Source organism: Culex pipiens, chromosome 2 (genome assembly GCF_016801865.2).
Source record: "Culex pipiens pallens isolate TS chromosome 2, TS_CPP_V2, whole genome shotgun sequence".
In the NCBI taxonomy this organism is placed as follows: Eukaryota; Metazoa; Arthropoda; class Insecta; order Diptera; family Culicidae; genus Culex; species Culex pipiens.
Window position 1 is genome coordinate 189295904 of NC_068938.1, and position 72089 is coordinate 189367992.

General features: G+C 37.9%; 2 protein-coding genes across 2 annotated transcripts; both read left to right on the forward strand.

Moving 5' to 3' along the window:
* The first annotated feature begins 9456 nt into the window (after positions 1-9456).
* On the forward strand, positions 9457-38263 carry LOC120429578 (uncharacterized). The gene is made up of 12 exons (XM_052707068.1): positions 9457-9480; positions 27213-27315; positions 33333-33546; positions 33608-33753; positions 33902-33958; positions 34026-35407; positions 35466-35544; positions 35645-36082; positions 36139-36309; positions 36575-36652; positions 36799-37347; positions 37412-38263. Exons 1-12 carry the CDS (start codon positions 9457-9459, stop codon positions 38089-38091), a joined length of 3921 nt encoding a protein of 1306 aa, XP_052563028.1. The 3' UTR covers positions 38092-38263.
* Positions 38264-46203: 7940 nt separating this feature from the next.
* On the forward strand, positions 46204-60716 carry LOC120429577 (uncharacterized). Its single transcript, XM_052707069.1, has 5 exons — positions 46204-46672; positions 55784-55898; positions 55956-56166; positions 56226-56887; positions 58331-60716. The coding sequence occupies exons 1-5, from the start codon at positions 46652-46654 to the stop codon at positions 60571-60573; spliced, it is 3252 nt and encodes a 1083-aa protein (XP_052563029.1). The 5' UTR covers positions 46204-46651; the 3' UTR covers positions 60574-60716.
* The last annotated feature ends 11373 nt before the right edge of the window (positions 60717-72089 follow it).

Consider the following 72089-nt stretch of genomic DNA (forward strand, 5'->3'; position numbering starts at 1 on the left):
CATGAAAAACATAATTTCTGCATGATTTCATTTTTTTACTTTATGAGTCAATGTTATTCTTTAACATATTCCCTCGAAATGGTAACAGAGAAAAATTTAAAAGTATTTTTATGGTTGAGAAGCATGGATTTTACTAACTGATTCAAAATTTGATTTAAAAAGTAATACTTCTCAACAAAAAACAATCAACTGATTTTTTTTTATTTGGTACGATCTGAAAGACAGCATATAAAATTAGAAAATTCAAATATTTTTATTAAGTTGTATGATTTTAAAAGCAGTCAAGCAATTTATTGACCCCACACTAATTTTGAACATTAAAGTTGCTGTTCTATACAATTTTGTTGCAAGATATAAATCAGAAGCAGGATCAGATCAATTTTCGATTAAATCCAAATTTCCCGGGAATTCTCGAGATTTCCCGGGGAAATTTGTTGAAAATTTCCCGTTTCCCGGGAATTTTGTAGCCTCGGGAAATTGGACGCTCTACTGCTAAACTAATTTTCATCGATTAGAATTCTTTCCCGAGCAGACGGAAATAACTTGGGAAGGTCAGTTTTTGATATTGTGAGAAGATCGAAATATGTTATTGGGATGATCGGATTAGTTGTTAAAATAACAAAAATCAATAACAAAGATTTGTTCGAAGAAAAACTTAAACTGTTATTATGTTGTTATTGCAATAACAAACCAATAACACAGAAGGAATCATGAAGGAATAACAAGATTTGTTATTTTGTGCGGAGAGGTGGAGCAGCATAATAACAAAAAATGTTATTGAACTGGTATGTCTCCATAACAAAAAAAGTTATTGTTTTGGTTTATTTGTAATTTGCAAATAAACCTGCAGTTGTCATAACTCCTCTGTACTAGTCAGGGCTGCAGAGTTGGGTACCTCCAAGCGACTTTGAATCCATACTTAAAGACAACTCCGACTCTGGATGCAGGATATGACGTCAACGACGACTTCAGCTCTCCAAAAATACCCGACTTCAGAGACTCCGACTCCAAGTAAAAGTTGCTGAAAATTTGCTGAATCCGATGCAGTCTCCGAGGTCTCACTCCAGCTCGAACTTCAACGTCAGCTCCGACTTCCTGGCTCTGTGAAAATAATAACAGTTTTTGTTATTCACACTTCAAAAATTCTCAATAAATAAATCAATTCCGTTAGGGAATATAACAAAATTAAAAAAAAAGTGAATTCTCAAAAATTAATTTTATCGGATTAATTTTAGCTTGAAACCCCATTTCATGGTGAAATAAATGACCCCGATGAAATTGGTCAAAATTATTTCATAGTTCTAGCCAATTTTAGTAAAATCCCTTAGGGGGTATATCAAATAATTAAAAAAATCAACTTTCAAAATTTCAACTTTTTAGAATAATTTTAGCTTAAGGACCCCATTTCATGGCCAAAATAATGACCCTGACGAAATTGGTCAAAATTATCCCATAGTTCTAGCCAATTTTAGCAAAGTCCCTTAGGGGGTATATCAAATAATTAAAAAAATCAACTTTCAAAATTTCAACTTTTCAGAATAATTTTAGCTTAAGGACCCCATTTCATGGCCAAAATAATGACCCTGACGAAATTGGTCAAAATTATCCCATAGTTCTAACCATTTTAAACAAAGTCCTTTAGGGGGTATATCAAATAATTAAAAAAATCAACTTTCAAAATTTCAGCTTTTTAGAATAATTTCAGCTTAAGGACCCCATTTCATGGCCATAATAATGACCCTGACGAAATTGGTCAAAATTATCCCATAGTTCTAGCCAATTTTAGCAAAGTCCCTTAGGGGGTATATCAAATAATTAAAAAAATCAACTTTCAAAATTTCAACTTTTCAGAATAATTTTAGCTTAAGGACCCCATTTCATGGCCAAAATAATGACCCCGACGAAATTGGTCAAAATTATCCCATAGTTCTAACCATTTTAAACAAAGTCCTTTAGGGGGTATATCAAATAATTAGAAAAATCAACTTTTAAAATTTCAACTTTTTAGAATAATTTTAGCTTAAGGACCCCATTTCATGGCCAAAATAATGACCCTGACGAAATTGGTCAAAATTATCCCATAGTTCTAGCCAATTTTAGCAAAGTCCCTTAGGGGGTATATCAAAAAATTAAAAAAATCAACTTTGAAAATTTCAACTTTTCAGAATAATTTTAGCTTAAGGACCCCATTTTATGGCCAAAATAATGACCCTGACGAAATTGGTCAAAATTATCCCATAGTTCGACTGATTTCCATGTTTATAACAAAATATGATTTTTTCGAAAAATTGGGAACACTGCCAAATGAATTTGACCAACTTGTGCCATAGCTGAAAAAATGGCACTTATTGTCGTATTGTCAAAATGGCAATTTTGGGCGGTTATTTTTTTGGTGAGAAAAGCCATACAAAAAAAAAGTTCATTTTTTAAGAGTGTAACTTTTTCGACGCCACTGACTGGCGCAGTTCGTCGCCATCGTGCTAACTTGTCGTACGTGCATTTTGGGCCAAATTGAGTTAAGAACGCCATTTTGTGCAGCTCACAATGCCTCACCTTTTGACCTTCACAGATCCCCAAAATTCGATTTCAATCCTGAGATATTCAACAAAAACCGAAAAAACTCCGTGCATTTTTGTCACTTTACATATGAAAGTAGTTTCAATCTTGTCGTGCTATCTTGTCACTCCATGAAAATTGATGTAAGTGCGACAAAAGGCCAAAGGGATTTCAGGCCAGGAAAGTCAGGATGCGTTTGTCGCACGTACAAGCTAGACTACCGTAAACATTTGTAATTATAACTCGGGACTCCAGCAACCAACTTCAACCAAACTTTGGGACAATGCACAGAATGGTCAGCCAAACAAAACGTGTTTGTTATTGTTTACATTGCGTGCTTTCGTTTTTGTTTATTCAAGGTCAAACATTAAAACGCGTTTTTCTCGGAACGTCAAAATGGCGGGTGCGACATGATAGCACGACGACGTCGAGTTGTAAGGCATTGTTCTTGCCCAGAACTAACGACTCTCCATCTTTGCCAGTTTCCGCTTCAAATGCGTTGGCGTGTGAAAAGCGTTTCACCAGCTCCGGACAAGCTCGCTCGCAGAACACGGGGCTGCCGGCGAATATTAGCTATTAATTACAGCTAATTAAATCAACCATTTGAATAATTTTCAATAAAGCCAAGCTCGTTTGTCAGTCGTCGGGTTGTCGCCGCCGTCGTTTGACGGAAGCTAATTTTCAGCCCAGATTCACACGCAAGACAAAACCGCCCCCCCCCTCGTTGGCTCGGGAAAATTCGAACTCTATTGATGTCATTCTTGAAACTGAGCAGAATTTTGTATGTGTGTGTGGATTGACAAAAGGCTTTTGTGCTGGTGAAAATCGTGCGCGTGGGTGGTATAATCGCGAACCTGCAGACATTTTGCTGCTAATGAGCTTTTGGTGAGATTCTTTCGGTAGCTAGAATTACTTGGAATTCTAGCTTAATTTGCAGTTGTTTAACAACATTTCCGTGATGCCTTATGGTTACGAAATGCTAATGGCTGTTAAACAAGCAGCTTTTAATTGCTTTTGGGTTCAGTTTCAGAATGTTTGTTTAGTGACTTTAAGATTTGTACAATTCTGCTTTTATTAAGGAGAACCTTCATCTAAATTCTGTTTTATATTTATGTATGGGAATCGACCTAAATATAGATTGCGTGATAAAATTACAGTCCTTGGTTAAATGTCATCTATTCTTACTCCGTATAACCACCATCAGCTAACCATATTTATCTAACTTATCCCCCAACGTGGCATTGACAGCTCATCGCACTGGTTGCATTTTCTGCTCAATAAATCTCAATTAACTATGACCTGGCCAGCACGGTCCGGCCCCAAACACCGTGCCATAAATCACGGAAAATTCACTCACACCCACCCTGACTTCGTAGAATCGAGTAGCCAGCAAGAATTTATCTCAGCTGCTTTTTGGTAGATGACAAAATTATTACATAATCTAGTCTGTGATTTTATTTGGGTTCGCACATCTTTCGCCGTAAACGTCGTTCAATATTTGAACTCAATCGCTCAACAAAGTTCAACCTTCGCTCCGCGGAGTATGATTGTATGCTGGTTGGTTCGACGGTGATTGGGAATGTTCACGGCAAAGTTGAAATCGATGTCAACTGATTCATGGTTTTGGAAGTGGATGGGCTTTTTTTTTGGGTTGGGATGTTCTGTTTGAAATATGGAATGCAAATGTGCATGATTTTTCAAACTATTCAACTCAAAAATCTGAAATGATTAGGATTATTTTTTTTATTTGGTTCAAACTTTGTGGGGTCCTTTCCAATGACCAAAGAAGCCATTTTTTAATTTAATATGATTTTTGACGATTTTTTATTAACTTTTTTTTCACATAAAATCAATTTCTCGAAATCCGTATGATTAAATATTAGAAATTTTTAATTTGTTTTAGGGGACAAAAAACCGCAACTTTTGAACCATAGAGAAGTATGTGCAAAAAAATTGCCACCGAGTTGTAATTTATTGAAAAAATTTGTTTTTTGAATAAATAGAAACTTAATTATTTTTTAACTTAAGTTTTAAATGTAAAATCAATTAAAAAAAGTGCTCTGTTTTCAAGATACCATTTAAAGTTCAATTTTAACTATGTTTTTATGATTGACCATTCCTTTAAACATATTTTTCGAAAAGTTCAGAAAAGTCAAATTGCCTAAGAGACATTTTTTTTTATTCATAACTTATTTTTATTAGGACCAGGTTGGGACCGAGGATCAACAAAAAAAAAAAACAACTCCTTAAACTCCATACTTTGAAATCATGTAACTGACGAGGGTTACTTGGTCCAAGCGGGTCTTGCAGGTCTTGAACCTGCCGATGTACTCGGAGAAAATGCCCCACAGATCAGCCGAACTGTAGAGCACCTCCCTGGCTTCCTCCTTCGTGGCTTCACCGTCTCGGGAGCCACTGCTTCCTTGGCTTCTTCCTGCGGGGCGAGGGCGACATTGCACTCGTCCGTCTTGTGGGGACCCCCACAGTTGTTGCACCTCCCCTTGAGGTGACAGTTCCTGGTTCCATGACCCAGCTGCAAGCAGTTCCTGCACTGGGTCACGTTCGGCCGCTTGTTCCGGTAGGCCTCCCACCGGATGATAGTGCTTGCCACAACATTCATTGCAGAGAGCTTCTTCAGATTGGTGTATCCCTTGGAGAAGACCACAATGCACGGAGTTTCGTCCACGGTGGACTTTTCCTTCCGCTTGATGACATGCACCTCCAGCGCGTCCAGCTTGAGATCCCTCTTCAGCAGGTACTTGACCTCATCCGGTTTCAGTTGATCAGGTAGACCACGAACAACGACCCGGTGAAATCGTTCGCTTCTTCGGCCGTGGGTGTAAAATTCCACTTTCTTCCTCTGGAGAAGCTCCTGCAACTTGTCAAAATCTTTGACAGAGAAGCAGGTCACCTTGGTTCCAAATCGTGTCAGTTTGTAAATAGGATCGAAACCAAATTTACAACTTTCCACTATCGCCACGAGCTTGTAAAAATCCGTGGTGTTCTTCACCACAAAAGGCGGTTGCTTTTGTTTACCTGCCGACTGGCCGAGTGGTGGAACCGCCGGGACGTCTCCTCCTCCTGCTGGGCTGGCATTGTTGTTGTTTTTGTTTTCCGCTAGCGGGCTGAACTTGTTTTTGTTGAGCAGATTCTGCTCCACTTTTTCTTCTCCGACGATAGCTCCGGTGACCTCAAGGGACTTCTTCCGCTTCCGATTTCCGGGGATGAGTTGAAAATCATCCGTCTCGGAGGTCTCTTCCACCTCCATCCGTCAAAAAACTCGAAGCAAGCAACGTTGCCTTTAGCGCGCACGTCACAACACGTCTACTCTCTCGAAGCTATCGTAGCCAAGTCGCCTAAGAGACATTGACATTGACAAAAAACAACAAATAAAAGAAAAACTCGGTGAATCTCGCTAGATAAATGTACGAATCGTGCTGAAAAAATATTCTTTTTGCAACTTGCATAAACATTATTAAGATATTAAATCAAATTTACAGTCAAAAATTACCTTACAATGTTTTCAAGATGTTAGCATTTTTACGTATTTTTTTAGAATGTTTTTTTTTGCAATTTAAAATACTTCATGAAGAAAAAACTTTCCTACATTTTTTTCTAAAAATTTACAATATTTCTTTAATTAACATTTTTCACTTTGTTGATCGAACTGCTGGTTGCTGAGAGTTACTTTTGATTCTTATATTTAATAATTATTTTTATTTAGAAAAGCAAAAAAATTCACAAATATTTCAATTTTAACATTAGAAAACAAATCACGTAAATTGAAAAAAATGAGGATGAAACTGAGAAAAACCACTTTTTCCACTGAACAAATTATTATTTTTTATTAAATTTAAAGAGTCTGTTACTGTATCGCAGCAACCTGCAGTCCTATCAACGGAGTCAAAAACAGGAAATTTTCCGAACTCGGCCATTTGAAAGTATAATGGGAGTGGCGCATTGCAAAAAAGACAAATTTTCGGAAAAGTTCACCTTAAAATGCATTTTTTTAAATTAAAAAAATAGTTTTGTAATTTTGTCTTATAATAAAAAAAAACTAATATCTCCTGTACCAGATTAAGCACTAACTTTAACTCCAGCACAAAACAGCCTTTTTTAGACCCCTTAATCCTTAAGAAATGAAAAGAAGATAAAAAAGAAATGTTTACTGATTTTTTCTGAAAAGGATGCATTGCACTGCGTATGCTGACTTTCATAAGTAAAACTTTTGGAACATATTCATATTGCCCCTTGAGCTCTTCCTTCGCACGACCAACACTATCGTTTAAGTTCAAATCGTCAAGCAAAAACACTGTTTGTGAACAGCTAATTCCCCAAATTGGCTCGCAATATAATTTTAAACTAACAGCTTTTGATTGCTGTTGACAAATACATCTTTTTTTTTGCTTTCACTGCCCCACTGTTATAAAGTCTGCAGCCTTATGTAAAGTCTGTATATACTCATTGTGTATTTTATTTAATACTTACACAGAAAAAAAAATCATGGTAATATTACATCTGGGAAGGGGTACATCTTTTATGTCAGAAAAAATGTGTAATTTTACCTCTGAAAATGTGTAATTTTACCACTATTCTGGTGTAATGTCGCTTTTTCAGTCTAAATTGAGGTAAAATTACATCATAAAAGAGGTATTATTCAACCTTATAAAATTACACCTTCCAAATTTACACAATTTTTTGCTGTGTAGGGCATGGATCATCCATTAAAAAAATTTTTAGGGGGTCATTTTGAGCAACTTTTGATTAACGAAAAAACTTTACTTCTCTTGTTTTATGTTGTTTTTGTTTCATTTTTAGTACTTTAATTTACATTTATCTTGATTAGTTTATGTTTGTTTTAGGTAGTATTTGACCTATTCTACCACCACCTATCAGTACATTTTGCCTATCTAATTTTTTAATTTTTTACAGTAACTTTTTCAATTTTTTGCCTGTTTTTTCTTTTGTTTTTGCTATAGAATGACACCATTATCATTTAAATTGTTTAATAATGCGTAGAGGGATAGTTTAGGGCACTACAAAAATTACTGCATACTTCTTTTTACTTAAAATATAGGAAATGTTAGTAAAATTCACAGCCAAAGTTGACCCCTAATAATATCATTTCTAAAATCATTGGCAAAGTCACATAAAACAAGTAAAACTTCCAACCCTTAAAATTTTCTAAATTTTTTTTTTCTTAAAGATCAAAAGTTGGTTGAAAATTTGAATTTTGGCAACTTTTTTAATCGAAGCTCGTCTAGAGGCTGTGTTGGGTTGTAGAGGGTTAATTTTGCTGAGAAATATTCGAATGAGTTTTACTAATGTTCATGAAAACCTTTTTGCATTTATGGGCAGTACAGTGTCAATTGATCGAATTCAGTTCATATTTTATATTCATCTCTTTCGAAGAGTTGACTTCATTTACAAGCCTTTTCAAAGAGTTCAATAAATATTTATTTTTGAAATTTTGTTTTTGTGGTCTTTTAAGCTGAGCTATAGCAATTTAAATTTGGTATTTGTGAAACCTATTTGAGTAATATTTAATCAGAAAGGCTTATTTCCTTATTAATTTTAAAACATTTATATAAAAATGTGTCAACCGTTGTTATTTCTCACAAAAAATGGCATTACAACGGAATGTCCACATGTTTAGAGAGAATATCACACATTTTTTATGACATAAAAGGTGTACTCATTTCCAGATGTAATATTACAATGTTTTTTTTTTACTGTGCAGCTTAGAATGAAATCTAAGAACAGTCATTTTATTTTTCATTTTTTGAAATTTCGGAAACACTTCACAAAGTAAAAAAAAACACTAGTTTCTGATTTTTTTAATAACAATTTACGTTTGAATTTGCCAAACTATTATGTAAATTTGAGTTGAATTTGAAATTAAATTTCATTAAATGAATCTCATTTATCTTCTAAGCCTCATGTTTAATTAATTGTTGTTTTTAACACTCGATTTTTTTAGCACTTGCTATATTTATGCAACTCAGCAAACCTGAAATCCTAAAAAACTCTGCAATCATTTTTAGTTTTGATTTATGATTGCAGCCACAAACAGTTATATTTTGACCATCCCCAGTCACCCACACACAATTTCCAAGTCCTGGTACCTGCCTAGATGTGCGAAACAAACAAAGCAAAATTGGCGCAAGGTATTCACCGCTCAGCAAAAAATATTCATCAGGGTGGCTCTTCGGTAATCTGCCCGGAGCTGGGTTGAGTCCCGACATGACAAAAGCGCAATATCTTGAGAATTGCTGGATGCTGCAAAGCACTCGACGCCGAACAACCCCAAACCCCAATCGGTTGGTTGTGATTGAATGGTTTGGAAAGTAAGGTTCTTCAGGTCTCTTGTCATTGTTTGCCGACAACGAGTCGTCGAGCATTTCGGTCGACCTTTTATGCCGAGTTGTACGACGACAACATAGTTCAATGGATTCTTCTACGATGATGCGAAGCATCGAGTGACGAATTCCCTTCAGCAATTTGGGATTGCTGAAAGTCCTTTCGATCAATGGGCAAGTTCTAGGCATTCTCAACAATCGAAAGCATTTTTCAAAATTTTACGTCTTCAAGTCACCAACAACTTAAACCGTTAGTTCCACACCCGCCAGACGCGTCGCGTCCGATACGCGGTTGACCTTGACGCCGGTACCCGGTTTTGAATTTTGTAATCTACGGCCGGCGCGATGACCAGCGTGCGCCGCAACACTGCTGCTGGTCAAAGACTATGGGACGCAGATCTTTCTTTCAGCTTGGGGTGCACCACTACTGACTGGGAGGGTATCGTCATCTTCGCGGGCGTTTGTAGCTTTATGGCTATGATATCTACACTGTGACCATAGGTCTGCGGGTAGATTAGCAGATATTTGGTGACCTTTAACGATGGGTTCGGGCGGGGTATCGCGTGTAAGTGGGAGCTTTTTTCTATAAATTACGCTTTAGAAAAGGGCATAAAGCCATTAAAATTGCATTACTAGAGACCTTTGCTAGAAGTTGCTAACATTGTTTTTTTTTAATGAAATTAATCTGTGTAGAGGAGCATGTATTATGTATCCTCTAGCTAACGATGGATACGTTGAGCCGTCTGCTCCTGCGAATCCAAGCTGGAGCAGTTCCATGTTTGGTGTAAACACTATTTTTTTAATTCGAACACAGACAACTCCAACAACCCACGTGGACCTTGATTTTTCTCCAAATCGAGCGTAATTCCTCAATTGACGCCTGAGCCGGATGAGCTCCGCGTTCAAGATTGCGTGGCACCGTCAGATTCTAACAACCCTTCGCCATCGGCAACCGCAGGTTGAAGTGTTTTGCATACATCACAGAGTTCTACAGACAGAGTCTAGTCTCGAAAAGTGAGAATGCTCATCACCTGGAGTACGCTCATGTGGCGCCCGTTTTTGCCCGTCACCACTGAAGAATGATTACGTCATTTGCGTGGTTTTGCAAATTTGGCACTGGAGAATCTAACGTTTAAAGCTTTTTGGCCAAATGGATTAGTCGTAACGGGACGGGTGACTAAATTTGGTTAGTACGTGCTAAGTGAATCATGCAGGCGGATGAATTAGATTAGAAGTTTTTTTTCGCGTTTCACAATTTTTGCAATCATTTTAGCGTTAGTTAAATTACTCCTTACGGGTGTGTTTCAAGGTCCTACCAAAGAAAGTGTTTATGGTGGCCCAGATATGGTTGTAAAATAAGTACAAACTAACAAAAAAACTGCCCTCGCGTACCTGCGGTAGTGACATGTGTACAGGTCATTTGCCGCAAGCTAAATGTCACCTAATTAGACACTACTAATTAAGTTTTATAGCTAAAATAAACATTGCACGATGGTGGCTTGCAGCGGTCTGATGTAATTCCTCCACCTCCAATTTCTAACACCTTCTCCATCCAGCTTCACGGCAACGCGTGCCATCTGTTCAAACCTGCAGCACAAATTCACAACTCAAGCTCATCTTCCGGATTTCTGAACAACTCGTCCATGCCTAGTGCTGATGAGCATTACAGAGTAGCACTTGTCCCAGGGCTTAGAGGCACTTTGCATTCCACGAAGCACCCAAAAATAAAAGGGCGAATCAGCACACAAAAAATGCGCTGTTGAACTTGCAGTTACGTGCTTGATGCTCAAGTTCTGAACCGCTGCAGGAACAATCTCGAATGCTTGACCATCTCGTTAGCAATTCGGATGAGTTCCGAATCGACACAAATATTCGAGAGAAGCGTGCCGGCCACAATTCAATAACTCACGATTAATGAATTAGGGCTGAGGGGATAGATTTTTTTTGTTTCCCAAAAAGTGAGGTTATTAGTTGATGAGCTTGGCGTGATGGGGAAGTGCCGGCGCGAACATGCTAATTTCAATTATGGAAACATGTGTGAGGTTGAGTGCACTTTGCTGAGGACGTTAGAAGGTCCGCGGCAGAAGTGACCAACGTCCTAAAACGAGGGCCAGATATGGTCCGTTAAGGCTCTACTGCCACATTCATTTATATTTTCAAACGCAATTCTTGAGTTGTTAGACTGTATTAAGCAATTTTTTTTTTTGCTAAAAATTTCGCAAATTTTGAATATCTTTTCCAGCAATTGTGTTATTTTAGATTGTAGAAATGTGTTCAACCCACTAGCGATCCTCAAGGTAGGTAGGGCAACAATATGAGCGTTTTGAAAATTTTGTCGTTTCGAAAAGTTTTGTCGGGTTCCCTCTGACGAATTTTAGAACAAATTTCTAAGGATGACCCACCCTGTGCACGCTAGTGGTGCAACATCTTTTAAAGAAATTTGAACTCAAACAAACCCACTTCAAAAAAGAAATCATGTCTCTGCGATACGACTTTACGGAGTAGGCCTGGCCGCTTTAGCGCTTAATGTTCAATGCATTCCGATGCAATGGCGCACTACAGATGTTAGTAAATGACAAGAAAAGTGCTAGGCGTAATCTAACCTAAGGCACTCTCCAGGATCCCTTTGAAAGATTGGCTGCGCTAGGGTTTGATTAGATTAGATTAGATTGGATTAGATTAGATTAGATAAAATGAGATTTAAATTTTTAGTTTTTAAATCAGTGGTCCTCAGCCGGCTAAAACTCGCGGACCATTTTGACTATTTGCTGTAGTATCGCGTGCCGTATATGGAACACAAATAAAAATTATTGAAACCTGTAGAATTTCGTTAGTTTGAAAGTTTAATTTCCATAAAATTACTTTTGCACGACTTTTTCATTTAATTTTTAAATGTTATTAAATGTTTTGCTATTTCCAAATTTTCACTAAATACTAATATTTCTACATCAATCCCTTCCTATAAAATTTCTTGCGTGAAAAAAATAATTTTCATTCATGCAGTTTTAAGATTTTTGGAAAGTTAAAAACAGACTTACCTTTTGACGGGTGCGACAACGGTTTGCTATGATACCGGTTTTTCTATGCGCACCATTTCTCGTCACGACCCAAAACCCGACACAACTCGGTAGCTTGATCGGTGCACCAAACCGAAGTTTGGTGTGACGGCGGTGTGGATCGGGTACACAAAACTGACATGGTTTCTGCGCCTACCACACGGGAGAAGTTTGGAACTCTTGATGCCTTGCAAGCCAACTGAACTCAACAGTTCTTAATGGTGTGGTTGTCAAAGGCAGTGCATTAGTATTTTAAAGGTTCTTGGTTCGAATCTCGACAGTTATTATTTTATTTTTTGAATGTTTTTTATTTGTTTAGAATTGTTCGTTAGGAATAGAATTTCGTAGTGTCATGAAATATAAACTTTAACTTCTCGTGCATATAACCCTAAAATAGGCATTTTCACTTAAACCTGCCTGCATAATATGGAATGTTTTCTCTATTCCACTACAAAAATCCATTCAATTTTCTAACTCTTTGACTAAAGCGTCGCAGGTTCGAAGAAGTTACTTAAAAAATGTATATAAACAGTAATTTTGACAGCAAATATTGAAAAAAAAAATCCTCAAAAATATTTGTACCCAGGATTGAACCAGGAACCTCGTGGTAAAAAGACGGAGACAACAACCGCCACGCCATCCCGAAGTTGTGAATGATGGCTGGCAAACCTCAATCAAAACAATGTCGCCTCCGGTTTACTTGGATCAACCATATGTTGAGTTGCATCCTTGGTATACAGTTTTGGTGCACCGGTGGTGTACCAAGGTGCTTTCGGTACAGTTGCTATGGTGTGACAACAAACAGCTCGGTTTGGTTTCTAGAGTGACACGAAAACCGCACCACGGCGCACCAGATCTTGGTGTTCAGTGAAGCCTGGTTAAAAACATTACCACCTAGTTTTATAAATATAATGGGATTGAACTTTCTTTTTGGCTTTGAAAATTTTTCTGCACTTTACAATGATTTTTTTTATATTTTATCACATATTATCTTTTCCTAATTTTCAAGAAAAGGTTAGAATACATGAGAACAATAATATTTAAATTAAAAATAATTTTATCATGAAATAGGTACTTTTATTTTCATTTATTTTTTTGGTCGGATAATAAAATTGAACATGAAAATGTTGGTTTAAAATCCATACTTTATTCTTTTTGAACTCAATATTTCTATGAAGTTTAATGTCAAGCAAATATCAGAAAGCATCAATTCTAAAAATGTCGTTGAGTATATTGGATCACTGCAATATTTTAAATCATGCTTTGTTACAGTCTTTGAAAAAAAGTTAAGTAATTTTAGATTAAATTTAACAGAAAAATTACTAACCGAGTTTTGAAGTGATCTCCATTTTTGTGGTATTATATTTATTATAAGTTTAATAAAAAAGATCCTACTGTTTTAGCATTTGCGTTTCAGAAAATACAAAACACAAGTTAATTGCATCTCTGAGTGCCAATAAAAAAAATTCAAAGTGAAATTTGACGAAAAATTCAAATAGGTTGAGAGTTTTTTCTTGCTAAATCAATCAGAAGTAAGATTTTTTTTTTAAGTTTTTGTGTGTCTTTCTTATTTTGGTTTTTATGAAAATAATTTCTCAAAATGAGGTATTTAAGATAATTCTCTTTGTTTCATCGTTTTATCATAGATTTGTCAAATTTTACTTTGACCTTTAATTTTTGAATGATTTGATGATTTGATTTGAATTTAATTTTGAAATTTGCAGGATTTTTTTCCTTATATTAACGTTATTTTAAGTATCGTGGTTTTCAAATAAATTAAAGGAAATTGGCTTCAAAAGCCAAAATTAAAATAATCTTTTTTGATGCTAAAATGTAAAATAGGCTGATTATTTTATTTCTTCCAAATTTACTTTTAGGATGTTAGATTTTTGTCAAAATTTATGCATATGAATATTTCTTTTTATTAGACCAATGTAAATTTTGTTTGAAGTTATTGTCTCCTTAAATTTTTCCACTAAAAAGGGGCAAAATAATATGTTTGGCTAACTTTTTGCTGGCATTTATAAAAAAATGGGACATTTTAAGACCCTGAGGATATTATTATATTGATCAAGATTGGAACAAGATGGAAAAGTTTGATTAAATAATTCACAGAATGAATAAAGCATGTTGTGATACTTTGTTTTTTTGCAACAGTTTTGATATTTGAATCGAAAAGTATATTTGAAATTTTTATTTGTTATCCTTCTCTTCGACCACGGCCAGGACTGAAAGACAAAAACTTTACACAAAATTTGTACTTACCTTATTCAATGGTCAATAAAACATAATTCACAGAACTGATAATCAAAACTTCCAATGAAAAAAATAAAATAAATAAAAAGTTTTTCTATCAAAATAACCTGTCTACTAGAGTTTTCAAAACCTCGGTCCATAAGCTGAATATTGTTCCTTGAGCTATTTTAGGACTCGGGCCAAATATGAGCAAATTCGGCCATCATTTACCCATTGATACTCAAAGGTAAAGTTTGCATGGGAAAAATCGAAAAAACTGTATGAAACTCCAATTTTCTTACGTTTTGCTCTGTACGGTGGATTTAATTTTCTACAACTTTGTAGAAAAAAGAAATAAAAATGTAATTTTTGTATGAAAAACGTTTTTTTACTAACTTCAGACGCGGGTATCAATGGGTTAATCTCAACCAATTTCACTCAAAATTGGCACAGATGCTTAAAATAACCAAAAAAAAAAAATTTCGCTTGTGGAGCAGGGGGTCATTTTATCTAAGCACCCTAATGTTTACCCATTTTTTTAACAAATATTTCGAAGAGCCGAGAAAATTCCCTACAATCAGAAAAACGAGATTTTCTCAGTGTTGGCAAATTAGCTCTCGTTTTTTGGTGACCTTTTTCCCGGAAAGTAATTGTCCGATTTTCAACTTAAAAAAATTAAACACTTGTGAAATTTTCTGATCTCATCGAAAAAAATACTTTGGAAATTTTGGAATCAAGACTAACATTTCAAAAGGGCGAAATATTCAAATTTCATAGTACGTTTATTCAAGGCCAAACATTACGACACGAAACAGCATGATCACGTCGAAGAGTTGAATATTGCTCGTGTGAAAAAAAAATCCTTATTTTGTTGCCGCAACCTCATCAATCCCAATAGGAAATCGAAACCTGCTTCTAAGACGCTATGTATTGTGGGTGTTGACAAGAGGGCACAGCTAATACTCTTCAAGCCCACAAAAGCTTTAGCAGTAATCCTCCGAGAAGTACGGTCTTCTCGCGAAAACGTACAGTCGGGACTTCTGAAAAAAAAATGCTCAACAATTGAAATCAATCTGATTATTCACACCTTTCGTCCAAACACCTTTCGGAAATCCTCCTGTAACCGCAAACACTTCTCACAGAGTACGACTCCATATCCGATGTTCACATTTGATGGGCACGCGTCGTCTAAGTCGTCGCCATCATCATCATCATCTTGGTGGAGGAATTAACATAATCGCTCTTCACCATCATCATCACCGCATCAAAACGCAGTAAGCTTCGCACCTTTGCGTTGGCAATTGCCACGTGCTTCTCCAACGAGATTGAGAGACTTCGCGCCAAATCTCTTTAACGGATTAGAGAGCACGTGAGATTGAGTTACTCGCTCTGTTTTGGAAAATTCGTCTGCTTCCATAGAGCATTAGAGAGAGAGAGAGCGACTGGTGAGTAAGAGCGCTGGAAGTCACATGTTTATGATTGAGTTTGTTGACGATGACGCCGCTTGGAATTATGCAAATTAGTAGCCGTTTAGTGTCAACACTGGTTTGTGGAGGTGTGCACAGTTGTGACCTCCGACCCCCTTTATGCTATAGTGGTGACAGCCGAAGTAATGTGTTTGGAAAATATTGTTATTTTGCAATGAAATACTTTTTAAAATAACAATTTAAATGATTTTTTTAGGAATCTGTTCTTTTAAGTAAAACACATTTTTTTTAATCCAATACTAACACCATTTTAGATTCGGAAGATTTTTTTTGTCATTTTTCTTGGCATTTGAAACTTTAGGTTATCGAGACTCCAGATGTTCGATTCCGGACTCTCTACTTAATTTCAATGTCACCTTCTAATAGATCCGGAGTCTAAGTGTCTCTTTAACATTCTCAAAATGCCATTGACGCAAGAATTCCAATAAACAATCGGCTCATTGTCCACCGAGATCATATCATCCTCGTAAGGCTCTGACATTTCGCCCCTCAACGAGGCACCTCCTCAAGCACATGTGCGCTGCACTATTAAGCTACCCCCACAGCCCAGTTGGCACGCTCCGGTTATAATCTCGAATTAATCATCACTCAGGTATTTTCGGCAGACAAAAAAAACTCACGTGCCGCTCACTTGGACTTGCTGTGTCAACTAGGCCTGAGGCCTCCGGACTCAACGCGTTCCCCAAATTTAGCGAGAGGCCCCCCCTAAACCCCGCTCAACAGAGGCTCGGCTCCAAGACCTTGGGACACTTAATTTGTTCCAATTTGATGGAAACTGCGCAGCGTAAATGGAGATAGTAACGAGATTATGGAACTCTATTGGTAGCCGCATGCGGAGAGTTGATCTTGAGCGCAGAACAAGTGACCCGAACAATCACTTTTCACTGCAATGGGCCGCGGCCAAGTTCATGGGATTGGAATGACAAATCTCTGGAAGTGTCAATCATGGCTGGGCGCGTGTGTGAGGTCGGCGGAACTCCACACCCCCTGGAGAGATCTAAACCCCCTAGTACGTGTCGAGCAGTTCTAGGAAAGTGAAATCTAGATCAAATCGCACGCCCAGTTTACGAGGTCGGATTTCTCATCCGGAACGGGTAATTGGCAGATTTTGATACCTTGATAAGACACACGTCAATCCGATGTACCTACGAGGGCCGTTTGGACGTTAGTGGACGGACTCATCCGTCATCGTCGTCAGACGTTTTCGAAATCGCTGGAGTTCATCTCGGGAGGAGAATGCATTGAATGCGTTGCCGCGGTTCAAGAGATGGATTCTCACGGTTGTACAGTGTGCCGGTAGTAGGCAGACGGAACTACTACGAATACTACCGAGGGTCTGGAGCAACAATGAGTAACGGCAATTCCAGGGAACAGTATTGTTTCGGTTAGTGTACACACCAGGGGTCAGCCGTTCCCACGCTGATGTGTATGTGCACTTCAGGTGTCGTAGGTCAGTTTCTCTGGCTGATCAGTCAAATTAAACTCTTTTTTGCTGGTGATTACAGCAGTTAGACATCAGCGTAATCACTATCACGTACTGCTAGTAATCTAAAAATAGTATTTCACTATCAAGTTCACCACGTAGAACCCATTAAAACACTATCCATAACAATTAACTTTTACGACCAGCCTTTGCCCGGTCCAGCTATGGTGAACTTCATGCATCCTCCCATATGTCAAAGCGGACGCGCGCGCGCGTCTTCCACGAAATGTCGACCTATAAATATCTGGATTAGTCCATTATGTGTCAACCGTATCTCACCAGGTAAACCACCGTGCGCGGAATCAGCTGCCGGACGAGATGGAGTAATACCGACGCCGATAAAAGTCAATTAATGTTATTCATGGAGGCGGCAGAGGATTTGCTGGAGTGAGAGGAAAAACGGGTCATCTCAACGCGTATGATGATGAGGTTGATGACGAGAGCGGATTTGCCTTTGATGAAGTTCAAGGACATTTGGGGGAAAAAAAAGTGGGACCGGAATAGGTCAATCTCTTGATTAACTTTGGGGAAAACTTGGGGACAATAACTTCTGCTTGGAAGAACTGGTTGGTAAGGGATCAAACGTAAAAAGGTTCGCTTTGGAGGTGATAAACGTGCCCTCGATTGGGGGGTCGCTTGAGGCAAATCTGACCTAAGCTTACTTGAACCAAGAGAGTCAAATGTTGTACCCAGGGTGACCACTCAAATCCCATTTTGAAATTCCCGACTTTTCCAGAAACTCAAATAATGAACATTTCTTATCTAAAGATTGATTTCAATCAAAAAACTCTTTGTAAAAAGTTAACATCAACCATCAAACAAATCTAAATGAAATTAAAAAAAACTATTGAAGATTTTCGTAAAAAATAAATTTAACACCAAATGCAAAACTTAATAAATGGAAGCACTTTTTTTTTATTCTAATTAGAGATTGGTGCGCTGGAAGTGGGGACGCGAAGTCGTGATTATTCAGGTTATTTTTTTTTTGTGTGCTGGTAATCGAATAATAGCATCATTGGTGCGCTGGAAGTGGGGACGTGAAGTCGTGATTATTCAGGTTAATTTTTTGTGTGCTTTTGTGTCGCTATTCGTATGGGGTGAGTGATTGTGGTAATCGAATAATAGCATCATTGTTGCGCTGGAAGTGGGGACACGAAGTCGTGATTATGCAGGTTAATTTTTTTTTGTGTTCTGGTAATCGAATAATAGCATCATTGGTGCGCTGGAAGTGGGGACGCGAAGTCGTGATTATTCAGGTAAATTTTGTGTGTGCTTTTGTGTCGCTATTCGTATGGGGTGAGTGATTGTGGTAATCGAATAATAGCATCATTGTTGCGCTGGAAGTGGGGACGCGAAGTCGTGATTATGCAGGTTAATTTTTTTGTGTGCTTTTGTGTCGCTATTCGTTTGGGGTGAGTGATTGTGGTAATCGAATAGTAGCATCATTGGTGCGCTGGAAGTGGGGACGCGAAGTCGTGATTATGCAGGTTAATTTTTTTTTGTGTGCTGGTAATCGAATAATAGCATCATTGGTGCGCTGGAAGTGGGGACGCGAAGTCGTGATTATTCAGGTTAATTTTTTGTGTGCTTTTGTGTCGCTATTCGTATGGGGTGAGTGATTGTGGTAATCAAATAATAGCATGCCTTACTGAATTACTTGTGTCTTGAGCGTAATTTTCGTGGAGTACTTGGTGTGTTTTGTGATCTTAGTTAATTGTTTTGTGATTTTCAAAGCCCTTCCTATATCATCGTTGATCGGAAGGCACGGCGTCGGGTAAATTGTGTATAATTTTTTCGATTAAGGTTTTATTTTTTATGGTGAAAAAGCCATTTCTATATAATGATCGAAAGACGCACTGACATTTTGGAATAATTAATAGTGGAGTGAAATAATTGTGAGTGAGTGATTTTGTGTGTTAACCAGAAAGACCTTCCCATAGCATCGTTGCTCGGAAGGCTCGCCGACGGGTCTGTTATGAAAGTCCTCCCCATAGCATCGTAGCTCGGGAGGCATCGAAAAGCCAATACCTTATCCTACTAACCCAAAAAAAATATTAATCACGTGATGCTTGAAGGAGATGCTGTGGATTCAACGGTCTCAAGCGGTATCAACAAGTATATAGCGAAAAACTATGTGCTTGATGAGTCTGCAACTTCAACTAACATTCCTCCCTTTCGTTGAACTGCAGGCTTCTTGGGAGGGCGCCGGTATTGACTAATAAAGCAGGGATCTTCAGAGGTTAAACAGTGAACGGATGGTTGGCTCCCACTAATCATTTTTGATTCATTGTTTAACTTCAGCTGATCTGTCAATAACGGAGTAGCAGCTCATTGGCAGTCAACCATGCTCATGCTCATGCTCATGCTCATGCTCATGCACTTTTTTTTATTCTAATTAGAAACATAAAAAATTAGTCTTTGAATAATAACCCAAAGTTTAATTACATTTATAATTTCAATGTTTATTTTTAAATTGCCAAAAGTATAGTTTTTGATACTTTGTTTCAACTGGAAATGAAAAAAAGTTAAAGATTAGGGGAGAGTGGGGAGACTTGATCCCCGGGGACACTTGATCCCAAGCCTGTATCTCGTCCGCATGTGGGTAAAACAATTAGCTTTGTTCTTGAAAGTTGAGCGAAATTAACTAAAACTCATTGTAGAAAACAAAGAAAAAAATTAAAAATGTTTAGATTGAGTTACACACATTTTTCTAAAACGAGCTGCAAAAAACTTCCAAGAGATCTTTTTTTCTTTTTTTGATATGTATAGAAAACACTCAAAAATTATTCAAAAAAATATTTTTTATGCATGAATTGTTTGTAAACATATCAACTCCAAAACCCTTACGCATTTGATGTTAAATTTATCGTCCTACTATTTTTACAATCAATTGTTTAAAAAAGTGCGTTTAGGGAGACTTGTTTCCTGCATTTTTACAGTCACTGGAATCAGCCTCAAGATTAATTAATTGGGCTGGGTTTTCATACATAGTTTCCTTTAGTATAGTTGTACATAACTTACTGCAGTTTGAACCTTTTTTCAAAAGTAATGCTAACAAAAATTTCCAGCTTTTGTAAATATGCTTAATTTTGGTCTTAAAAATAATATTTTAAGATTTTAAATATTTTACATACTAAACTTGTTATATTTTGAACACAAACGTACAGGTTTTATGTGAAATTGCTGTAACTTATAGAAAATTAAAAGTTTGGATGAATAAGAAACATTTTGCTTAAGATTTCTTCAAAATGTTGAAAGGGGGATCAAGTTACCCCTAACATTTTTAAAATGCCGGTTTAAAATATTTTTTTTAAACGCTTGGCATGATTCGAAGAGTTCATCTGATGAAATACCCTTATTAGCCAAACATAGATGAATGTTTAAGCTTTCAATTCACGCAAAAAGTTTAAAGTTTTGTGAGAAATTGACAGAGTTATGTGCGATACAAAAAAAGGGGATCAAGTCTCCCCACTCTCCCCTACTGAATTTAAAATATTATTCTTAATTTTAAAACATGATTGCTGTTATTATTCTTTCAAAGAAATTAGAAAATATCTTGGAATTTGTAAAAAAATGTTTTTACTAAATTTCCTTTTAAATTTTGTTTTTGAATTTATGTTGATTTATCTAGTTGTCAGTATTTAACTGCATTATTTTTTTTTCAATAAAAAAAACAGTTTGACAGGATTCTATGATTTAACACATATTTAATGTAAAATGTTTGAAAGAACAAATTCTTTAAACATATTTTCAATAACTTAAGGGTGCCCAGCAACGAAGAAAGTTGTTATCTTCTTATTCCAAAATTGTCAAACTTACGGACCCAATCCTGCAACAACGGGATTGTAAAACAAGTCAAACTTTGTTGTAAATTACTTTGTGGACTGTACTTTAGGGGATGAATAAAAAAGTATATCGATAGTACCCGTAGTTTTGAAGATACTAAAATGTCTGTAAAAAAAAATCTGGGTGCAAAAGCTCTGATTGATGTGCACCGTTAACCCAAAATGGGTTAGATTTATTTTTTTGCAAATTCAATATTTTTTCATGTTTTCAAAACGTAAAAAAAGTATTTCAATTTTTCATTCAGTACGAACAACGAATGGATTTTTACTATTAAAGTTTTCCGATAACAGAAAATCAAGCTTTATCTATAGTCATTTACCGATACTCACAAAAAGGTTTAAGGGAATCATTTGGGAAAAAAATATTTGAAATGATTGAATGAATTTAGTTCAACATTTAAAAATATTTACAAAAAAAAAACATTGCCAAACTCAAGCTGGTTTTTTTTTTCAAATATTAAATCGCTGTGATAAAATGGAACAGAATCCTACGTTTATGCTATCCATAATCGTTAGTATTATGACCGAGCCACGTTGCCTAGTGGTAACGCTCCCGCCTAGTAAGCGGTAGATCGGGGTTCAAATCCCGGCTCGGACCAACAAAACTGGTGATCGTTTCTCTTCTGGATTCGATTGCTTAGTAAAGGGAAGGTAGTGTATCGTCACAAACTGGACCTTATCACGACACCTTAGGAAGGCGGGAATGTTAACATTAACCTTAACATGTTAACATTAAGTTGAGAATGAAATTGCCACTGAATCCGCTTTGTAAATGCCGGCCCCGATACTCTTCAAGGGTGTTCCACTCAGGAACTGGGAAAGATTTACTTACTTTATAATCGTTAAAATTAGGCTCAATTTTTATATCAGTTTTTCATTAACTTTGTTATTGTTTTAAGTTAGAGTAAGAATAAGAGGTAAGGTTTGATAAACAAAAAATAAAAAATAAAAAATACTTTTGATTCATAAAAAAAATATATAAAAATTTGTGTCAAATACATCCAGTGTTTATTAGGATTTTAATGTTTGAAAAACGTTTTCATTCTCAGAATTTAGTCAGTTTAATTTGAAAATTGTACAAAATTTTACACAATTATTCAAGGATTCGATTTTTTTCAAGCAGGTATGCTTGGGATTCTCAACATTTCCCGACTTTCTGACAAAAAATCAGAAATTCCCGACTTTTTCTCGATTTTGACAGTTGTTGGCGAATTCCCGACTTTTTCCCGACTTTCCCGATTTCCTGACTTGAGTGGTCACCCTGTGTACCCCTTTTTGATACCGAAAGGTTGTCAGCTGATGAGCTAAGTATAATACTCTTCGATGAATTTAATTTCTTGTCACAAGAGCCGGTTCTACTTCTTCAAGACGCATCTTGAACATTGACCTTACTTATCAGACATTTCAAACTACAGAGCGGATTCGTTAATTAGAATTTCGCTGCTTCGAATGTCCGCGAATTCGAATGCTCGCTAATTCGAACGTATTCGAATTAAAAAGCACTCAAACGTCAAAACTCAGTTGTCAAATAATGTTTACATTTCGACCCCTTTGTTCGTCGCTTTCCGAGCACGTGGTTCCGTGCTTTTGACAGCTGTCAGTGGTTCCAATTCGTCAGTTTCATTCGAATTATCGAATCCGCTCTGTACCATAGATCGAAAGACCACCCCACCGCAACTCCCCATCGTACACCAAGAAATTGAATTGCGACCTTCTGAAGGGGGCATAATTGATTAACCAAATCGGGACGTCGCCCCATCCAGATATGCATCCCTCCGGACATTCCCAACCAGTAAGGTTGACGTGGTGTCCCATTGAAACATCAATTATAGTTACCAACGCCTCTGCCTTCGCTGGGACAGAAAGCTAAAGTCCCGATTCAATCTGTCAAGATTGGGATGGGAAGTTCCCGCGGGTTGCCAGCGTTTACGCTCGGTCGATTCCCTGAAAGACGTGCAGGAACCGGCTTCCCGGACGGCAATTTTCTCAAACCAACCATATCCAGACGATTTTGATGTGGGTTTCCCCCGAGCCTGCCGAAAGGAGGCGCCACCTGTCGGAATTTTATTGCGGCGAAGCCAGACCAAAGACAGCCAGGTTAGGGAATAGAAAAGGGTTATCCTTCTTCATCTTGAGTGGAGTTTGGCGTAATCTGTTTATTTACATCGCTAGATTGCTTTGGACGGAAAACGAACGAATCGTTTGAAACGTTGATGCTTTCTTTGAAATGGTTTGATAGGTGTTGGTCGGTTTCGGAAGGACCGAAACGATTTGTTTGTTGTTCTGGGTGGTTTAGAAGCGGGCTCTAGAGAGACGGGATTGACGTGTTACGTTTTCTGAAATGGATTTCGTTGACGTGTTTTGCGTGGGAGTTGAATTCAATTATAGGTGTTTTTCAGCCATAATTGAAAGATAAAGGTGTTTTTAGGTTTCTTTTAGACTACTTAAAAGTTTTAATTAATCTAGTTGCTCTTTGGCATACACCAGTATAGACAATGTGCAACTTAAACTTAACCCAGCATCACTCAATTTAGTCTAATTTTTCTCGTGTTCAGAATGTCACTTTGAGCAACCTTTATTCTTTGAAAAACTTTTCTCGTGTTTTATGATTTTCTTATTTTTTTGTGTTTTTTTTTAAATTTTTGAAATCCCGGGAATTCCCGGGAAATTTTTTAAGCAGTATGTTTTCAAGCTTAAAATCGTAGAATTAGCTCAATAATAATAATTGGTGACAATCTACACTTCAATCAAAACAAGGACAGAAGTTATTAAATAGGTAACTTAAAAGAAATTAAAAATTGTATTTTTTGTTCTTTGTTGTGCTTTGGTTTCCCGAGCAGACGGAAATAACTTAGGAATAAAATTTTTTGATATTTGAAAATACTAGGCCAATAACATTTTATGTTATTTATAACAGGATTTGGAGTAGTGCGGTGCCTGTGGGGACGTGCAGTCCTGTTTTTTCGTGTTATTTTCCGTCTCTTTTGTGTCGCTGTTCGAGTGCATGGGGTGATTGGTCATTATAATTAAATAATAGCATCATTAGTGTGGTGCTTTTCGGGACGCGCAGTTCTGTTTTTTTTACCTTCTTCTTTTTTCATTGTTTTTTTTTACTCGCGTTCGTTGGCCGATGAGTTTTTTTGTGTTGTTCTCTTTTTATAGTTTTCTATAAAAATGAACCTATTTTTTTGAGACTAGCAAGTCGTTTTGCTGGATTAAGTCCTTTCCATATCATCGATGATCGGAAGGCACGCCGTCGAATATGTTTTAAGGCTTATGATATAAAATCATTTTACTAAATGAAGCCCTTCCTACATCACCGTTGATCGGAAGGCACGCCGACGGAGAATTTCTGGAGAATCGCGGTCGAATTAATACTATATTTAAATTCCTAGATAGCTTTCTTTCCGCAGCCGGCTGCCTAAGATTTTTAAAATTTCAACCGATAAACAAATTGCTTATGGTCGCATCACCTACCTTATACCCATCTTACTTACCCCACAAAACTCATGTGATACTGTTTAATACAACATGTGTTTTTATTGTTAAAAAAAAAAAAAAGAGCGGTCGTGGCTGAATGGTTACGATGTTCGCTTTATAAGCGAATGGTTCTGGGTTCGATACCCATCTGCTCCCAACGAGAAAGTTCTGGACTCATTGAATTTGGAATTAATGAAAAACTTCAGCTCACGGCGGGGTTCGATCCCCTGTCCTTAGGATTGGCAAGCAAAATGCTTTCCACTTTACCGTGGAGCATTAGAAGCCTTAGTAGGACTTAGACTGATATAGTTGAATCCGCAAACGGACGAGAATAAAGTTGAATGCAAGTTGAATATCAGAACATACAAGAATGCATTGCATTGCATGCATGCAGGCGCATTTGAAATGAACCTACATTACCTCGCTATAAATAGCCTGGGCGACTGCTAGAATTCATCCAATAAGAGATGAGAAGAATTGAAAGCATTCCCATTAGAAATGAGAACACACGAAGAATTCGAACAACAATGTCAACGGTCGTTACCACTCGCCTAGGGTGGCTCCTCAGACCATTCACCTTCCCAAAAACCGTCCAACTCCAAGCGAAACTTACTTGAGGATACCGTGGAGATTTTCCCTTAATACTCTTAAAAAAGTGGAACATCAACACTTCCCGTCTTCCAATTGCCTTTCCTTGTCCCTGGTGCGCGGTGGAGATGGGAGCGGCCGGCAATGGACGGCTGTCATGGTGGTGAGAATCTGGTTCAGGTGGAATTGGTTCTATTCCCAATTATCGATTCCTAGGCAACTTGGGCTTAGACAATCATCACATCACATGGCGAAAATCCAGTCTGCAATCCGCTAAAATCACCGTCTCCTAGCGAAGCGAAGCGATTGCCAACAAAAAAAAAAAAAAAAAAATGTTACCGGACTGTACCGGCTCGACAATCGAAAAAAAGACAGCAAAAAAGATTATTTTTGTCATTCGATTAACCGAAGAGAAATTTTAACAGGCCTTCGGATAATCGAGTCTTAACTGTTGAATGTTTATTGAACTCTTTTTTCAATGTATGTTTTTATTTTAATGAAATGAATGAATGAAAAAAAAAATTAATTGACACAAAATTTCCATCAAGAGACCTACAAATTTTATGATCTTGTGATGGAGTGTTCAAGGAGAATAAATCATTTAAATATTCAATGTTTGTTGAGCTACACAGTAAAAAAAAATCATGGTAATATTACATCTGGGAAGGGGTACATCTTTTATGTCAGAAAAAATATGTAATTTTACCTCTGAAAATGTGTAATTTTACCACTTTTCTGGTGTAATGTCACTTTTTCAGTCTAAATTGAGGTAAAATTACATCATAAAAGAGGTAATATTCAACTTTCAAAAATTACACCTTCCAAATTTATATAATTTTTTACTTTGTACTCACAGCAAATTAAATTCCCATTTGTTTAATTTTCCGCAAAAGATCTAATTTCGAAGACCTTAATGAAAGTGATTGAAAAAGAAAATTGAAAATTTTCATTTGAACAACGTCGAATCGACTGATTAAGTAAATTGAACTTTCCATCCTCATTTCAATTTTCATTATCCCAAATTGTCATCCCTGGGAGAGAATGGACCTGTGTCGACGTCTGAATGATTAATACGGAATGATTTCGAGCTTCGCTCTCTTGGAATGCATCGAACAATGTGCAACATTCATCGAGTTTGCTATTATCTGGAACTTTACACTGTTACGTTATATACTACCACACCGTACCGTTTCCGATAGCTCCTAAGTTGAGGGTAAACTTGACCTTTTCTATGCGGATTTACGGTTGACATACAATTGTCTTATCCGTGCGGCATACAGCCAGAGTGACATTCTCTTCAAGAACACTGTTAGGGTTGATGGAGTTTGTTTGAGTTTAGTTTTTCATCATATTTAGTATTATTTATTCTGTTTCATTGATTAGATCATAAGACATTACAAAACCTGTAAAAAATACTTTGGCGCATAGTGACCCCCGAAGCCTCATATCATCTCCATTGGCGGTACTAACTTTTGGTATGTGATGAGGACCAGCAGGACTCAATCATTTGCCGAGTAGTGACGATACTGCTGATAGAGTAATTTAGATATTTTTATTTGTGGGAAATGAATAATTTTAGATTAAGTGATTTTGACGCGATGAGAATTGTGTTTTTGTAAAGTTCTTTATGTTTGAAATTACAATGACAGAAAAAATGCAATAATATTCCAATAAAATATGTTATAACCAAGCTCAATCAAATTGTTTCCAACTTGAGTCACCGACCGAAACGGTGAGGCACCAAAACGGTAAATGGAAGCTGAGAAGTTTGTTCTGAACGTTCGCCTTTTGAATAATTTAGTGCAAAGTGGATTTCCACCGCTCTAGACCTTGACCACGGGGAAAACATTCCTTCCGTTTGCTTACCCTGGAAAATAACTATTTAATTAAACTTTGTAGAAAACTTATACCCTTTTGCTTCGGTAGAGGAGATACGTCGTTACATTGGTTGATTTAAGTTTTCATTATTTGATGCTCAAAGGAGCTGTACAAAATTATGTATCTGATGTTTTAATTTAAAAAAATGCAGTATGGACTTTTTAACACAATCTGTTTTTTTTTAATTTTTAAGTTTGTCTTAGATTGCACACAGTTATTAACATTTTTTCCCTTTCCACTTGCAGATTCTGCTGGCACACAGTCTCGTGGCGTTAGCCCAACAGGAAGTCATCGTTGCCATCGACGAACCGGGAAAGACCCAGTACCATGAGGCGAACTTCAACACGAGTGAGTTTGCTGCTTGTTGGCATGGGTGGAGGCTTGGAACATTGGGGAATTATTTTTCATATATGTTCACTTCTGCAGCATGGAAATACTTCTTCTATTGTTCCATGCTACAATCATTGCGGGGCTTTAGGGTTCTATTTTCCTATAAAATTACCTTTCCCAGAAGACCCTCGTTTTCTTTTCATCAAGAATGACCTAGCAGCAAGGGGTAAAGGGGTGTCATTTTATAAAAATAAAATTCTCGGTGCAGTTTCACCCTTTTCCCGTAATGAGGAAATTTAATCTTCATTTCACAGTAAAAAATCAGTAAGTTTAGGTTTATTGTGCAATAATGAACTTTTAATGGAACACAACACCTCTTTTGGAATCATTTTCCTTTTTTTGCTATGGTGTCGAGAAACTTTCCAGCTGAATGTCAGCTCTTCCACGAAGAGAGTGCGTGGGTGAGCTAAAATGACTGCCGTCTAGTCTTTCCATTCGACCAATTTGTTGGCACTTGGTCCTGGTCCTCGGCCACGGCGTACGTAAAAAAAAGTTAATTGGCGCAATTAAAAAGTCTGGGAAACGGACCAGACTATTGAAACAGAAAAAAAAACTGAGATCAAAATGTTTTTTCAATGTTGCCATTTGAATGACAAACTGACTAGAATGCAAACTGAAACAACAAGGATGAAAGGAGCTTTTTCCTCTTCTCGGAAACTCAAGCTCAATGGAAGTGCTTTGGAGTCTCGAGTTGATTCAATTTAAATTAAAACCATTGTTTTATCTTTATTTTCAAACTTTTGTTTATCAGTGCTCTGGCTGGCTATTACATCAATTTCTCAAATATGTGTGCTTCGAATGGAAATGATCAATTGAATTAAAATTGATAATATTACTAGATTTTGTCTTGATATTAAGTAAATTATTTTAATACTGTTTACAGTTCAAATTAAAGTAAATTTTGAATTTTGTAAAAAAAACCTAACTTAATCCACCTTTAGGTGGTTGATGCCTTCCTCGCATTCATAAAGTAAATACACTACACAGCCGCAAAAAAGTGTATAAATAACACTTATTTTTATCAAAATTTTCATCAAAATATTTGAGATCCGGCCTAGAAAAAGTGTATAAATAAAACTTAAGTGCTCATAACTTTTGATGGGGTTGTTAGATCTTCAATCTTTTAAACGCGTTGGAAAGGTCTTTCAAACAATATATAGCATGAAGGGGTTTCTTACAAAACCACCCTTTTTAAATCTTCCGTAGTTTAGCTAAAATCGTTTTTTTAGCATAACTTTTGAAGTACTTTCCCTAACTTTATAATATTAACTAGGGTCTTGTGGGACCCCAAGACGGATCGAATGAGACCAAAACGGTTCAAATCGGTTCAGCCAGTCCGGAGATAATCGTGTGCATATTTTTCGGTGCACGGACTTACAGACATACACACGCACATACATTAGTTCAGAATTTGATTCTGAGTCGATAGGTATACGTGAAGGTGGCTCTACGAGGTCGAATAAAGAAGTTCATTTTTCGAGTGGTTTTGTAGCCTTTCCTCATTGAGGTGAGGAAGGAAAAAACTCCTGGTTTTAGGTTATGACAAAAACATTTCAGAAAAAAATAATTTAGCGGAAAAAATTGATTGTAATCTACGGTAAGGCTTCTTTTGCTCATATTTATTTAAAAAAAAGATTTTTGGAAAATATAAAAAATAAGCAATTATAAAATTTATTTTTAGATGCAAATCCAATGTGCAATACAAATAAATGATTTGTTTTGGTTAAGTTGTTGCTTTCAAGTTGAATTTTTATAGGTATATATTTTCAATTTAATAATATTCTATGAAGGAAATACTGTTTTCCATTTTTAGATTTTGGCAACATTCTTGTTTTGGCAACATAAAAATTACCTAATATAGCAAAAAAAAAAAAAACAACTGGGATGACACTTTAAGATGGTTTATCTTATCAACATTGCATAAAACCAAAAAAGGAAATTTTCTCAGCTTTTTGCCCTTTTTTTGCAGGGGTACACTCCGTAATAAAATATTGTAAAATTGAATTAAAAAATATTTTTTAAAAATTTCAGTGTCTGCTACTTGAAAACGGCTTACTTTATTAAAAAGCAAGTCATTTTCGAAAGTAAAAAGTTGTTATCTAAAGGTGAAGTTTAAATGTTTGAATGGCATCATTAGTGCGCTGACCACGGGGACGCGCTGTCTTGTTTTTGCATGCTCATTTTCGTTTCTTTTGTGTCGCTTTTTGTGTGCTTGGGTACGTGGTTATTATATGTAGGTGAAGGGATTTTATTAAATGATCATTATATTGCATTATAATATTTAACTGTAAACTGGAGCGTTTGGTACGGTATGTCCACGCATCCTTCCTCCCCTGTAGATTCTGTGAAATGTGATCCGTACTCAGAATCCTCTCTGCGGTAAACACAACGTAGTAGGGCTGGCCGCTTTAATTTTTGCAATACGTTTTCGGGTGTTCTCGGATGTACTGCAATTATTAATAATGACAAGAAAAGTGCTTGGGGCGTAATCTAGTCACAAGACTTTCCAGCATGCTTTCATCGGACTGGCTGCGTTTGTGTTAGATTAGATTAGATTAGATTAGATTAAAGATGAAGTTTAAATGTTTGTATGAGCTTTTTTATTAAATTTACCAAGAATCATTAGGGTAATTCTCCGCCAATTTAACAGCAGTTGCCCCGACCCCTCTTCGATTTGCGTGAAACTTTGTCCTTAGGGGTGACTTTTGTCCCTGATCACGAATCCGAGGTCCGTTTTTTGATAACTCGTGACGGAGGGGCGGTACGACCCCTTTCATTTTTGAACAAGCGAAAAAAGAGGTGTTTTTCAATAATTTGCAGCCGGAAACGGTTAAGAGATAGGATTTGGTGTCAAAGGGACTTTTATGTAAAATTAGACGCCCGATTTGCTGGCGTACTCAGAATTCCGAAAAAACGTATTTTTCATCGAAAAAAACAATTAAAAAAGTTTTAAAAATTCTTCCATTTTCCGTTACTTGATTGTAAAAAAAAATTGGAACATTCCATTTTAAGGGAAATTTAATGTACTTTTCGAATCTACAATGACCCAGAAGGGTCATTTTTTCATTTAGAACAAAATTTTTCATTTTAAAATTTCGTGTGTTTTCTAACTTTGCAGGGTTATTTTTTAGATTGTAATAATGTTCTACAAAGTTGAAGAGTAGACAATTACAAAAATTTTGATTTAAACATAAGGGGTTTGCTTACAAACATACATAAACGAGTCACCGCGATGTTACGAAAAAAAGTTTTGAAAAAGTTACTTTATGCGTTTCTCTTTGTTTCGTCGTCCGTGTCTGTCGCGGGTGACGATGAACGGCCATGATCGACGACGGCCAACTTTTTCAAAACTTTTGTTCGTAAAATCGCGATAAATCGTGATGGTTTCAAGCAAACTCCTTATGTTTACATATCAAAATTTGTGTAATTGTCTGTTCTACAGCTTTGTAGAATATTATTACACTCTAAAAAATAACCCTGCAAAGTTAGAAATAACACGAAATTTTAATGAAAATTTTTGTTCTAAATGAAAAAATTACCCTTCTGGGTCAATGTACATTCGAAAAGTACATTTAATTTCCCTTAAAATGACATGTTCCAAAAAATTTAACAGTCGAGTAACGGAAAATGGGAGAGTTTTTAAAGCTTATATAATGTTTTTTTTTCGATGAAAAATACGATTTTTCGGAATTCTGGGTACGCCATCAAATCGGGCGTCTAATTTTACATAAAAGTCCCTTTGATACCAAATTTCTATCTCATCACCGTTTCAGGCTGCAAATTATTGAAAAAAACCTCTTTTTTGGCATGTTCAAAAATGGAAGGGGTTGTTCCGCCCCTCCGTCACGAGTTATCAAAATACGGATCTCGGATTCGTGATCAGGGACAAATGTTACCCCTTAGGACAAAGTTTCACACAAATCGAAGAGGGGTTGGGGCAACTGCTGTGTGAGTTGGCGAAGAATTACCCCCATACAAGTCTCTTTGCAATTTTGGCAGCTGTCCATACAAATATGGTAAGTTTATATTCAAAAATCTGTATCTTTTGAAGGAATTTCCTGATCGATTTGGTGTCTTCGGCAAAGTTATTTGATTTGATGAGGACTATAAGAAAAAAAGACTTTAAAAAATCAATTTCCTAAGATTTGTGTTTTTTTTATTTCTTTTAACTTTTTCATACCACGCAACTTTTGGGACGTAGAGCAGCGAGGCCAATTTTTTTTTAATATGTGTTTTCTTAAAATAATACATTTAATCAAGATTGCTGTTAAGTTTTTTTGATGCAAATTTGATTTTACATTTTAAATGTACTACTTTAGGACCATCCATAAACCACATTTTTTCGGAAATCTCACTTCTTCGTGGACAATTGTTCATACACAAAAAATCTTTTTTTGTATGGAGCATGGACATTCGCCAAAATAAGATTAGACATCTGGTTTCTGAGTTACAGCGGTTAAAAATATCAAACAGGAAAATTTAAGTTTTTGAAGTCGCATCCAAAAAGCCACTCATTTCCAAATTCCAATATCTTAGCAACTAATGGTCGAATTATAAATCTTTAAAAAACATTTGTGAATTATTAGAACTTTTTGAAAAAAATATTTTGAAAATTTAACATTGCGCCCTTTGTGATATTAGTCTTGATTCCAAAGAATTGCTCACCTTAACACTTGTTTAAAAATCTAAAATTCAAAAATCATTGCTCTGAGAATTAGTTTTTAGAGGTTTTAAGTGAAATAAATGAACTTGGGTTTATTATACGTGCACCTATTTTAAAAAAAAGTCATAATCATTACAAGATACAGATTTTAAAATATTCACAAGCTCATTTTGTTTTACCAGCCTGCGAAATTGTCACCCTATAGGAACGAGAATTGAAACGATAACTTTCGGAAAAGCATGTATTTTTCCGCAACTTGTTCCTTGTTCACATTTCTGGGAAGCTTGGTCCACTTCGTTGAACCGGCGGATCCGTTGTCAGCATCTTTTCCCATCAAACATTACATTATTCCCTCAAGCATCAAACGCTTCGCTGACAAAAACTGTCTTGAAAATATGGTCAAAAACCTTTTTGGAGCGAGAAAGATCCAAGTTTACCGTCCCTCTTCAGCACAGACAAGTTGACGTGGATGTGGGAAAAGTCATGTTTTAAATTTTAGAATAGCTGGTGGCATACCTTTCAGTATGCGTTTATGTGTTTAATTAAATTTTGATTTATTTTTTAAATGTGCGGTATTCTCTGCTTGTACGTACAGGAAACAGAGCGGATAAGTACAATATGAGTTTTCAGGATGGTCTTGGATGGATGACTGGCTCTGTAAAGATAAAACATAAAGTCTGGATATGTTGTTTTGCTCTATTTGAGAGGATAAGACGGAAAAAATCCGTCCGTTTTTTATCGAGCGATGTGGGTTGGTTCAGGTTCTAGGAGCTTGGTGAAAGGGAACAAAACACTTGGTATTTTTTTCTCATTTTCTTATCAAGAGAAACGTTCAAGTGATATCAAACTGAAGCCTCTGAACTCCAAGTGCAATTATATACAAATTTGTTTATCTGTTCAGAAGAGATTCTTCTTCCGATATCCAAGAGCTAACGACTAACGATTAACGACTAACGACTAATGAATATCGTTTGACGTCTAACGACTACCGTTTAACGACTAACGTTGAAAGACTAACGTCTAACGTCTAACGACTAACGTCGAACGACCAACGTCTAACAACTAACGTCTAACGACTAACGACTAACGTCTAACTACTAACGTAACGCGAATATCATCTAATGATTAACGTCAAATGACAACAGTCAAACGACAGTCAAACGACCATTGTCAACGAATTAGGTTCAACAACTAGCGTCTAACGCCTTGCGTTTCACATTTAACGACTGACGTTTAATGGCTGACTTGCATCAACTGCCTGGAAACATTCACTAAACTGCAAATGTCAAACGTCTATTGCTGTCCTTTTCAGGCGCCTACCAGTTCGGTTACGAGGTCGGTCCGAACGGGCAGTTCCACCACGAGACCCGCGGCCCGGACGGGGTTACGTACGGTTGCTACGGCTACATCGACCCGAACGGGCTACTCCGAGTGACGCACTACGTCGCGGACACGCACGGCTACCGCGTGGTCGAACCGAATCACCCCGTGGAGATATTCATGGATGCGCCGAGTCAGTACAGCAAGTAAGGGCACTTGGTCGACTTGTTCGAGCTTCTCAGACTAACCCTTCTTCACAAACTTCAGTGCAATTACGGACGAGGATCCGAAGGTGCGCCACCGAGGTCAGGTGGTCCCGTGGAAAGATCTCTACCTTCCCCGAGGTTGCGGAATGTACCCGGGAGGACTCCGACCGGATGGTCCTCCGGTAACCCCACCTCCTCAGAACCCCGGTAAGTATACCCGCTTTGCATTCGTAGTTGAACGGCAGGCTACAGACGAACCACTCACGGCACTGCACCCACGCCTAGTTCTTAGATGTTGAAAGCACCAACAAGACACCACGTATTTTCTTCTTTATTTCCGCACCAACCAACACAGCACCCGCAAGACCAGGCGGCACCACCGGCGGTGGCAGTGGCACCGGTAATCCTCAAGGTATTTTCGACTTTCGTTTCAGATTAGCGCTAGGGTTTGCGAAGCGGGCTTTGATTTTCCTTTCCAGCTCCAGCAGGTTCGACGACGAACCGACCCGGACAGGGCAGCTGGCAGCAGCAGGGTTCGGGAGGTCAGAGCCAAGGACAAGGACAAGGTGGTAACTGGCAGAACCAAGGTCAAGGCCAAAATCAAGGGCAAGGGCAGAACCAAGGGCAAGGTGGAAACTGGCAGAATCAAGGTTCTGGAGGACAGAACCAAAATCAGGGCCAGAATCAAGGGCAAGGTCAAGGACAAGGGCAAGGGCAAGGACAAGGTGGAAACTGGCAGAATCAAGGTCAAGGTCAAAATCAAGGCCAAGGACAAGGAGGCAACTGGCAGAACCAAGGTCAAGGTCAGAATCAAGGGCAAGGGCAAAACCAAGGACAAGGTCAAGGTGGAAACTGGCAGAATCAAGGTCAAGGTCAGAATCAAGGGCAAAACCAAGGACAAGGTCAAGGAGGAAACTGGCAGAATCAAGGATCCGGTGGACAGAACCAAGGGCAGGGTCAAGGCGGAAATTGGCAGAATCAAGGATCTGGTGGTCAGAACCAAGGGCAGGGCCAGGGTGGAAGTGGTCAAACTCAAGGTCAAAACCAAGGGCAAACATCGGGATCTGGACACCAGCATGGAGGACAACACCAAGGCTCCCATCAAGGACCAATAAGTTCTAGTGGACATCAAGGCCAACACCAGGGAAGTCACCAAGGCACTTCCGGCCAACATGGGGGACAACATCAGAGTGGTCATGAAGGACCTATAAGCTCAAGTGGACATCAACATCAGCATCAAGGAAGCCATCAGGGAACGTCCGGACAACACGGAGGACAACACCAGAGCGGTCATGAGGGTCCAATTAGTTCTAGTGGGCACCAAGGCCAGCACCAGGGTAGCCACCAAGGAACTTCCGGGCAGGCTGGTGGACAACACCAGAGCGGTCATGAGGGTCCAATCAGTTCTAGTGGGCACCAGGGCCAACACCAGGGTAGTCATCAAGGATCTTCCGGGCAGGCTGGTGGACAACACCAGAGCGGTCATGAGGGTCCAATTAGTTCTAGTGGACACCAAGGCCAACACCAGGGTAGTCATCAAGGAACTTCTGGGCAGGCTGGCGGACAACATCAGAGTGGTCATGAGGGGCCGATTAGCTCTAGTGGGCACCAAGGTCAACACCAGGGTAGCCACCAGGGAACCTCCGGACAACACGGTGGACAACACCAGAGTGGCCACGAAGGTCCGATTAGCTCAAGTGGGCATCAACATCAACACCAAGGAAGCCATCAGGGAACCACTGGACAGCATGGCGGACAGCACCAGAGTGGTCATGAAGGACCTATAAGTTCCAGCGGACATCAACACCAACACCAGGGAAGCAACGAAGGCGGTGGGCATCAACATCAGGGACAGTCCCAGGTAGAACAGTCCGATATTATTGTGGGTGCACTTTTCTAATTAGTCGCTTCAATTTAAGGGACAACATATGGGTCCGTTTGGAACGAGTCAGGTGCAAGTATCATGGAGTCATGAGAAACCTGGACCTGGACAGCAAGGTACTGGTAGCTGGCCATTTTCACTTAGCCGGACTGCAGATTGGATCTAAGCGAAGGTAGCCATCTTTTGTATTGCGAATTACGATATCCATTCTTTTAGGTCAAGGTCAGCAGCAAGGACAAGGCCAGCAACCAGGACAAGGCCAACAACAGTGTCAGGGCCAACAATGCCAACAACAAGGACAGGGTCAAGGCCAACAGCAAGGGCAAGGACAACAGCCTGGATTAACCACTGTTCGACCTATCACGACGGCAAGACCGGGCCAGCAGCCGGTACAAGGCCAGGGTCAAGGTCAGCAACAGGGACAAGGCCAGCAACAAGGACAGGGTCAAGGCCAAGGAAATCGCCCGGGTCAGGGTCAACAACAAGGCCAGGGACAAGGACAATGGCAAGGCCAAGGAAATCGCCCGGGTCAGGGTCAACAACAGGGACAGGGGCAGGGACAAGGACAATGGCAAGGACAACAGGGTGCGACCACAGCGCGACCGGGACAAGGTCAAAGTCAAGGGCAGCAACAAGGACAAGGGCAGGGACAGGGTAAGTTAAGGTGCTATTCGATTCCAACGCCATCTTTAACATTGTTCCATTTGTAGGACAAGGACAGCAGCAAGGTAATCGACCTGGACAACAGGGTCAAGGACAATGGCAAGGTCAGGGTCAAGGACAGCAGCAAGGAAACCGACCAGGACAAGGTCAGGGTCAACAGCAAGGACAAGGTCAGCAGCAGCAGCAACAGGGAACCACAACAGCAAGACCAGCTGGAGGTAAGGTTATGCGCTTCCCGTAGTTTGAAGCCACTGTCTTTTCTAGTGACCCAGGAACTCGTAAGTGTTTGCTAACCCATTGAAATACCTTGAGGAATCGTATATTAAACCACTATGTACCTTGATAACCCTATTATTCTCACTACATGTAACTCTCGTTTCATAAACATTGAATCGATCACGAACACGAACACCAACACCACAAATACCAACCACATGTTACACGCACACAACCGCACCGCACTCAACACACACACCACAACAGTACACATTGGCATCGGACCAAACATAGTAGCGGGCATTGGGGGCCTAGGCGCATCGATAAGCATTGGTGGAGCACATGGTAATTACCTGCCGTCTCGTGTGTGTAGACATTGGCCTAGTGCCGCTTTACTAATCGCTGCTTCTCGTTCTGATTTTCGCTTCTTCCTTTTCTTGCGCGCTGTGTGTGCTTTTCTTCTTCTTTTCCGAACTCTTTGCGTTGAACAGGTGGCTTCACCGCAGGGGCAGGCATTTCCCAGACAGGCATTAGTGGCTCACTCATGACATCGCATAATACTACCGTTCATACGGGCGGAACAAGCATCGGTGGATCCGTTGGGACCACCGGAGTTCACGGCAGCTCGAGCCATAACTCGAGCGGATCGATCTTTGGTGCCACGTACAACCACACGTCGGTTAGTAGTGGATCGCTCAACGGCCAGGGAGTCCACGGAGGACACACAGGTTCGAACAGTTTCAACAGCACGCACGTTTCGGTCAGTGGCAATACCGACGTCGAAGGGCACTTCCAGGGAGGTCAGGTCACGGTGGGAGGTACGGTAAACCATACCGAGACCCTCGCGGTCGGTTCCGTTAACGTAAGTAGCACATCCGGCGGTTCGTTTGGGGGAGAACTTGGCCCAGAGTACGTCGGCGGCGAAGTGAGTGGAATGCTTGTCACGAATGCCAGTATCAGTGCGCCACTCATAGGTCCCCAGCAAGGTAGTGTAGCAGTCGGCGGTGGTGGTAGCATAGGTATCGGTAGACCCCCTCAAGGTTCAGCACATTGTCCGGTGAGTTTCACAGTACACGCTAACTTACAAACTTTTGTTTCTTCTAGAAGTATCTACCGAGTACCCGTACGGACCCAGTCCGTCACAAATGCCGGAACCCGTGTACACCACTCCTCAGCCGAACTACCCAACCGCAAGCGGCGTTCAACCACCAACTCGACCCATCGAAACTGGTCCTCCACCACCATCAAACAACAACAACAACAACCAGTACCCTCCCTACCAAATCGCCGTCTCCCAGTATCCCTACTTCTTTGTCCCTTACCCTTACGCTCCTCCTCCAACTGTTCCTCAAGCCCCGTGTAACTGCCCACAGGATCAGAACCGACCAAACCAACCCGCCGGTTACCTCGGCTTCATCCCCGTCATCTACGTGCCCAATTGCAACGCCCAGCAGCGAGGACTCCCCACGCACATCAACTGGCCGGCTCCTCCACCGCCGGAAGGTTTGGGACGCGCCCTAGACCAGCTGCCACCCTTCCAACGACTGGTTCAAGGTCCGGACGGAAGCTGGACCGTGCAGCAGGACCCACGGCAACAGGAAGCTCAACCGGCCCAGCCAGAGCCACAACCGACGCAGCAGCCGTTACCACGACCACGTCCGAATCGGGGCCGCCGGCTGAGGAGTCGAAGACCACCACTTCTCCAGCTGGCCGGAGTTCCGTTCGCCAAGAGCAGTAGTGCCGTGGGGGCCGAGCAGGAAACGCAACTCGAGACGCAGGTGTAGACGGACGTATAGACTGGATAGAGGGAACAGGACTTGGAAGAGCTGGGGGTGAGCAGAGGATGGACGTCCGCCGGACAGGACGTGAGAATAAAATACTCATTGATCTTAAGAACACTGCGTTTAGGATAAGGAAACTGTGTCGGTAAGGAGAAGAAACGTGTCATTTCTTGAATTTTGCGTGTTTTTTTTTCTTTTGATATCACACCGCCATTCAGTTATGACAAGGCAACACATCAGTTCTACACCCAGAACTGGGCATCGGCATACGAGAGGATAAATAGCACGATTTGGTAGTAAAATGGTACTGTGTGCGGACGGAGAGGATAAATGCCGAAATTACCGAGAGTACTTTACTCATGGGTTTATTTTCCAAAAAAGTTCATCTTACAAAAAAATAAAGAGGGCCTGTACCGAGACTCGAACCTAAGACCTTCGGCATATTGAACCGTGCCTTTGCCGTATGGGCCACCATGGCTCGGTGACTAAGTGGCGGTCATTTGTCCATATAAGCCACTCAATAGGATGAACTGTTCCAATGAACGAATGAACACGTGAGAGGACTATACTCTCGCAAAATAGCACTTTCCTCACGTTTCTTTTCGTGAGGACTATCCCCTCGTTCTCTAACTTTAGGTGATACAACTGCAAACAATAGAGTAATCTACGTGCGTATGTATTGCGTGTACGTACACGAAACTAAAGTGAGGTTAAATTCATAAAGCTCTATGTTATTTTTTGTTAGCTTCACCTGCCATCATTGCAGTCCAGTTGGGGAAATTTACCCATTTTAAGCCTAATAAGCGGTCGTGTTTGAATGATGCTGGATAATCAGGAGTGCTTCTTGAAATTTACTAACTTTTTGTGAACATTTCTGTTTATTTTCACTTTTACTAGAAGTTATTCTGTTCCTTTTAGAAGCATCTAAAAAAAAAAACAAAAATTCTCAAATGTATTCTAATCAGACGAGAATGCATTGGGCCACGCCCATTTTTCAACTTGCAGCTTAGTTTTTTTTTTCTTGCAGCGCTCTTTTGTGTCTGCTTGGTGCTGCCAATTGTGATGAAATTTTAAGCGAATACTCACGAAAAGTAGCATTCATAGAGAAAGTTTGCTGGCATCACTGGCTCACTCCAACAGGCGCTGCTGGTGGTGTTGGTGGCCACCCTTTGTTCTTTATTTGCCTTCGCTTCTCGCTCGGTTTTCTTCAGCCTTCTAATGGAATGGGTCGTCAAAAGTCCAAACGTCAAAAGACTTGGCGCGTTTGTTTTTTTGATGGTGCTTGCTAATTATTTACTTGTTTCGGGATTATTTTTCAAGTGATTGACTAACTAATGTTCAAAAAAACATGTTGCCGGTAGTTTGAAGCAATTTCATAGCTTAAGTGCTTTGAAAACATTAGCGCAAGTGAAAATATATTGATGGCGACTTTCGTTAAGCAGTTAAGCTCTTATCTTGCGTGTGGATGTGTGTGCCAGCAAAATGATGAGAAATGGTCTCGCAAAATAGAAATTATGATCAAAAGTTCATTAAATTTGATCTTTTTGGCCAGTAAGTGGCAAACATTTGCGTGCTTACTCGAGGCGGTGCTGTTGCTGGTAAGTTTATAGCCTAAATAGTATTTTTGGAGCTTTAATCGAGCATCAAACTCTCCATGTGACGAAGATAGGTTTTTGATTAGAAAGGGTATATTTCCCCTAGTTGACACACTAGTTCAACTGCGTCGCTACCAGAAGTTTAAAGACTTAGTAGTGAGAGAAACGGCGAAGAGCATGACAAGATTTCGCATCGTAGTGGTAACGAGATAGATTCCCTTTCAAACCTCTTTGGTTCATATTCCAATAAACCTAATCAAAAAGTAGCAAGACATTGATTGCAGTTAGATTGCAGTTCTAGCTCTTTGGGATGACTTTCCGGCGAATACTTGGCATAATTCGTTCTGGGGGTTCGAAGAAATGTGTTATGCACTTGGTTTGCAAATGCAATCGAATTGAGTTATTGAACCTCAGAGGAATGAAGAACAAGTATTTTCTCTCGTTCAACCGAAGCTATTTCCCATACGATTTATCCACATGGTTGAACGGTATCTGTTGGATGAACTTTGCAGCATTTTCAATTTTCTTATTTCGTTTGGAATTTGATGAGTTTTTATTGACTGTGAGCTTTTCAGTGATATCATAATATAAAAGTTCATTTCTATGAATAACCTTATAACGAAATACTTTTTTGCAAGTCGTCAAATTCTAGTGGTTTTAGTGTTCCCAAACATTTTTAATTTGTATTAGTCTAATGTATCGAGATCAATTTTACAACACTCATGTAACATGCGTTGTGTTAATCATTTGATACAGAATAAATAATAATTTTCGCTTCTTCACACCAGATAACCCAGGGGCGTTACGTTTAACAAAAAGTTTGTAAAATGAGCAGTTCTCTAGGATTTCGGTCATTCGATTTTTTTGTATTTTTTAATCCGGCTGAAACTTTTATGGTGCCTTCGGTATGCCCAAAGAAGCCATTTTGCATCATTAGTTTGTCCATATAATTTTCCATACAAATTTGGCAGCTGTCCATACAAAAACGATGTATGAAAATTCAAAAATCTGTATCTTTTGAAGGAATTTTTTGATAGATTTGGTGTCTTCAGCAAAGTTGTAGGTATGGATACGGACTACACTGGAAAAAAATGATACACGGTAAAAAAAAAATTGGTGATTTTTTTATTTAACTTTTTATCACTAAAACTTGATTTGCAAAAAAACACTATTTTTAATTTTTTTTATTTTTTGATATGTTTTAAAGGACATAAAATGCCAACTTTTCAGAAATTTCCAAGTTGTGCAAAAAATCAATGACCGAGTTATGATTTTTTTAATCAATACTATTCTTTTCAAAAAATCTAAATTTTGGTCGCAAAAATTATTTTATTTTTCGATGTAAAATTGAATTTGCAATCAAAAAGTACTTTAGTGAAATTTTGATAAAGTGCACCGTTTTCAAGTTATAGCCATTTTTATGTAACTTTTTTCAAAATAGTCGCAGTTTTTCATTTTTTAAAATTAGTGCACATGTTTGCCCACTTTTGAAAAAAATATTTTTGAAAAGCTGAGAAAATTCTCTATATTTTGCTTCTCCGGACTTTGTTGATACGACCCTTAGTTGCTGAGATATTGCAATGCAAAGGTTTAAAAACAGGAAAATTGATGTTTTCTAAGTCTCACCCAAACAGCCCAACATTTTTCAATGTCGATATCTCAGCAACTAATCGTCCGATTTTCAATGTTAAAGTATGAAACATTTGTGAAATTTTCCGATCTTTTCGAAAACAATATTTTCAAAATTTTCAAATCAAGACTAACATTTCGAAAGGGCCAAACATTCATTATTATGCCCTTTTAAAATGTTAGTCTTGATTTGAAAATTTTGAAAATATTGTTTTCGAAGAGATCGGAAAATTTCACAAATGTTTCATACTTTAACATTGAAAATCGGACCATTAGTTGCTGAGATATCGACATTAGAAAATGGTGTGTTGTTTGGGTGAGACTTTGAAAACATCAATTTTCCTGTTTTTAAACCTTTACATTGCAATATCTCAGCAACTAAAGGTCGTATCAACAAAGTCCGAAGAAGCAAAATATAGAGAATTTTCTCAGCTTTTCAAAAATATTTTTTTCAAAAGTATGCAAACATGTGCACTAATTTAAAAAAATGAAAAACTGCGACTATTTCGAAAAAAGTTACATAAAAATGGCTATAACTTGAAAACGGCGCACTTTATCAAAATTTCACTAAAGTACTTTTTGATTGCAAATTCAATTTTACATCGAAAAAAGAAGTTGAGAAATTTTTGCGACCAAAATTTCGATTTTTTGAAAAAATCAGTATTGATTAAAAAATTCATAACTCGGTCAATGATTTTTTGCACAACCTGAAAATTTCTGAAAAGTTGACATTTTATGTCCTCTAAATCATATCAAAAAATAAAAAAATTAAAAATAGTGTTTTTTTGCAAATCAAGTTTTAGTGATAAAAAGTTAAATAAAAAAATCACCAATTTTTTTTTACCGTGTATCATTTTTTTCCAGTGTAGTCCGTATCCATACCTACAACTTTGCTGAAGACACCAAATCTATCAAAAAATTCCTTCAAAAGATACAGATTTTTGAATTTTCATACATCATTTTTGTATGGACAGCTGCCAAATTTGTATGGAAAATTATATGGACAAACTAATGATGCAAAATGGCTTCTTTGGGCATACCGAAGGCACCAAAAAAGTTTCAGTCGGATTAAAAAATACAAAAAATAAAATTGAAGAAAAAAGACCGATTTCGTAGAGAATTGCTATTTGAAAAATGCAGTTTCTTGACAAATTATGGTTGCGTCATGAATTTTAATTTCAATATGATGTAATGGTAATAGTTCATGATAGGAATTTTCTAATCGATTTGGTATCTTTGACAAGGTTCTAGGTGTTGCTGAGACCTTTCCAAAAAAGTAGAAAAAAAGTTTTTTGAAACAACTTTTTCCCACAAAAGTTTTTTTTTCGACTTAATTCATATTTATTAATTTTAGGTTTTTTATATATATGTTTAACAGTGATGATTTTTTATAATTATGATTTTTTGAAAAAATGTGTTTTTTAACTTTTCAGAAGTTTGGATAAAGTTTGCCGTTTTCAAGATTTGGCCACTCAAAGCCTGATTCTAGCAAAACAAAAAAAAATCAATTAAAAAAGAGTGTCTATAAGTGTCCATTTCTAAGAATACTTTTTTCAAGAAGAATTGCCTATAACATTTTTCAAGAAACATTGAAGATTGTACCTGTGGTTTCTGAGATACAGCGGTGAAAATAAAAGGACACAGGAAAATTGTTCGAAATTGAAGTTTTCTAAGTCTCGCCCAGATAGCCCATCATTTTCTAGCGCCAATATCTCAGCAAATTTGTGAAATTTTCTGATTTCTGATTTCGAAAACAGAAATTTGAAGTTTTGAAATCAGGACTAACAATTCAAAAGGGCGTTATATTGAATCGCTGGCAGTTTTCAAATGTTTGTCTTGAGTTTAGGAAATATTTTTTTATGAAGAGCTCAATTTTTTAAATAAATATTCCATTTTTAACATTGAAGATTGGACCGATATTGGCTTTTCATGGGTGGGTCTCGTGGCGCAGGGGTAGCGGCTTCGGCTGCCGATCCCGATGATGCTATGAGACGCGGGTTCGATTCCCGCCTTATCCACTGAGCTTCTATCGGATGGTGAAGTAAAACGTCGGTCCCGGTTTCTCCTGTCTCGTCAGAGGCGCTGGAGCAGAAATCCCACGTTAGAGGAAGGCCATGCCCCGGGGGGCGTAGTGCCAATAGTTTCGTTTCGTTTTTTGGCTTTTCATGGATTTTATTGATACTTAGAAAACTTTTTTTTTTTGTTAATTTGTCTTTTATCCAACCAGAGGTCGTTAAATTGAATTGTTTGTTTGATTGGTGTCTGTCACAGTCTGTGGCAAAGTTCTAAGTATTGCTCAGGTTAAAATCGATATCCTGCTCCATTTTAAAGTTATAGCCACTAATAAAAAATGTTTTCGAAAAAGTGTGCTTTAAAAAAACTAAAAAAGCATCGAATTTTGAGTGATGATGATGATTCAAATTAACGTTAACATTTGATGTGGTCGAAAGTAAGTGTTTTTGGGCCTTTTCAAATGTTAAGGTTAATCCGACTTTTTTTCGGATTGGCATCACTATCAAACGAACTTTGACCAACTTGTGCCATAGCTTATGTCCAAAAATGAGAATTTTGAAAAGGGTTTTTTTGCGCAATTGATTTTTTTAATGAAAAGTTGAGGAGAAAAAACATGGTAGCGGTGTAAACGCTGTTGATTTCCGTTTTGATTCATTTTGCCGATTTCCAAGTGTTTTTGTTGTGTTACTGTTCGATTTTCTAAAATCGAAAAAGATTTTTTTCTGTTTCAAATCTTGAAAACGGCACATTTTATAACTCTTGTTTTTAATTCTTTTTGATTGCACATTTGATTTAACATAAAAAATACGTCAAAATTTATTTTCTAGGAATTGCTTAAATAGTTTTTTCGTCTGATGAGCTATTATAAAAACTTGTTGTCACAACTTGTGCTATGTAGTTCCGAAATCTGAAATTAAAACAAATGTTTTTTACCCTCTACAACCTAACCCCGCCTTTAGACGGGCTTCGATCTAAAATATCGCCAAAAATCAATTTTCCAACCGATTTTGGATCTTTAAAAAGCATTGGAAAGAAGAACTCTTAAAATTTAAAAAAAAATCAGGGTTGAAAGTTTAACTTGTTTATGTGACTTTGCCAATGTTTTTAAAAATGTAATTTTTTTAGGGGTCAACTTTGGCTGTGTTTTTATTAAAATTTCCTATATTTTCAGTAAAAAGTAGTATGCAGTAATTTTTGTAGTGTCCCAGACTATGCCTCTATGCATTTTTTTGCAATTTAAATGATGATGGTGCCATTCTATAGCAGAAAAAGTGAAAAACATGCAAAAATTTAAAAAGTGACTGTAAAAACGTGAAAAAATTAGATAGGCAAAATGTTATTATATTAGGTGGAAGAATAGGCCAAATACTACCAAAAACAAACATGAACTAAACAAGATAAATGCAAATTAAAATACTAAAAACAAAACAAGAAAAACATAAAACAAGAGAAGTAAAGTTTTTCGTAGAACAAAAGTTGCTCAAAATGACCTCCTGAACACGGGAAAAATAAATATTTTCGAAAAAAAAAATTGGGAAGTAGAGGGTTAATGGCTTGTTTTTATTGAATATAGGTTGGAAAATATGTAGAGTTTTAAATGGAACAGCAATTAATGGAAATGGAAATTTCAATATTTTAAATCGCGAAATCGAGTTTTTTTTTGCGTAGAATTACATTTAAAACATGCTTTGATTTCATCAGGTTCCGTTTAGCTGCCATGAATATGGCTATTTTTACAACACCGTTATAAATTAAAGTGTTGTCACCATGTGGACCATAAAAAATGTTTAAATTTTATCTAAATTAATGAGGTAATTTTTAATCAAACGAATATTTTTTTTAAATATAAAATTGCATTTCAGCGCAAATTTGATAATTCAAGGGTTATTTTGAAATAGCCTAAATGTAGGCTACCTTATGATTGCAGTGTAGTACTAGAACTGTGGTCGATCGTTTATTTTTCTTTGTCATGCATTTTTGTTTTGTTCGATCATGTATTTAACGAGAGGTGACAATTATGAGAAATTTTCTTAAAGCAACAAAAATAATATAACTATATACTATATATAATATAAAACTGTACCTCAATTCTTCGAGCAATCCAAACGAAACCTCACATTGACAAAGTAATTCGTTGAGAAAGAGATAATTTTCCTCATCCTGTTTTGAAGGAAAAAAATAAATAAAATAAAATAAAAGAACCCAACACGAATCAACCGACAGTCTGGCTGCAACAGGTTCTTCGCTCTTTTTTTCACTTTCCAGGCCAACCCCGTCAAGCATCGGTGTCAGTGTCAAGGTTGTTGCATCGTTTATGTTTATAACTGGGTTGAAACTGGTTTTGCTTCTTCCTGTCGGTTTATGTTGTTGTTTTGGTTTCGTTTTCGGATGCACTTTTCGGAAGCTTTGTTGCTGTTTGTAGTTTTGGAAAGGTTTTCGATTAGGAAATTTGCGTTTTTCTTTTAATTTTCATTTGTAACGTGATGTTTAAGATAAGATACCTACACATTTTTTATTTGAACTATCTGTAGAGATTTCATAAATCACTTTAAAAAACCAACATGTTGACCTGATCAAAGATTTAATTTATTTACAGTCCCAAAACCATCAAGAAATTAGCAGCCCTCCCAAAAAAAAACCATAAATTTTAATTTAATTTCCACTAATCTCTTCACGCATTCGTTCAAGTCTCCAATTTCCAGTATGGGACCACACCACTTTCCTTCCCAAGGTGGTCATTATCGATGACTCTTTCTTCTGTCTCATCCACCAAAATAAACTCATCAGAACCCCTTGCAAGGCAGCACACCTGAGTCTCAAAACTGGTCCAAAAACAGGTTGAATGAACGAGCTCACGACCCGCCCCCCCGCCGGTGTAGACTCATTTCCAGAACTTTAGCAAATTTAGAACCTCCAGGCTGCTCAATCGGAGTGGTTCTTCCCCAAAATCGCAGCCATTTTCCCGGGAATTTCGTCTTTCGCTTGTTTCGTGACGGGACGTTCTGGATGCAAACTTCTTTTCTTTTTTTTCACAAATTAGTCGTTTAGGCCAAGTCTTGGCAGGTTTTTTTTGTGGAGATTCTTTTTGACCATATCGGGAGAACTTTCTTATATTAGTTGGGACGCGTCCCGGGACCAAGTTCAGTGCTTTGGAACGCATCATCAAGTGTGGAGCAGTTTTCGTGGCTGTTTGTGGCGAGAGTTGGAAAACCATCGGGAAATGGTTTTTGGTTGATTCGGTGGAAATAGTTTGTGTGTGTGTTTGTTTGTGGACTCGGTGTTTGCTTTTCGCAACATATTTGAGTGGACTTGAAAGTGCTCTCGAAATGGGAGGAAGAACTTTGATGGTGAGTTGGAAGTGCACTTGAGGGCTGCAATTGGGAAATGTTAAGCTCAGTCGGTAAATTGAAATGAGCTCCCCACGCTTGTTGGGAAAGTTTGGAAGTAGCACGCGATGGAATGTTTCCACAGTTTGTACTTACTGAGCATGATGTTTAAGTGCAATTTTCCAGTAAACTTTTCCCTTCCCCCAATAAGTGTGGTTAATGGGTTTCAGTTGTTTGAGGTTTCCTCTGAACGAGCAAATGGAAATGTGTTTCGGAGAGAATTGATTGGAAAATGTAAAACAGCTTGGCTGTGGCAATAAGCAAGATAAAACAAGTTGAATTGTTGGTCTATTTGCTTTTTACCAATCAGTTAGTACGACTGACAGAATAATTTCAAAATCCATATTTGGTTGCCAACTGGTCATATTGACATGATAGCTCGTATGTACATTTCCATTTGAAAAGAGCATTGACCTGCGCCGTCCAAGGGTGGTGTCTAAAAAAAATGTATCGAATTTCTCGGGAAATGTTCCATAACATGTGAAAAAAAAGGAGGTGTTGACCAGCACTGAGTTTTTCGACGCACCACTCGCAATAACGGGAAAATGACGAAAACGTGAAAAAATACTTTTTTTTTCACAAAAACTGCGATAATTTTAAAAAATTTACGATGACCTATACATTTTTGGGTTCTAACATTTTCGCAACTATTAAACTAACTATTCAATTAAAATTGTTAATTCACAGTTCAATTCTTGCTATTGTCTTATAAATTCTTTGCAACATGGATTTCTTAACAACATGAAACATTTTTTTGGTCTAATCCAGTTTTGAGTAGTTCATAGTAACTAAAATCTGTTTTATTGATATTTTGTTTTAGTCAACCATTCAGTTTTTCAAATCTATGTTAAAATAAAAACGACTCTTAAATCTGCTCAATATAAACGCAAAAATAAAATAAATTTTGGAATAAATATGTAAATAAAGTTAAGTTTTGCGGGGTCCAGTTTATTGTCCACAATCGCTGAAAATCGATTGATTCATATACATATAAATCAAATGTCTTATGATTTCTTAAACCATCTGCATTGTATTTTTTTTGAATTACTTTATATCCTCCATTCTCTTCACACTTCAGAATGGTTAGATTTTTCGTCTGCCAGATTTTTAAATTACACAGTAGACCGATTGTTTGAGCCCTTTTCAAAAAAAATCCCAAGTTTTTTTAAAGCATTTTGGCTGTAGTGGCAAAATAAAAGAAGAAAACCCGCAATGTTTTTACATATTTGGAAAGATGATTGATTTTCCGACAGAGAAATGTCATGTAGAATGAACAATATTGTACTTGTGCTCCCCCTGAAATGAAATTGTAGCGTGACGGGACAACATCTTAAAACTGGACTTTTAAAAGACACTCCAAGACAATCGCTACAGTTTTGCCAGCTTATAATTTTTTAATTTTTGCTCTTCTACACATTATCCAGGGGTGTGCTTATGGGTAGATTTGAGTAGATGTCATCTACTTAGCTGTTTGCTTAAATTTATTAAATTTTTTAAGGAAAAATATTCAAGTTAAACGATATTTTTGACCATAAAAGGGTTTGCACCAAGTTTCACCAATTTCTTGGCTCAATTTTGAAGCGCCCTTTTCTTTTTTTCAAGTCATATGCACTCTTTCTGGAAAGTCAACCAAACATTTTAGTGTTCCAGTGTAGTGCTGTCGCAGTTAGTCGCAAAGTCGCCAAGTCGAGGAGCGATATTTTTTAAATGAGGTTTGTCTGAAGGCGCCCCTAGGATTTAAAAAATTGTATTAAAATTCTCAATATAAAAATTTGACTGGAGGCGCCCCTACGACTTAAAAATTGTATTGAAATTCGCAATATGAAAATTTGACTGGAGGCGCCCCTACGACTTAAAAATTTTATTGAAATTCGCAATATGAAAATTTGACTGGAGGCGCCCTTATGGCTGAAAAATTGTATTGAAATTCGCAATATGAAAATTTGACTGGAGGCGCCTCTACGACTTAAAAAATTGTATTGAAATTCTCAATATGAAAATTTGACTGGAGGCGCCCCTACGACTTAAAAAATTGTATTAAAATTCTCAATATGAAAATTTGACTGGAGGCGCCCTTATGGCTGAAAAATTGTATTGAAATTCGCAATATGAAAATTTGACTGGAGGCGCCCCTACGACTTAAAAAATTGTATTGAAATTCTTAATTTGAAAATTTGACTGGAGGCGCCCTTATGGCTGAAAAAAAATTGATATTATCACAAATTGAATAACGAACGATATGCGCCTTGAACTGAACGAATTGGTTGAAATTTGAGTTTTTACAGCCATTTTTTTTTTGCGTTACGGGACAACGAAAGGAGCACGTTTATGAAAAAAAAAATTCTCCCGTTCAATGGCTTGCAGACCTTATTTGGTCAATAATGAATGAATGTTTTTAAAACATAATAAAAATGAAATTTTTCATTAAAAAAATCGTATTGAAAATTGGTGTAGCTTTGCTAAGAATCGATCAGTAAAAAAAATCATGGTACCGTCAACTGGGGCAAATCGGGACAACACGTTTTAGGGCACTTAAATGCTTCAAATTTGGGAATGAATGAACAAATTTTGTTGCTCTGAATCTGGTCTAACCGAAACCACTTCAAAAAAGCAAAATATTAGGTGGCAATATTGCTTAAACTGCACCCCATGTGTCCTGATTCGCCCCAGATGACGGTGATATTACATCTGGGAAGGGGTACATCTTTTATGTCAGAAAAAAGAGTAATTTTACCATTGAAAATATGTAATTTTACCACTTTTCTGGTGTAATGCCGCTTTTTCAGTTTTAATTGAGGTAAAGTTTCAACATTAAAGAGGTAATATTCAACCTTCCGAAATAATACCTTCAAAATTTACACTATTTTTACACTAATTATGACCTGGTAACCCTGGATGTAATACATATTACCATGATTTTTTTTATTGTATAGGGTTTGTTTTTGATCTCTTTTTACCTAAAAGGCTCTCAACATTATTTTTTCAATCCTTTCCCCAGTATTTTAGATATATCTTAGCTGTTTGTCGGTGTTTCACAGACATTTGAGCTTGTGCAAGACATTTTTTTAGGGTGCACAGACTTTTAAAAAACTTCATTAAATTAACATTTGTAAAATTTGTTGTCGAAACTTATTTCGTTAGTCTTTAGATGCTTAAAAATGCAATTTCTGATGGATTTCAATGACTGTAAATTGGTATTTTTTTTTTTATTTTTCTTGCTCTTGGTGACACCTTTATTTACAAGCAATAATTGTTCCAAAATGGATTATGATGTAACACACAGCTGAAAGGATCTCCAAAACTCTGTTATGTACTTCAAAAGCACTTATTGTATCTTGATTATTCACCAATAAAACCGAATTGAAATTGAATTAAATTGGTATATTTGGATTTTAGACATATGCACAGACATACACAGACTTTTTAAAAGACATTTAAAAAAACCCATTTGACATCCATGGTTTAGGGCCATATTTATGCATTGCTAATTGGCCGCATTAAATGTACGTTTAATTACAGTTTAACAGCAAAATAAGCGTTGTGCAGTCGAAATTGTGCGACCTTTATTGCTTGCTAATGCTAGTGCTAATTGGCCGCATTAAATGCTTTTTAGGAGCCTATGGTTTTAAGTAAGTTTTTTTTGCATGCCTAATGGCACTTGACAGCTAAAACACCCTTGGTTTTAAAGAAGCATGCGATAAAACCGTCATCATATTGCCATTGGGGTTTCAAGACTCTCTTAAAACTTTCATAAAACCTTGTTGAAAGCCATTTGGCTTTTATTGTTACAAGGTTTTATGTCCGAGGCATAAAACCTTATAGAACCTTCTAATTATCTCTAGCTTTTTGGGTGCGGTGAATGCCTAAAGATAACTATGAAGCAATCAAGATGCTACCATAAAATCTCAATAAAACTAGGTGGTGGCTGGTTGGCTAAAAAACATCAATATTGGTTCAATATGTGCAAAAATATGGCCAATTTCGTAAAATAAAAATTGACTTTTGCTAATATTTCTGGATTTCGGCTGCTCAGATGTGTGTTATGATGATACTATTTTGTTGAAACACGAAAATTATGCACTAAATTTAGATGAAATTCATTGTTATTGTTTAAATAGAGCCCTGAAAAGTTACAAAAACACGTATTTTCGAAATGAAAAATTTTGTTCCCTGTGATTGACTATTACATTTTTTTTACAAAAAAATGGCGTTTGTTTTAAAAACCATTTTTGGTTTTTTTTTAGTCAAAATAGGTTTTTTTGGAATTCCTACACCGAATTTCCATATCATCACCATTTCAGGCTGTTAATTAATAATATGATTGTAAAAGAGTCAAATTATTTTGTATACAGTACTTCAGTAGATGACTCCAAAATGACCTCGATAGTTCCCGTACTTTTCAAAATGTTAAAATTTGATGACAAAAATCTCGCTACAAAAGCTCTGGCTGATGTGCGCCGTTAGGATTCATTGAAGCTCAACTAACTATGATTCCATGTCATGTTAACTGGCAAATGACAAACAAATTGGTGCAAAACTTATACTTTCCAAACTGAATATTTGATTAAAACGAATTTCTACTTACGTTTTGTTTTTGCCTTCCTCACTGAGGTAAGGCTATAATCCTGCTACGAAAATTAACTTTTTATAAAAAGCTCGGAGACCCCCATGCATGTACACGTACACCTACGGAATCGACGTAACTCCTTATAATGTGGCCCTCTTAAACCTTGCGGTTTCGTCAACGGATCTTCTTCTTGCGACAAGACTCCGCCTCCCGGGTCTCCTAAGTGTGAAGGTATGGCACGGGGAGAGGGCACCGAATACCTATATTAACACTTAGAATTTTTGCGTTTGCCTCGGGATTCGAACCGGCGACCTCTGGATTGTGAGTCCAGTGCGCGGTCCGATTGATCCACACAGGCAGACACGTACACCTATCGACCCAGAATCGAAAACTGAACAAATGTCTGTCTGTGTGTGTATGTGTGTGCGTATTCCCCTTGGTGCTCAAAATTCTCGACACATGCTGATCCGATTTGATTCAAACAAGTTGCATTCGATCCGTTTTGGTGCCCCATACTGCACTATTGAATTGTTTGAAGATCCGATAAGTAGTTCAAAAGTTATGTATAAAAAAGTGTCAGAGTTGACACTTTGAGTCACTTATCTATATGAAAACTATGTCCGGATCCATCATCCGACCCATCGTTAGTTAGGTAATCAAAAGACCTTTCCAACGAGTCCAAAACATTGAAGATTTGGCAACCCTGTCTCGAGATATGACCACTTAAGTGATATTTATGTACTTTTTGATGCCGGATCTCACTTAAATGCATGTAAACTCTGTCCGGATCCACCATCCGACCCATCGTTGGTTAGGTAATCAAAAGACCTTTCCAATGAGTCCAAAACATTGAATAACTGGCAACCCTGTATCAAGTTATGACCACTTAAATGATATTTATGTACTTAAAAGGAGCGGCCGTGGCTGACTGGTTACGGTGTTCGCTTTCTAAGCGAATGGTCCTGGGTTCGATTCCCATCTGCTCCCAACGAGAAAGTATAGGAAATATTAATCTTGAAACTCTGAACATGAACGAAAAATCAAAGTCGCCCGAGTCGAGGTTCGATCCCCCGTCCTTTGGATTGGCAAGCAAAAATGCTTACCACTACGCCATCACAGCTTGGTGAGCGATGACTGGAATCAGGAATACTGTTACTATCAACTATATACGCGCTGGGTCCTTGTCCATTTGACAAGGGTTCGGAAGTTCTAAATAACGTTTGAACCCGATTGGTGCAAACGTTCTTCAGGGCGGGGCTTGTCGATAAAGCTGAAGTACCTCGCGCTCGGCTAGCCAGCGTAGAAATGGGTCACCGAAGCTCGGCAGAGCTAACACCTTCCAAATGCCTATGCGAGTTATTTGCATGTATAGAATGAAGATCAAAAAATACATGGAAACAACTCAATTTGTAAGAAGCGACCGCGTGGTCCCGTTTGGTTGGTTGCACACACACACACACATTAAATGATATTTATGTACTTTTCTTAAGCCGGATCCCATTTAAATGTATGTAAACTATGTCCGGATCCACCATCCGACCCATCGTTGGTTAGGTAATCAAAAGACCTTTCCAATGAGTCCAAAACATTGAATAACTGGCAACCCTGTATCAAGTTATGACCACTTAAATGATATTTATGTACTTTTCTTAAGCCGGATCTCATTTAAATGTATGTAAACTATGTCCGGATCCACCATCCGACCCATCGTTGGTTAGGTAATCAAAAGACCTTTGCAATGAGTCCAAAACATTGAAGATCTGGCAACCCTGTCTCAAGTTAAGACCACTTAAGAGATATTTATGTACTTTTCTTTAACCCGCCGGCAATCGCGTAAGTGTACTTTGTACACAGTTTGTAAGGGCACTTGTAAAAAAGGCGAAAACACGCGACTTCCCGAAGGTTGCCTAAGCTATGTCCGGATCCATCATCCGACCCATCTTTTGTTAGGTAATGAGTCTTTCCAATGAGTCCATAACATGGAAGATCTGGCAACCCTGTCTCAAATTATGACCGCTTAAGTTATATTTGTGTATTTTTTTTATTGAAAAATAGATGGAATTTGAGGCACAAACCCATCATATTACTAAATGTTGGTAAAAAGTGAGGAAGGCTCCAACCACATAGGTAGATTAAGTTTGTTTTTTTAATGATTTAGACATTTCAACAAGTTATTTTATATTTTTAGATATACCTGAAAAATATTTTTTTCGCCGCCGTGACAAAAAAGTGCTATCCAAATTTTGTTTAAATTGTGTTTTTTTCTAACTCGTTCAATTAGAAATAAATTTCTCATTTTGGCGTGGAACCGAATCAACCACGAAGCGAAATATTTCGCCTGAATGTTTGTTTGCGCGTGCACATCGCGTGGTGGATTCCTGGAAACCTTCGAATGTTCACTAATTTAGCCAGCCAGTTGTTGTTTATCTTGTTTTTACGTGCGTCCCGAGCAGGGGTAAATTACACGGGAATACCATATTTTGGTATTACTTGGCATAATAACAAATACCAAAATGTGCCCTTGGTTGCCCAGTAATAGATGGTATAATACCATGAAATCATACCAAAAAACTGTATGGGGAAGACCAAAGCAATACCAAAACGTGCCATTCCAAGGGCAAATGAATACCAGACAAAAAACAACTTTCCGGGTAAATAAAAATCTCATTGGACAAAAAACATTGAGAATTCTCTATAGGATTACAACGGGAATTCAATTTGGCTAATGGGATTGCAATGAGAAATGGGTAGAATTTTGATGCTATATTTAAATCCTTCGAACAGGCAGGAAAACGAAATCTTGCTTGGAGAGCCAAAAAATATCAGGTAAAGAAAACTAGAGGAATACTGGAATCGAACTCATGACAGGTAAGGTGCAGACACAATTTTAGCTACCCATTTACCAACTGAGCTATCAACGCTTGTTGAAAACGAGCTGCTGCTGCATCAAGATGTTTTAGCTGCAGGCAAAAATATCAGGAAATTCAAAGAAAGAGAAACAAACTAAACCAGAACGAGAAAGGCTATAGCCCAGGCAGCGTGGCAATTTTCGTGGGATTTTCGAGGATGCATGATTCCAACTGAATAGGATTCAACACAAATCCAATATTAAAAGGATTTTAGAACGAAGCTCGAATACCACATGCATACCAACATTTTGGTATTGAAAGAGTTATTTTATCAAATTAACAAAGATTGACATTATTTTTTTAAGTTTATTGATTATGCCGAAAATGACACACAATGTTACGTAAAATCCATTATAAAATTTTAATTTTTTCACGTTAAACCTATTGTTATCGTAAAGTTAATCGTCTAAATATATAAACGTTTTTCTTATCATTTTCAAATGTATCAGCATACTTTTAAGAATGTTAAACATCATTTAAATTAGATTTTTTTTATGAATCACCTTATTTAAATATTTTTATTTAAAATACCTTTACAATACCAATGTATGGTATTCCCTAATTTATAACGTTCATTAAATGACTTTTTTAGACCAAAATAAAATAGTTGGCTTTAATTTGGAGTAGATTTGCGTTTTTAAGTATGTAAGTAAGTAACAGTATGTCAAAATTCGACATTTTCTTAAAATTTGCCCAATAACAAAACAATACCATAATTTGGTATAATACTACAGATTGGTATTAACATACACTTTAGACATTTTTTCAAGGGCTCGCGAAAACCAAAATTTGGTATTGATACCATTGAATGGTATTATTTTGCATTTCCCTTGTTATTTACCCATGCTCGGGGTTGGTGCATTGGACGGGTGGTGGGGGGAATGTTTATTTTTCGGACACTTTTGGACAGATATTAGGGGCGTGGGTTATAATTTCGTTTGGATGAAAAACAAACTTTCGTTTCCGTAATTTAGTGTCAATGCAATTTGTATTTTTTCCCCTAAATGTATCATACCAGTTTTCAAACATACCTAAAATAATTGAATGTAAATATTGAGGTTAAAACAGTTTTTTCAAGCAACGTCCATAACACGAGATATCGCGAGGAGGGTTGACCTTTGCCACTGAAATGTTGACTTGCGGAACATTGCACCCTGACAAGCGGGATGATGAAATTGTCAACTCTGGCCCGTGCATGAGTCAAGTTGATATCAATGCAGAGCAGAACCTGCGCTGATGGAGCAGACCACAATTCAAATTTAGTTATGCAAATCCATCTTCTGTTCAATTCGTCATGGCGAGATTTCTGTCACATTTTTGTTTCAAACGGAACTGCCATGGAGAATCTCCCTCCCCGAATGAATAAGTGGCTAGGAATGTTATCGCGCACCGTAAATCAACGGCTCGGTAGAATTTTATTCCGTTTTTTTTTTGTTTTTTGCTGCTTGAATAAAATTTTAAAACAAATTTCCTCGTGGGGTGGGAGGAATTCGTTATCGTGTGTTTGGCGAACGTGCCGGTTTTGGCGCGTGAACGTCACCTTTAAAATGTGTCAATTTTGTATTAATATTCCATCGTTTAAATCATCCCAAACAGCTGTGCGGCTTCCTGGTTGTGCTGGTAGCCGTGGAACGATGTGCTGGAAGTCGGTCCGACGTCCGGCAGCAGCTGCGCTCCGAGGTGGTGTACAGCGAGCGGAACCACAAGGAGGGTGAGTCATCCTCGATTTTCCCCTTGATGATTCTTGATGAAATCTGATTTTCAACAGGACGTTACAAGTACGGTTACGCGGTCAAGAAGGGCGAATCGCAGTTCCACCACCAGCGCTCGCTGGACGGGGCGATGTACGGATGCTACGGCTACGTGGATCCCCAGGGCAAGCTGTTCATAACGCACTACCTGGCGGACATGGCCGGGTACCGGCTGGTGAACATGGCCAATCCGGACCGGAAGCTGGCGGAAAGGATCCGGAACTTGGGGTGGGTGGTGAGACTTATAGTTTTGGAAGTAGAACTAATTGATACAATTTTCGTTATAGTACCGCGGATAGTCCCATCGATTTGCAACATTTGTTCCCGGCAGAGTGTCAGGAGGATGGGGACATGAAAACGCTGAAGGAAACGGCTGATGCAATGAAGGCGTCGCTAGCGGAATCTGGGGATCAGAGCGCGTCTTACCGATCACGATCGTCATCGCACTCGGTATCTTCTGGAAGCCAAGATTCAACAATACGGGGAACAAGTACGGCAAGCCAGACTTCTCAGTCGAATTCCGGTCAACAATCGACATCTTATGGGTCACGATCAAGCTCTACAACGGGATCATCAGAAAGTGGATATTCAAAAACCAAAGGATCATCAGACTTGTTGAAGAGTACTTCAAACATTGAAGTAGATCAGGTTAAATCCAACCAGAATCAATTGGGATTCAAGGAATCCTTTGGAAACGACAGAAAAGTTCAGACATCTCAGTCGGTAACAATCACTAAACAACAGTCCAGCTCCCAACAAGCTTCTGACGGCAAATCCAGCGTAGATTTGATCAAAACAAATGTCAACAGAGGATCCAATCAGGGCAAGACTTCCGTTGGAACGTTAACTGCTTCAGAACCAAAGTTTGTCATGAAGTCCAACACGAAGGACTCATCGGTCAGCTTTGCCGCTTCGGACTCGAACAGGTCGTCAACATTGAAGAAGACTGGTGAGGATCAAAAACTTGTCGAAAGTAGTGCGATCATCAAGGCAACAGCATCAGGATGGCAAGACTCAGTTAAAACATCTCAATTTGGAAGTACTGGAATATCTGTCGTTAAACAGACTGCTGGGGCCCAGCAATCGACTGAAGGTAAAGCGACGATGAAGTTATCAGCAGTTGCTGAAGAAACTACAAAACCTTTACAAGAGACTGGAGAAATCGCGAAAGATGGACGTTTTGACGCTCCTGAGAAAACTGAAGGAAATGCCGACTCATTAAAAATGTCTGAAGGATCCCAATTCAATAAAGTCACTCATACGACTGGTTCTGCTAGTCTTATAAATGAAAATAAGGTTGAAGGGATGGTAATTGACACAAATGAAGGACAAGTGAAGATGGTCACAATTGGTGAGTCCTCGAACTTAGCAGCTACGAAAGCTGAAGGATCTACAACAACTTCACAAGTGATCAGTGAAATCAATAAAAACTCAGAAAAGCAGATCACTGCTGATGGGGTTAAAGAATCGCTAGGCACCAAGGTTGCCGTGAAACAGCAAACTTACCAAGCCACTTATGAAGAAGCAGGAACTCGAAGCGCAGACAGTAATTCAGCAGGAACTAAGACCACATCCCCAAATACTGCCGGTAGTACAATCGTAGTTACCAATACGAAGAAAATCGCTGGAAATGATCAGTCGAAGTCTTCTGAGGTATCAAACTCTAAGAAGATCGTCGATAAACTGGAATCTACTGGTACTTCGTCAAGTTCGAAGTTTAACATAAACGAAAACACAGGGAAGATTGCAAATGAGAAGATAACCGAAGGGCAGCAGGCTTCATTTGAATCGCTGAAAGAATCTGATAAGACATCAGTCAAACAACAAAGTACTGGAATTTCAGCAACATTGAATAGCGAGGAACAACCAACTGATAAATTGTCAAAGAAAGACGCCAATATTGGATCACTTGTTGAAACAGAACAAGAAGACTCTGCAGGAGTAAAGATTCTCGACAGAGATTTCTTGAACGTTAGAGAAAGTACTCTAAGTGAAGGCAGTGTTCAGAAGGTGTCGGTTGACCAAAGCAGGACTGATTTACTTTCTGATTTACCAACTGTGGGTTCCTCGCAAGCTTCAGAATGGTCCACAACTGATTCTAAAGTAAGCTCGTCAACTATTGCAAAGACATCGGGACAGAAAGGTTCACAAGGTATGCTGAATCTTGGAACAATGGAATCAACTGTCTCAAAGGGAGTTGTCCTTCCAAAAGAAGTTCCATTAGCTTCTGGTTCGGTTGAGCAGACATTGTCTGCGAAAGAAGGCGCGGATAGCGTTAGTTCTGGAACAGCGGAAACTATTAAAGCGACTGGATGGAGAACGTCTGAATCTAAATTTGGAACCAACGCTTCAAGAAGCAAATTGGATGTGACTTCCAGTTCTCAAAGTGCAGCTTCTGGAACTAATGTGGCTCACGAAACAAAGAAATCTACTTTCTTGGAAAAAGCTGAAGTAACTTCAGGTTCTAAGGTAGCCTCTCAAGCTACTGGTCAGCAAACGTCTGAATCTCAAACTGAGATCAACGTTTCAGGAAACAAATTAGATGTGACCACCAGTTCCACTGAAGCAAGAACTAGTGTAGGGAAATCTGAACAGAAAGCTTCTGGAAGTAATGGGGCTCACGAAACAAAGAAATCTCCTTTCTTGGAAAAAGCTGAGGCTACTTCAGGTTCTAAGGTAGCCTCTCAGATAAATACAAATGTTCAAGGACAGTCAGTCAAGCTTGCAGCAGAAATCCCCGATGTGGCTAATTATGAAGAGATCAATCTTAGATTTGATGACGATGATGCTTCAGACGTGGAGGCCGGTGTCAAGCAGTCCTCAACTTCCAGTACATCATCAAGTAAGAAGACAGACCAGGGTGCCTTTTCAGGCCGTAGCAGTTCAGCTGTGTATCGGGGAACTGTCAAATATGCCAACTATGCTATCGGAAGCAATCAAGCTACGGATCAGAGCAAAACAACAACTGCTACTAAAAGCGCTGAAGTTCAGCGGAAGGTTCCGCGTGGCAAGGCTCGAGTTCAGCAGCAGACTGAAACGAGGTTGGAGCAAAATGTTGCAATGAATCTTCATGTTAGAACCGTAGCTAAAAGCCGAATGGGAGCAGTTACTGTCGCTGAGTACATAAAGGATTCTACGTCTAGTGATGCTTCCAAGATGCAGCAAGCAGAATCAGTACAGCAGAGCACTGATATGAGTACAAAACAAGAGGAAATCTCGGTTAAGTCTATCCAGACGTTTAAGAGTGACCAAGAATACAGTACAAATAAGCAAAATGTTGAGGTATCGTCTGATCAAGTCGTTGCAGAAGATCGTGTCATGCAAAAGGAATCATCTAATGTTGGCGGTTTGAAGCAAGGTGCGGAGCAATCCGGTACAATTCAAACCAGCCAGAAGTCTATGAGTAAGCAAGAATACAGCACCAACAAGCAGACAATCGACGTATCTACCGATCAAAGCAAGGTACAAAACCAAATTGTTTCTAAGGAATCAATCAGTGCAACAGAGTTGCAAGATTCTACGAAGTCTGAGACAGTACAAAATCAACGCTCCTCCGAAACTAGCTCTGGAAGGTCATACAACCAAGCTAAAGCAGAACAGTCAATGAAGCAGGTTAAAGAATCGTCGAAGGATTCTGCTCCCATCATACGATTCGCGATCCCCGGAATAATCCAACAAGGATCACCAGTCCAGGGACGTCGTAGTTTCGTCGGGATCCCAAACTTGAACGGCATCTTCCCCACGAACTCCCAGTCCCGAGTGGGTACCGTACCCGTAGGCGAAGATGACTACCCGCGATCGGAAGTCATGAGACTACCGGCAACACCCCGACCCTCGACTCCAGCCTCACCGGATGCCGTCTCGGTTTCGTACCAACTGCCGAGCGGAACCGATCGCACCCCGGTCACTCCGAGACCCACGACCGTCTTTCGACCGACAACGGCCGGATTCCCGGCAACAACCGTAAAGTCACTCATTTACAGGACGACAGTTGGTCCAAGTGGGGACATTTACGATGAGATCGAAGAGGAACCCGAGCTGGGAAGTCGTCCAACGTTGATGTCACCGCAGATTCCAGAGCAGAAGCCACCAATCGCTACTTCCGGTGGTGTTACGGTGATTCCATCTATTAGCCAAGGTGTCTTAGTTGAAAACACTGCATTGCCGCACTGTTCCGATGTTACGCTGATGATTCCGGCCGACGCAAAGCAGATCTTCGTTCGGACCAACTCTCAGGCGTTCCGAGTTTACGGAGCTGGTGACCCGAACGAGCGAATCCGCCTGGTTGAACCCGGAGTGTACGAGGTGAATCTTGGCGCCACCAGTGGAATCCAGTTCAACCAGTATCGAGCTGACGAAGGCGACTGGAAGAGATCGAACAAGCTCCAGCTGGACATGGATCGCAGCTTCGACTATGGTGAGCTGGTGCAGAAGCCGTTGTACAGCCGCGCCCAGTCGGCAACAACTGGTGACGGTGGCAACCAGGCGCGGCTGAACAATCCTTATCTCCCGCTGGTGCCGGCTCCCGTGGAAGCTCGTAACGCGGTAGGATCGGCGGAACCAGTTCTGACACCCGAGCAGCGTTCGCTGCTCAGCTTGGTGCCATCCTGGAAGAAGGTTCTACTTTATTACTAATTGACCCCGCAGCTGAACCCCGTTGGCAACTGAAGATCCGATATTCGCGCAGAAGACAATGCTCTGGCTCCAACCTGGAGGCACTAAAATTAAGTTTATTTGATAAGTATGCTAATGAAGTCGTCGTTGCAGCTCTCCGAAAACAGTTGTTTTGTATTTGATCAGCAAAGAAACTCCACGGCTTCGAAAACAATCCCTGAGCGGGCCGCGTTCAAGTTCAAGAAGATTTGGAGAGGAAGAAATAAAAACAAAGCCCAGAATTGCGACAGATTTCGGCGCGCATCATCGATCGTAAAATCGTGATTTAGAGTGATCTTTTGCCCTCTCCGGGTGACATTTTCGGAGCGAAACGGCCGGCGACGAGGGTGGTCTTCTTTGAAGCGGTTGATCGGATTTTGATGGTGGTGCTTTGAGATATCAGAACAGAACATTGAAATGATACCATTTGGGCTGGAAATGATGGAACAAATTGTGCTTTGAAATTTAGAGATATAAAATGTTAAAATTCAAATTCACTACAGGAAACAAAAAGACCAAAAGACAAAAACGACAAAAACGACAAAAACGACAAAAACGACAAAAACGACAAAAACGACAAAAACGACAAAAACGACAAAAACGACAAAAATGACAAAAACGACAAAAACGACAAAAACGACAAAAACGACAAAAATTACAAAAACGACAAAAACGACAAAAACGACAAAAACGACAAAAACGACAAAAACGACAAAAACGACAAAAACGACAAAAACGACAAAAACGACAAAAACGACAAAAACGACAAAAACGACAAAAACGACAAAAACGACAAAAACGACAAAAACGACAAAAACGACAAAAACGACAAAAACGACAAAAACGACAAAAACGACAAAAACGACAAAAACGACAAAAACGACAAAAACGACAAAAACGACAAAAACGACAAAAACGACAAAAACGACAAAAACGACAAAAACGACAAAAACGACAAAAACGACAAAAACGACAAAAACGACAAAAACGACAAAAACGACAAAAACGACAAAAACGACAAAAACGACAAAAACGACAAAAAACGACAAAAACGACAAAAACGACAAAAACGACAAAAACGACAAAAACGACAAAAAACGACAAAAACGACAAAAATGACAAAAACGACAAAAACAACAAAAACGACAAAAACGACAAAAACGACAAAAACGACAAAAACGACAAAAACGACAAAAACGACAAAAACGACAAAAACGACAAAAACGACAAAAACGACAAAAACGACAAAAACGACAAAAACGACAAAAACGACAAAAATGACAAAAATGACAAAAACGACAAAAACGACAAAAACGACAAAAACGACAAAAACGACAAAAACGACAAAAACGACAAAAACGACAAAAACGACAAAAACGACAAAAACGACAAAAACGACAAAAACGACAAAAAGGACAAAAACGGCAAAACGAAAAAAAAGACAAAAACGAAAAAAAAGACAAAAATGACAAAAACGACAAAAACGACAAAAACGACAAAAACGACAAAAACGACAAAAACGACAAAAACGACAAAAACGACAAAAACGACAAAAACGACAAAAATGACAAAAACGACAAAAACGACAAAAACGAAAAAAAAGACAAAAATGACAAAAACGACAAAAACGACAAAAACGACAAAAACGACAAAAATGACAAAACGACAAAAACGACAAAAACGACAAAAACGACAAAAACGACAAAAATGACAAAAACGACAAAAACAACAAAAACGACAAAAACGACAAAAACGACAAAAACGACAAAAACGACAAAAACGACAAAAACGACAAAAACGACAAAAACGACAAAAACGACAAAAACGACAAAAACGACAAAAACGACAAAAACGACAAAAACGACAAAAACGACAAAAACGACAAAAACGACAAAAACGACAAAAACGACAAAAACGACAAAAATGACAAAAATGACAAAAACGACAAAAACGACAAAAACGACAAAAACGACAAAAACGACAAAAACGACAAAAACGACAAAAACGACAAAAACGACAAAAACGACAAAAACGACAAAAACGACAAAAACGACAAAAACGACAAAAAGGACAAAAACGGCAAAACGAAAAAAAAGACAAAAACGAAAAAAAAGACAAAAATGACAAAAACGACAAAAACGACAAAAACGACAAAAACGACAAAAACGACAAAAACGACAAAAACGACAAAAACGACAAAAAGGACAAAAACGGCAAAACGAAAAAAAAGACAAAAACGAAAAAAAAGACAAAAATGACAAAAACGACAAAAACGACAAAAACGACAAAAACGACAAAAACGACAAAAACGACAAAAACGACAAAAACGACAAAAACGACAAAAACGACAAAAACGACAAAAATGACAAAAACGACAAAAACGGCAAAAACGAAAAAAAAGACAAAAATGACAAAAACGACAAAAACGACAAAAACGACAAAAACGACAAAAACGACAAAAACGACAAAAACGACAAAAACGACAAAAACGACAAAAACGACAAAAATGACAAAACGACAAAAACGACAAAAACGACAAAAACGACAAAAACGACAAAAATGACAAAAACGACAAAAACAACAAAAACGACAAAAACGACAAAAGCGACAAAAACGACTAAAGCGACAAAAACGACAAAAACGACAAAAACGACAAAAACGACAAAAACGACAAAAACGACAAAAACGACAAAAACGACAAAAACGACAAAAACGACAAAAACGACAAAAACGACAAAAACGACAAAAACGATAAAAATGACAAAAATGACAAAAACGACAAAAACGACAAAAACGACAAAAACGACAAAAACGACAAAAACGACAAAAACGACAAAAACGACAAAAACGACAAAAACGACAAAAACGACAAAAACGACAAAAACGACAAAAACGACAAAAAGGACAAAAACGGCAAAACGAAAAAAAAGACAAAAACGAAAAAAAAGACAAAAATGACAAAAACGACAAAAACGACAAAAACGACAAAAACGACAAAAACGACAAAAACGACAAAAACGACAAAAACGATTAAAACGACAAAAACGATTAAAACGACAAAAACGACAAAAACGACAAAAACGACAAAAACGACAAAAACGACAAAAATACTAACAACAATATTGATATGTTGTCTGTTTGTCTGTGCCGCTTCTCAAAGAGTACATAACTTTAATCACGTATGAAATTTCACAACTATTCATTTGCATTCCTTTGACATGCAGTTTTATTGCTACTCGACTGCTACTTATCATATCAATTTCGCACAGATGGGGCCCAAATTTTGTGGCCCAATAAAAAAAAAATCGAAAAACCTCAAACCTACCAAACCCGGCCCCGCAAGGTCACCATCGGACGGGAAGTCATCAGTTTTCCGCGCTCGCAGCCGGCTGTCTGGCCAGGGGGAAAAGTTGCTAAATTATCACCTAACCGAAAGCTCGTTTGTTATAGGTTTTGCCGTCACGCGAACCGCGGGCGCGAGATTTATTGGATGACAATCAAATTAATAATAAACGAGAAACGTGCTGTCTCTTTTCGTTGGCTTGGTGGTGATTCTTGAGTTGATGAAAAGGAGTGTTGTCATTTTTAATCACAGTTTTAATTACGATGTTCCTAAAAGTTTTCTTTTCAAACCATCTCGATTCACCAAATAATACTTGCGGTTTATATGTTTGACGAAAGCAGCACCATTCTGCACTAAACTTAATTTACATAATTCGAGTTTGTCTGAAAATTCTGTGTTTCATCCTCGACTAGTCTAATGAGTCCCATTCGTATGCTTCAGCTGTGCTCTAGTTTGACTCGATTCGAATCGTTGACCGATTAAAAAGAAATTAATCCGCCAAAACTAACCTTCCAGACGGCCTTCCAACACAAAAGACTCGCAAAACTATCAAATTCCTCCCCACAGAAACGTCCTTCGCATTAATCATGCGTTCAGCAGAATTAAAATTTTTATGCTTCCCCATCTCATAAGTTTTAATTGGCACGGAATCGCTGAAAACTTTTGACGCAGAGAGGTTCGTCGCTTCGCAACGTCTAAAAACGTGAAGAAATTGGCACGCCGATCGCAGCACGTCCAATTAGTGACACCCTTTTCCTCTCGAGAGAGGTTGAGAGCGAGCACAGAGACAACACGTTGTGACGTCACGGTCACGATGACGACAACGGGCATGATAAGACGCGACACCGGTGGTGATTCAAGTGTCCTCGGGCAACGTCCGCTGAATGTTGGTATTTTATACTACAAAGCGCCATCACGGTGGGTAACCTAATACTGATTTGGACATTTTTCCGTACTATTCTGTTCGTATTTATTTTGTAATTATCATTTTGTTAACAAATCAACGGATCTGGTACATTTAACCGATATCGTTTCGCCGAATTGAATAAAAAACAGCTTGGTTTAAAAAAACCTAAAACTCACAGAATTGATTCAAAATTATATGCTAAACATAAAGATCTGTTCATGTTTGAAAGAATGCAAATACTGAAAGAAATAATTCACATAATTTGCTAAAGTAACAAAGAATTCCAAACACTAACAAAAATTTATCAAAATTATGTGCTGAAACTTAAAAGAACTGCTCGAAGAATGCAAAAAAACACTTTTATTTGTTAGAAAACCCGATTATTCCCCAAAAAACAACAACAAATTGATTTAAAAAATAATAAAATTTCAAGAATTGATTCAAAATTATATGATGAAATTAAATTATAAAATTAAAGAACTGCTCATGTTTGAAAGAAAGCAAAAACTCACAAAAAAATCAAATTATATGCTCAAAAAAACAAAGAATGCAAAAACTAACAAAAATTATTTAAAATGATATCCTCAAAATTAAATGAACTACTCATGTTTGAAAAATGCAAAAACTCACAGAAATAATTTAAATAATTTGCTTAAAAACTCAGAAAAAAAAATCTAAATTAAATGCAGAAATTTAAAGGAACTACTCAGAAAATGCAAAAATTACAGAAATAATTCAAATAATATGCTGAAAAAACAAACTTATATAAATTATTCAAAATCATGTGCTCAAAATGAGAGGAACTGCTCATGTTTGAAAGAATGCAAAAACTTACAGAAATTATTCAACAAATTCGCTTATAAACACAAAGCAAGCAAAAGTCACATTATTCTTTTAGTTTTGAATATCGATTATTTTTTTTTGTTTTGAATGGAAAACGGCAAAAATTTATTAAAATAACATACCATAAACCGAAAAATCTGCTCATTTTTAAAGAATGCTTACTAAAAACCTTATTCTTTTTGGAAAAACTGGTTTTGTTAGATTTTTTGATTGATTGTTCGTTTACTTGAGGCAACTTGTGTTCTTTTTATACAGCTTGTGTTCTTTTTATACAGCTATTTTACGGTTTTTTTGTCCATTCCAATTTACAATTTCTTTTAAATACTCTTAATTTTGAAATTTGCAGTGTGTGTGTGTGTGTTTTTTTAATTTTATTTAGCGCAAATCAATTTTTGTGTGTGAAAAGTTCAAATTATTAAAAAGGGATTTTTATAAAGTGTACCGTAATCTGAGCCAAATTGATACAGCTTGTTTGGCAATGTTGCAGTCTAAAATTTTGATATTTTGTGAGTGGTTGAACCAGATTCAGAGCAACAAAATGTGTACCTTCATCCATTTCCAAATTTGAAGCTTTTAACTGAACAGTTCTAATCAATACCTACAGTTTAGCCGAAGACACCAAATCGATCAGAAAATCCGTGCTCAAGACACATTTTTTTGAATATTTTAGTAGCCTTTTTGTATGGAAAGTTGCCAAAATTGTACGGAGACTTGTATGGACGAAGTCCTTATAGATAAAAGGAAGACACTAGTAATGTATCAGTCTGTTTTCTAAGAGTTTCACAAAGAGTTTCAGAATAGTATTAAATTGTTTTTACATAGGTCCCAAAACTTTGTCCACCTAGTCAAACTCACTGTGCACAGCGAGAAATGCGTTCGTGGATTTGGAAGCCAAAATTGCGCGCGCCAAATCGTCGTCCATAAATTAAGAATCTTGCCGCCGGTGAAGCATGCAAGCAGCTGCGCGTGATGGAGATGAAATCAATTTTCACCCCCCAAAAAAACACGATCGAACGTGGCGCGGCGACTGATTAGTAAAGTGGTCGTTCTGTTTGATGACTCGATTTCAGTATATTGGGCAATCGCGGTACTTCCGGTGTTTTGGGTGTGCAGAACATTGCGACATCATTATCGGCACGTTGTAGATCAAGAAACGGGTTTGGAAAGGGCGAATTACGATTTTAAAATGGTCAGATTTGAAGAGATTTGTATTTTTTTTTACTGGCGCTTTGTGCCTCTTTGAAAGGTGAAACATTTTTTTTAACACTCCTTTCGTTTGGTGAGATGATAAATTGGTTGATCGAGGGTTTGGGATTATTTATTCAACAAATTTGAATGATTAAATTTATGGAGTATTTCAAGCGACAGCCAATAATTATATTATTCATTCGATGTTTAAAAAAAGGGTATCTGCTTTGGCAACCGCTGTGAGATTGATTGACTTTTTAAGGAGTGAAATAAACTGCATGATTCTACACCCAAATGGCGATCGCATGATTGTACATGGCGGCATGAAAGTTTATTAGATTCTGCATGCAATCTGTCCTCATGCATTTTTTGCAACATTGGGGTATGGCATTTTTGCCCGTTACCGACTATTAACGACATTACCGACAGCTGTTTGCTGGTGTTGAGAAAAAAAAACATGTCCAAACGAGGATCGAACTAGCAACTTCTTGGTTGGAAATCTGGTACGTTACCACTGCACCGTGGGCGCTTGATGAGTTGCGAAGGATAGAGCAGTTTCTGGGGGATGCTCCAGCATATATATGTACTGGTGAGAACTGCAGATCGCTGAATGTTTACACTAGGGCAAAAGTGAGCTATAAGCTTTCTGCAAAAACTGTTATAAAATGTAACATTTTCTGCAGCAAATCCACTGTTGCAGATTATGATATATATTTTTCCTTTGGGAGTAGAAGAAATTTGGATCATTTCATATATCCTCGTGATGATGTTATCTTTTCATACGTTTATTTTAGACTTAATCATGTTAAAGACGCCATATTTTTCTTGCAACACTTTGGAACAAAAACTGATTAATTGAGAAAATTGTTTGTAACGTTGTTTCCAATGATGTCATGCGCGTACTTTTACTATGACGTTTGTTTGATATTCCGTTTGCGTGCAAAAGTAGTCCTGGCGTCTAGCACGAATCATCAAAAGATAAGTATAATTACGTTTACGGTGCATCCACCTGCCACAACACAGCCACGTGGACAAATACACGTACATCATTTAGCTCAACAGCACAGCAATTGCATTCCCGGCATTATTTCTGATGTCATGTTCAAAAGTCGGCGTTGTAATGTATTGCCACGATAGCCTTTTAGGTTTGATCTTTTTTTTTATAAAAGGAATCGCTCGATTCTTGGACAAGATATAAATAAAATAAGTCTCATATTATATAATTGTAATTTCTCATTTGTCATAATGGCAGAACAGAAACGTTGATTTTAAGAGCAGAGAATATCGTTTGACGAATTTTTATCTTCATCAAACGTTATCTTTTCTGAACCAATTACTGCTGTCTAGCATTAAAAAAAGAAGCTTAAACTATGTCAAGCTGTGATAAAGCGCTTTGTCGGTCATGAAGGGTAGAGAAGAGCCATCGTCTTGATTATATCAACGAAAAAACTCAAGCGTTTTGTGCGACGTTGAAGAGAAAAGTTTCACTCATGTATTTTACTTACTTTGAAGATTTTGGTTTGTATTTGGGTCATTCCATCTGAAGCGGAACAGCATTTGAAAATTACCCTCTCCGATCCTGCTCAAATTTGGCAGGGCTGTTGATACCAACAAAACATGCAAGAATCCCGAATTTCATCCAAATTGGACCACCCCCTCCATTTTTGTACCTCCCAAAAAAATAGACTTTTTGGCGATTTTTGAGCGAAACCTCTATTTTCAAACGGCGATATCTTAGGAACCACAAATCTTAGAAGGTCTTTCTAAGACTCAATATTTTGAAGGAAATTGGACGTAGAATCCATTTCCGAGATCAAATTTTTTATTAATTGATTTTGTCTACCTGTATTGCGCAATTGAAAACTTCGAATGGCCGTATTTCAAAACACCCCAACTTATTTTTTTTTATTTGACCTCACCATCGTGTTCCCCGGCCAGTTTTACATAAGAATATGTTTCGTTCCAGAGATATCGAATTTTAATGTTTTGTGAATTTGAGATTACCTAAATTAGCTTCATTCGCCGCATCTGCTAGAAGCACTCAGGAGCGTTGTTCAATAACTGATACCTGATCATTTATTGGAATAAGATTTCATATTAAATAATCTTTAGCAAATTGGGCAAAATTAACTGTATAACACTGTATAACTGTATAACTGTAGTTAAATCGCAAATGTTTATCCGCTTAAAAAAAATGAGATGAATTTCTGTGCTAACCCACAGGATAGAGCAATAACGACACACAGTACAGGGCAGAATTGGATTCCGATGGAGCGAGCAGAAAAATGCAATTGATCTTGTTAGTAACACTGAACAAAAAGTGCGCGATACAGTATTGAGTAAAAAAAATGAATTAAAATGAATAAAATTTGTTGATACGTTGTATTCTCGTGAAGAACGATCGCAAGGAGTAGGAAAAGGATTTTTGGAAGGTATAAAACTGAAAAATGTAAGAAAATCACAAAGTTTGCTCTGCTGTTCCCAAAATTTAGTAGCGATGATTTAGACACCGTCCGAACAATAATTGTTTTTTTTTCTTCTATCATTTAGGATTTTCGGAACACAATACGGCTGGTGTCCACACGTTTTATTATTTTTTTTTTTAATAAAATGTACCTTGACCAAAATCATCCATTGATTAATTGGAGCTGGCTCACAATATAAAAACCGATTTAATATGATCAATCTTTTGAAACATAAAGCAGATTTTGGGGTTTTTGCTGAATGGCACTATTTTGCTACCGCTTATGACAAAAGCCCCAGTCATGGCCTCGAGGGTACTCTAAAACGGTTAGCAACTAGTAAAAAAACGGAACATTCAAAATAACCCAATAAATATTCCTTGAAAAAAAAAGGATTGATTAATGTATTAGCTATTTGAAAATTGCGTTAAATTATAAAAATTAAAAATAAACTAATCATTTTCCAGAACACCAGGTAGCAGTTATTGAACAACGCTCCTGATTGCTTCTAGCAGATGCGGCGAATGAAGCTTATTTAGTTAATCTCAAATTCACAAAACTTTAAAATTCGATATCTCTGGAACGAAACATATTCCTTTCTGTCGATGGTGATTCTTATGTAAAACTGGCCGGGGAATACGATGGTGAGGTCAAATAAAAAAAATAAGTTGGGGTGTTTTGAGATACGGCCATTTGAAGTTTTCAATTGCGCAATACAGGTAGAAAAAATAAATTAATAAAAATTTTGATCACGGAAATGGATTCTACGTCCAATTTCCTTCAAAATTGAGTCTAAGGCAGACCTTCTAAGATTTGTGGTTCCTGAGCTATAGCCGTTTGAAAATAGGGGTTTCGCTCAAAAACCGCCAAAAAGTCGATTTTTTGGGGAGGTACAAAAATGGACCGGATGAAATTCGGGATTCTTGCATGTTTTGTTGGTATCAACAGCCCTGCCAAATTTGAGCAGGATCGGAGAGGGTAATTTTCAAATTTGCACTTTTTCGTGCACAGTTGAGATGGAATGACCCATTTACTGCTTAGGAAATTTGCTTGTTTGATTTTAGGCTTGTTATTTTGTGTTCAATTTCAATTCAATTCGGTTTTATTACTGAATAATCAAGATACAATAATTTCTTGAGGTACCCTTTCAGCTGCATGTTACATCATAATCCATTTTTGAGCAATAATTGCTTGTAGCTAAGGGGTTACCAAGAGTAAGACAAAATTAAGAAAAAAACTTACGAAGAAAATGGGAATAGAAATAGAGAAAGCTTAAACTGGATCACAGATTTTTTTTCTATTGTAGATGTGCTTAATCATCAGCTCCCCGAGGGTCAGAAATTGCTGCTTTGTTACGGCAGCTCCGAAACCGAGTTGTCCGCTGGAACCGTACGCTGCCCTGCTGCCAGCACGTTTACGCTCGTACTTCGCTAAGGAGGCTGCTGTTTTTTTCTTCCTCTTTTCCTGCTCCTAGAAGTTATTTTTTCGTGCACTGCATCCACGGTAGTTGCTGGTATGGTTGCCTCCAAAGTTGGCGCACTTGATGCGTGCCTTGGTGTGCTCTGCCTTGTTCCCCAAGTCCGCCTTGCACGGCAGTGCACACGTCTCAGAGAGGTGTGATTCACCGCACTTTACACAGCGGGGCACGTAGAACTTTTCAGCATTTGTTTTGAAAAAGGGTTACTATTCGATTCTGTTATTTTTGGTAGAGAAAAGTAGGCTGTTTCGTCTATCGAGAATGACAGGAAAAGTAAATAGTAAATGGGTAATTCTCTACCAACTCACACGAAATCGGGAAAAGTTGCCCCGACCCCTCTTCGATTTGCGTGAAACTTTGTCCTAAGGGGTAACTTTTGTCCCTGATCACGAATCCGAGGTCCGTTTTTTGATATCTCGTGACGGAGGGGCGGTACGACCCCTTCCATTTTTGAACATGCAAAAAAAGAGGTGTTTTTCAATAATTTGCAGTCTGAAACGGTGATGAGATAGAAATTTGGTGTCAAAGGGACTTTTATGTAAAATTAGACGCCCGATTTGATGGCGTACTCAGAATTCCGAAAAAAAATATTTTTCATCGAAAAAAACAGTAAAAAAGTTTTAAAAATTCTCCCATTTTCCGTTACTCGACTGTAAAAAAAATTGGAACATGTCATTTTATGGGAAATTTAATGTTCTTTTCGAATCTACATTGACCCAGAAGGGTCATTTTTTCATTTAGAACAAAATTTTTCATTTTAAAATTTCGTGTTTTTTCTAACTTTGCAGGGTTATTTTTTAGAGTGTAACAATGATCTACAAAGTTGTAGAGCAGACAATTACAAAAATGTTGATACATAGACATAAGGGGTTTGCTTATAAACATCACGAGTTATCGCGATTTTACGAAAAAAAGTTTTGAAAAAGTTACTTTTTGCGTTTCTCTTTGTTTCGTCGTCCGTGTCTGTCGCGGGTGACCATGAACGGCCATGATCGATGACGACCAACTTTTTCAAAACTTTTTTTCGTAAAATCACGATAACTCGTGATGTTTATTAGCAAACCCCCTATGTCTATATATCACATTTTTTGTAATTGTCTGCTCTACAACTTTGTAGAACATTGTTACACTCTAAAAATAACCCTGCAAAGTTAGAAAAAACACTTAATTTTAATATGAAAAATTTTGTTCTAAATGAAAAAATTACCCTTCTGGGTCAATGTAGATTCGAAAAGTACATTAAATTTCCCATAAAATGACATGTTCCAAAAAATTTTT

Coding starts and splice junctions, on each gene's coding strand:
- LOC120429578 (XM_052707068.1), top strand. CDS start 9,457: ATGGGTTCGGGCGGGGTATCGCGT. Junction 9,481..27,212: donor GTTCGGGCGGGGTATCGCGT/GTAAGTGGGAGC, acceptor TTCCACTTGCAG/ATTCTGCTGGCACACAGTCT. Junction 37,348..37,411: donor TATCGGTAGACCCCCTCAAG/GTTCAGCACATT, acceptor TGTTTCTTCTAG/AAGTATCTACCGAGTACCCG.
- LOC120429577 (XM_052707069.1), top strand. CDS start 46,652: ATGGGAGGAAGAACTTTGATG. Junction 46,673..55,783: donor TGGGAGGAAGAACTTTGATG/GTGAGTTGGAAG, acceptor CATCCCAAACAG/CTGTGCGGCTTCCTGGTTGT. Junction 55,899..55,955: donor CGAGCGGAACCACAAGGAGG/GTGAGTCATCCT, acceptor GATTTTCAACAG/GACGTTACAAGTACGGTTAC.